Genomic DNA, 72,089 nt, shown 5'->3' with positions numbered 1-72,089 from the left:
TCAAGATCTTACAAGGTCCAAATTTCTTCATCTTTAGCTTACTATATGTTCAAACTAGGAATCTTCCTTTTTTCAAATGAACCATCACCTCATCACCAACTTGAAAATCATGGTGTCTTCTAGACTGATCAATATTCTCTTTATACTTCTAATTACTCTGTTCCAACCTCAACTTCACTTCCTTTTGCAAAGACTCCATAAAATCAGAAAATTCTTCTCTTGCAATGCTTTTCTTTTCTTCACTAGCAACATCTCTCAAATCTGATATACCTCTAGGATGCATTCCAATGACAATCTCAAATAGTGTCTTCGTTGTATTCCTATTCACAGAATTATTATATGTAAATTCAGCTTGTACCAATACCATCTCCCAATTACTTTGCTTATTCCCAACTAAACATCTCAACAAATTTCCCAAACTTCTATTCACAACCTCTGTCTATCCATCTGTCTATGGATGGAATGTAGAACTGAACTTTAGCTTAGTACCCATCTTCTTCCACATAGTCTTCCAAAAATAACCAACAAACTTACTATCTCTATCTAAAATAATACTTCTTGGTAATCCATGCAGTCTCACAATCTCTTTACAAAAAAGTTCAACAACATGCTCAACATCTGATGTCCTCTTACATGGTATGAAATGAGCCATCTTAGAAAATCTATCCAGTACAACAAATATGGAATCATACCCTTTCACTATCTTAGGCAATCCAAGAACAAAATCCATACTAATGTCAGTCCAAGGTTTCTCAGGAATAGTAATAGGTGTATACAAACTAGTATTTTGACTCACTCCCTTTGCAACTTGACAAACTCCACAACTCTTTACAAATTTCTAAATATCCTTATACATTTGTGGCCAATAATACTTCTCTTTTAGCAAACTCAGTGTCTTATCAATTCCAAAATGTCTAGCTAATCCACCACTATGTTTTTCCTTAATTAGATTCAACCTGATAGAACTTCTAGGAATACACAATTGAATACCTTTGAAAATCATACCTTCTTGAATGAAATATTCATCATACTTACTTATGTGATCTATTAGATTTGGTGCTCTACACTCTCTCCACACCTCAGAAAAATCATGATCAACATCATACAACTCTTTCATTTCATCAAAACCAAGAACTTCAACCTTCATTTCAGTCAACAAAGAACATCTTCTACTCAATGCATCGACAACTTTGTTAGTAACTCCACTCTTATGCTTGATCACAAATGTAAAACTCTGTAAATACTCAACCCACTTCATATGTCTCTGATTCAATTTATGTTGACTTCCCAAGTACTGTAAAGCTTTATGATCAATATATAGTACAAACTCCTTAGGAATCAAATAATGTCTCCACTTATTTAATGCTTGAACAATAGCATAAAACTCTTGATCATACATGGAATCTTTCATTTTAGCATCATTCAAATTTTCACTAAAGAAAGCAACAGGCTTACCTTCTTGACTTAATATGGCTCCTATTGCATTACCACTTGCATCACATTCAACTTGAAATACTTTGTTGAAATCAGGGAAAGCCAATACAGGTAATTCAGAAACCTTTTATTTCAGAGTCTCAAAACTCTCATAAGCTTCATGTGCCCACTTGAATTCCTTTTTATCTCCCCTCATTATATCATTCATAGTGTTACAAACAACACTAAAATTCTTTATAAACTTTCTGTAAAAACTAGCCAAACCATGAAATGGTCTTACCTCACTCACATTCTCAAGCGTAGGCCATTCCAAAATTTCTTTAACCTTTTTAGGATCCATCTTCAAACCATCAGCTGAAATCACAAATCCCAGATACATAATCTCCTCTTGCATAAAAGAACACTTTTTTAGATTAATTAACAACTTTTCGTCTTTCAACCTCTATAATACTTGTCTAATATGCTCAAGATGTTATTCCTTAGTTTTGTTGAATATCATAATATCATCCAAATAAACAATCAAAAACTTACCCAAAAATCTTTTTAGAACTTCATTCATCAACCTCATGAAAGTACTAGGTGCATTAGTCAAACCAAAAGGCATAACCAACCATTCATACAAACCATCTTTTTTCTTGAAAGTAGTCTTCCATTGATCACCTTCTTTGATTTTGATCTGATGATAGCCACTCTTCAAATCAATCTTAGTAAAATACTTTGCTCCACTCAGACAATCCATTATGTCATCCATCCTCAACATAGGAAACCTATATTTCACTATGATTTTGTTAATAGCTCTAGAATTAGTACACATTCACCATTCTCCATTCTTTTTGGGTGCTAATATAGTAGGTACAACACATGGACTCAAGCTTTCTCTGATCAAACCTTTCTGCAAAAACTGATGCACTTATCTGTTAAGTTCTTCATTCTCTGCAAGTGTCAATCTATATGGTTCTTTGTTTGGAAAACTAGCTCTAGGAATCAAATCCATGCAATGACTTATGCTTCTTACTAGAGGTAAACTATTAGGAATATCATTAGCAATAATATCTTTATACTTCTTCAACACTTCTATAATTTCTACTAGTACTCGGTTGGCAATATCTGCTATCACTCGGTCATTACTAGCTTATGTTGCTTTGTCATTACTAACAACACCCAGTCCTCTAGGAACTATGGCAAAATAGACCTAATTCTTTTTCATTTTCTTTTCAAATTGTTTCCCATTAACCATGCAAATTTTTACAGCAGTACAATTAACCTCATCTAGACTTTCAATCAAAGGCAACAATGTTTGTTTCTTCCCATTTACCCAAAGAGTATATTGATTCACTCTTCCATCATGTGCATCATATCTACCATATTTCCAAGGTCTACCAAACAAAATATGACAACAATCCATGGGCATAATATCACACAAAACTTGATCAAAGTAATGTCCAATTTTGAACTTCATAAGGCATTGCTCACTTACCAATATCTTATGCTCATATTTGCTCCATGAAACATGATAAGGTTTGAGATGTTTTAGCCTTTGCAATTGCAACTTTGTAACCAGCTCCTCTAATGCCAGATTTGTAGAACTTCCACTGTCAGTTATCACTTTGCAACATTTTCTAGCCATCTTACACCTGGTCTTTGAAAGACTTCTCCTTAAAATAGGTTCTTCATCACTTCCTTTATTACATAAGACTCTTCTCACCATCATATTTTCTCTAGCCTCAGGTCCACTTGGTGAACTCTCAATGTCTTCTTGAATCACAACAGTTCTATTATTTTGCCCACTCTTAGAGGATCTACATTCAAAAGATCTATCCCCTTCTTTGCCACATCTAAAACAATTACCATGAAATCCACCTCTAGAACAAGAATTACCTCTTCCTTGGTAAGAATTAGTGCCTCCTTGGTAATAATTACCACCTTTCCATTTGGTCTTGCTTTTGTCATCATTCTTCCACTCAGATTTTCCTTTATCCTACACAAAAATTTCAGATCTGCCACCATCACCATAAGATCTACCTATACCTCTTTGAAATCTGCCACCTCTACCTCTTTGTCTCTATTCATGCTTCTTTGTCAAGATCTCCTTAGCCTTCAAGGCATATTGGTATGCTTCTTCCACACTCTCCAACTTCACAAAACATATTCCATCTTGTATTTCAGATCTCAATCCATTTCTGTACCTTGAAATTTTCTCGACATCATCATCCACATGTCTAGATCTGATGTCCAATCTATAGAATTCCTTGGTATTTTCTTTCACACTCATGTCTCTCCATTTAAAACTTTGCATCTTTCTCAAAAAGCTAACTTGGTAATCAAAAAGGAGGAATTTTTTCTTTACCTTGTTCAACATCTTTGGCCAAGTTCTAATCTTCTCCTTTCCTCTCCTTTGTCTATTAGTTTACAAATGTTCCCACCATAGTGATGCATGACATTTCAACCTAGTGACTGCAATCTTCACCTTTTTTCTATCATGAGTGTTTTCATACTCAAATAAATTCTCCATAATAGAGATCTAATCCAACATAGCATTGCTGTCCAATTTTCCATCATAAGGAACAACTTCTAGAATAGGATTTGAATTTTCCCTAGACAACACTCGCAACAATCTTTCCTCATCTTGATCTTTGTCAAGTTCTAGATTATGATTTGGTGTTTCTGGTTCATCATCACTTACATCATCAAGATGTGCTCCTCTCCTCTAGGTTGTCTCCATAGCATCTAATCCAAGTACAATTTGTCTCAACTAATCCAATATAGCATCATCAACATTTCTTCTACCACGAACCATCTTTACAAATCAGGTTCCTACAAGATCATAACCCTCTGCAAGTTATAGGTCAAATCCATAGATCCACCACCCTACAACTAAATCCCAAATCAAGGTTCTACACAATCCAATCTCCACAAGGACAAACCTCAAGCTATGATACCAACTGACGTAGGCAAAGGGAGAATAACTAGGCCCAAAGGCTCACCCAGCTATCTAAACCACCTTGTAAGAGTTAACACAATATAAGCAAGATAAGGAACAACAACCAAAAGAGGAAGAAGAGTGAAATACTTTTATTGATTCATCAAAATATCTTCATACATGCCCAACTATGAGGCCTTTTGGGTTACGGCCAAATAAAAATACAACTTCCAGATCCATGATCTAGCTTCAAATTCCCATTTCTAAACACATATCCTCTTCTTTCTATCTTCTCTAAAATCTGCCTAACTCTAAGCCTAAACATCCTATTTATACTTGCCAAAATGGCTTATAGAACATTCTAGAACATAGAGAAGCCACAAGTTGGCTCTTAGCAAACATAAATACCTATATCAAATTAAATGTGAGTAGAGTCAGCCCAAGCTGGAACCAGACACAGAAAACTCAAAAAACGTAGGGAAACTTGGTAGCCACTAGAACTTGGTAGCAACTAGCACTTGGCAGCAAATGGAATTCGGTAGCAACTGGCACTCAATAGCAACTGGAACTTGGTAGCAACTAGAACTCGATAGCAACTGGCACTTGGTAGCAACTAAAACTCAGTAAGAACTGGAACTCGGTAGCAAGTAAAACTTGATAGCAACTAGAACTCATTAGCAACTGGAGCTCGGTAGCAACTGGAACTCGGTAGAAAATGCCAGAAAGAACAAAAGTGCAAAATTCCAAGGAAACCCTATATGATCCTACATCATTACCACAACATGTTTTCTCTTCTTTATGGGTAAAAGTACAAAGTTGTGTTACTTTTCAGGTTGACTTATCAAAATGACTAAATTTGAGTATTTCTATCCAAAAACCAATTTTGTTCAAACATGTCATCCAGATAAATTCATTCTAGATAAGTTATATATGTTCTCACACTTTTCCAATTGAAAATGTCTATTAAATGCATGTTCTATACTAGTTTGTATCCAATTACTAAAGAAATAAAAGTATTTAAGAAAATAGATGTTTCAGTAACTCTTACTATTTTTAATGATATTTTTTAGTAACATCTAAACACCATTTTATAAAGCTCAAAGGCAAGAATATTCTCATATAGAGTTTATATTTTTTTAATTAGATATATTATATTGTAATTAAGAAATTATACAAGCATGTATTTTAACACTCGAAAAGATGTCCATTTTGAGAAAGAGAAAAGTATTAAATCATATTAAAAAATTAAAAGTTATATGACATTCTAGAGGAAACATTCCTCTTCTAGAATGTATAAGTTTTCTTTTGGTTAGAATAGATTTCTTTTGAAAAATATGGTGAGAGATGAAAACTATCAGTTTCCAATGAACTGAAATTTGAATCATTATAAAAGAGAAAATAAAGGTCTAAAGTCAATTTTTATTTTTGATTTTCCTAGCTATATATGTTATCTATAACATATTCTAAGTTCAAATGGAAATAGGTATATTTCCATATAGTTTTGTAGTGGAAACTGAACCCCTAATTTTCAATTTTTTTGGAAACTAAAAAATTATCTATAAAAATTAGGAAAATATATCAATTCTTATTCCAAATAATTATTAAAAATTGTAATCCTAAACTTTGTCCATTTCTACTCATTTCATTAGTTTACTTCGTTTTCAAATTCTAAATAATAACACCACTTTTATATCATTGAAGGTGAATAGTTATACTTTTTTTAGCCTTTTCCTTTACAAAAGGGTGACATAGGCTTGTGTTTTTACCCTTATACAATACATCAATATTAGATACTTCATTATTATCATTTCCATCACAAGAAGAGTTATCCATACCGTTGTTGTAAATTTCTACACTCTCATACATACTATCACATGATTCATTTTGAGATATTTATCCATCTTTATCTTGCTAACTGAAATCATCTAATTCACTAGATCTACAATCCATCTCTTCATAATCACAAGACACATCATCATTATCATGGATTGGTCACATTCACTCTTATCTTCAGCACTTTCACTCTTATTATCAAAGGATTCTATACAGAATTCATTGTTACTCAAATCACTCTCAAATTTCTTGAAAAGATCATCAACATGCAAAATATTTTGTAATCTCAAATGTGTTTCCCACTCAACTAAATCAGACATAAAAGCATCTAGGAAAACAATATGCTATGAAGACTCCTTAGGTCTTAAAGAAAAATGGAGCTCCAAGAGTGCTAATTTGAAATTCATATAAACTTGAATATTAGATTGACATTGTATACTTCCTAGTACATTTCTTATGAAAGTAATAAGTTCAGTAAAGAATTCCCTTTCCAACATAGCAACCTCTTCAATCACACTTTTATAACTTGGTAAACTAACTTCAGATCTAAGATCTCATTCCATCTTGAAATGAAAACTTCGAACTACCTCTTTCTACTAGTGTTGAATGTCATAAATAGAGGTAACCATTTTATTCACTTGACTTTCATAAAAAATAGAACATGTGAAAATTAAAATACCTTAAGTGTTGATACTGGAAATTGATCTATTGGTTTTGGCACAGGTGTAAACCTCAACTTCTTCACATCACCAATGAAAACCATGTAGGTTCTCCACCTCCTTGAAGAGGAAAAATAAATCACTATTGTGATTCATTTTTTAACATTAAAATTCTTAGAACAACATATGCATTCAACACTTAAACTTATAAATCAAGAACTTATAACTTTTTTTCCAAGAACTACTTATCAAAAGCTTCAGATCTGCCCATACAAGTTGAAAGTCCTTCAAAATTTTGAATTTGAAATCAATTAGGAAATTGGTGCAGAGATTTAGAGTCACAACTCACACTTGTGAGAAAGATTTGAAATGTAATTTGTCACTTGACAAATCTGAAACTAGACATTTAGTTTGTAGGAAAAATGCGCAAATTGTCAAACCACTCTTGAAGATTTAAAAAATTAGAAATAAGAAGTACATATCTTATCATTCTTGACTTTGAACTTTTACAACATCACATCAAAACATTACCTTGATGAATTGATTGATGATGAATTCACTAGTGACAATGCAATTTACTTTCAACTTTCTAATTATTGTTGTCCTAAATAAGGTAACCACTAGGATACATGATTTTTTGAGTAATAAACTAGAAAGCACATCAAAAAAACTTATTGTTGCAAAAATTTTCATGCACTTCTTTTCATTTTATTAAATCTCTTTTTAGATTCTTAAGGTTTATCTATCATATAGATTCAATACATTCCCTTTCAAAGTCTTCATTTTGTTGGCTCCTAAATTAACATCTTTTCAATGACCCAATGATAGGAACAAATACATCTAGGGGTATCTAATTTCCATGTTCAACATATCTATTCAGACACTAGGGCCAACTATAAGGCTATACTCCTTTTTCAGGCTCTACAAATGCTAGGTGGGTGAACCTCAAATTCATTCATATGGTACCAATACCTAAAACATATATCTAAATCTAGATAAAGAATATTGAAACCCCAATTCTTCTATCCTTACGTAAACAACACAGACATGAAACCACTAATAACATGACCTATGAACTTGATAAGCTAAGTGAGGGCAAATCCTTTCAGCTCTACAAAATAAAATGTAAAAGACTTTGATTAATGTGTTGATTATAAGCAAAACCAAGATATGAACAAAAAAACATTTAGACCCTATAGTTGATTAGTGTCTTAGCCATGGGGAAATTCTACAAATTACTAACACATATCCTTGGAAATCATATCAAGACTCCAGATCTATCCATTCACCTTGTGAATCAGATATTTGCATCAAAATTGGATCTCATACCTGACCTATCCCTTCATGAAATTTGCAATCCCATAATGGTAAATCAAGTATTTACATGACTCCTTGAATCATAAGTGAAATATACCAAAACATATAAACTAAAATAGATTCCAACTAGATTTGTGCTCTTTATTCATAAACTATAGAAGATTATAGACATCATAAACATGAGAGAAGAATTAGATTGAAGATAAACTTGTTGCTGCATTTTATTAATTTACTTGAAATAAATACATAAAGAATATATGAAAATGACTCATAAAATAACTCAATAGATTAGAACTATATGTAAAACTCCATTAACTATTGTTCATACAAGAGAAAAATGTTGTGCATGGTAGTATCATAGCTAGAGCTCAACTCAATAGCCTACAAACAGAAAACCACCAACCACCCTAAAGAAAGAGAAGAGAAGAAACTAAATAGAAAGGATGAAATCTTAGATTAGTTATGATTTTACCATTTGTCCACTTGAAGAACTTCCACTTGTTCATGTAAAACCTCTCTCTACTCTCTTCCTTCAACTGAAAATCATATCTCCATAATTATGTTTGAAAAATGCTTGAAATTGCCCAAATGATGAAAAAAGAACCATCTACAAAACATGTTGAATCTGATGCTGAAAAGAAGAGCCAAAACATCCACCAAATGTTTGCAAAGGAAAAATAACACCTCTAGGAACAATTTTCCCAAATCTTGAACCACCAAAATTTTCTATTTTCTCTCCTACATGATTCTAAAGCTTCATCATGACAAACAACTATTATAATGAGAATACCCCAAATTTTACAAATCTAACTATAACTTTTATCATGGAAGACTTGACATATTCTAACTCCAAAAATGAAAAATTCATCTTCTCCCCTTTCCAATGGTATACTACACTCTATATTTCAACAAAAAATGAGGCCTCTAGCATGCATTTGAAGTTTCAGGCCCTTGGCCATGATTCAAAGCATTTAAATGTTGAAACTATTTAACCATTTCATATAGTTTTAGTTTACATTATATCCCAATTTTACTTTCAAATTTAGATCTTAGATTTCATGTGCAGTGGAGATATTTCAATTTTTTTAATATTTCAAACTTTACATCCATTGCTTCATACTTATCTCAGTCAAGCCTCTAGTTGACAACCATGTGTCACATCTAGATTGGTCCCCACTATGCCAAAGGGCACAGCTATGTAACTTCTAGGCCTCAATCTGTAACTGCACCTTGACCCAAGAAACCACACACAAATTGTTTCATAGCTTCATTGTGGTTAGGCTTAACCGGCATCTAACCACTCCAAAGTTGTGATTACCTTAATCACACCCTCGCACCTTATTTCCTTAACCGAGGATTCTATCTTGTGATGGTTCAACTAGAAATTAAATTGACTATTTTATGTCGTCAGCATAGTTAGGCCTAATCATAGCTTGACTATTGCGATCACACAATTTGGGCCCACCTCAAATTGCATGAAACATGACACTCATCAATTTTCCTTCCGGTCACCATGTCACATCCTATTGTCACTGTACTTTGGTTTAAAATTTTTTGCATCATCATCGATAGTTGTCCATGTGTTGGCCCCTCACATATGAGCCTTACCTCTAATAGGCATGTATCTTAAAGACAATAGCTTATTGAGTCTTGGTGTATAAAAGGAGTTAAAAGGTTCACCTCCTCCCCAATGTGGGACAAAAGTTGTGAGCTATTTTTTGTTTATTTACTCGGTACCAGGCTTGTTTGCCTCCTCTCATGTTTATAAATCCACATGAGAACCCAAATCTCCACAAGGCACAGAATAAGTCAATTCTTATCAGGTCAAACGTTTAATGATTTTATCTTTTAATCGATGCCTTCCATGTCCATCGCTGCCATATAGTTTTTCCCTAATTGTAATAGAAAATTGTGTGCTTCACATATCAGATTTGATAACAAATGTTTTGGGAGCACTTTTTTCATCCCTCAAATTACTATGGAGGATGACACAAAAATACTTATGAGGAACTTAATTTTATTTGAAAAGTGTCAAAGCTACAGATTATCTCTAGAACACACAATCATCTCAACTTATGTGCATCTAGGGGACAACTTAATTGACACTACCAATGATGTTGACCTTATTAAGAAACATAAGGTGATCAAAAGGCTTGTAGGTAGTGATGAAGAAGTATTTGCAATGATGAATGATCTATGGAAAGGAGTCATTGTCTTTCCATTTTTCTCAAATTGTGCTTGCTATTAGACTAAGGATGGACTCTTCAAAACTAATAACAAGATCCATTAAAACCATATTTAACATCTTAACTTTTTCTTTGTCCAAGAACTGCCATTAATTAGATGCTCACATAGCTATTTTGATATGGATTTCTCACCTTTGGTAACCATGAAATGGGAGATATTACATTGTCCATCTCTCGCTATTGATCTCCTTTTCTTTTCTGAATGTAATCAATGCACCACCATCAATTTCAAAGACGTCTTTCTAAGAATTTTCCTTATGAAAAAATAACACCAAGATCAAGAAGCTCAAGCACTAGCACAATATGGAAAAATAATGTATGATCATAATAATAATAAAGAGAGTGAATATCATATTGAATACACACTAGAAGTGCTCATTTATAAAGGCATCTAGAATGACTAGGAGTCGGCAAAGTGATAAGCATCACAACTAAGCACATGTCCACTAAGAGTGGATTATCCACCATTGAGCACAAGAGTTTGTGTGATGATGAGAGGATAAGTTTACATAGGTGTATCTCATAAAGCGATGTTGTAGACACCATGTGCTCAATTGGAGTACAAACAACTATGTTGTTTGCATGACAACTTAGATGAATATGCAAAATCTTGTGTTGTCAACAAGACAACTCATATGACTATGCATACACCTAGGTGTCTATATGATAACTAATAAATTAATGCATTTAACCTAAGTAAACTTAGGTAAAGTGTAATAATAATTAATTATTTACACTAACAACCCCCCTTAAGCGAAACTTACGGGAATGCACTTAAGCTCAAAAAAGATATGATGAAAATGCATGATGGGTCCTGGCTTCTAGGCCATGTTAGGTACCCATGTACAAATGCAATGCTCTACATATAATGTGATTCATTTTAATCTCTATAAAAGTAGCGAAAGAGGGAAAACGTCATGGGAAACCCCAACCCTCCCCCACCCCCCCCCCCCCAACCCCCCCCCCCCAAAGAGAGAGAGAGAGAGAGAGAGAGAGAGAGAGAGAGAGAGAGAGAGAGAGAGAGAGAGAGAGAGAGAGAGAGAAGTACAATAAATAAGTACAAGAAGGACAAAACCTCATAAGAGGAAAAAGTTCCCCCATAAGAAAGAAGAAGTAGAAGAAGAAAGGAGACAAGGTAGTCCCCTTTAGAATATAGAATGCCCATTAGTGATAGCTGCTCCTAGATGAATGTAGAAGCTGATCCATGACTATTGAATAATATTTCCCCCCTTAGGAAGAAATAATGTCATAGGTATATATGAGATGCTTCTCCAGTGTGTAGAAATAATCTTGAAGATGAATCGTGTCTCTGAAAACTGCTCAACCATCCCTGTGTCAATACTGATGGTCACCCCTTTCAACACTATTGAAAAGAACAATTTCAGATCTAGCAAGGATGGATGTAGAACACATTCCAAAGAACCAACTGTCTCCTCAAATGATATAGAGACCTCCTAAAAAAATTATACATAAGGATCCACAATCATATTAACCTTGAAAGATTGATCGTGTAGAGAATGGATAAGAGGGTCAGAGTGTTCCCTCACAACAACTAAAGAAGGATCATCTTCATCAAAGACAAGATGTATATCATCAATATTTTCTGCCAGATCTTCTATTTAGGACTCCACAAATAAACCTAAAATATTTGTTAAGTAGTCATCTCCTGATGCTGGAATTGGAAGACAAGGTGTACCCAACTATATTGAATTACATGGACCTATCACTATAGAAATGTATGCATGTGGAGTTTTCTGATGTTGTGACCTTTTCCTCCTAGTATCTAAAGGATTCCCCACCAATAAACTTGATGAAACAAGTGTTTCTTGTGCCCAACAAGGTCTTGTGGAAGAAGAAGAAGGAATATCCTCAACTATATGTGGACCCTACAAAGGTGGTGTCTTGCAAGTCAAATTTGGAGGAATATCATCTTCCAAATCACTATCATCACAATCATCACTTTCCATGAAGGAGGAAATAAGAGTTGAAGGAGCCAAACTTGGACAAGTTTCTTCAAAGAGAACACTCCTCTCAAAGAAGAGTTCATGTTTCTTTGGATCCATGAGTTTGTATGCCTTAATGTGGTTAGGATATCTAACAAATATACAAGGTTTTCTTTGAGGTTCTAATGCCTTTCATTTTTGTGGAGGTATCCTTGCCCATGATAGACAACCAAAAACTTTAAGGTGTTTTACACTTGGTTTTCTTCCACACCAAGCCTCAAAAGGTGTAATTCCATCTAAGGCCTTATGGGGACTTCTATTTTGGATGTAATTGGAACAACATATGGCTTCTACCCAAAAACCTTGATCTAGAGACTTATGTTGTAGCATACAAGTGATCATCTTCTTAAGGGTTCTATTCTTCCTTTTAGCAACACCATTTTTCTGTGGAGTGTATGCAATTGAATGTTGAAGATCAATACCCTCATGAGTACAAAATTCTATAAGCCTTGAGTTCACATATTCCCTTCCATAATCTCTTCTAAGAATCTTGATGGTTTTCCCTAATTACCTCTCAACTTGAGCTTTGAAGGTGATAAACTGATCAAAAGCTTCACTCTTATGAGCAAGAAAGAAGACCCAAGTGTAGCATGAAAAGTCATCAATGAAGATGAGAAGATAGTGAGCCTTTCCAAATTATTGTACTGGAAATGGGTGAGATACATCACTACGAACCAATTCAAGAACAACAGTAGCTCTCCAAGACTTCCCCTTGTGAATCTTTTTTTCAGGATGCTTGCTTGCTTCACAACCTATACATACACCTTCAGAATACTTGACTTCAGGTCCACCTATGACCATATCCTTGTTGCTAAGTTGTTGAACATAGCAGTGATTGACATGTCCAAACCTCTCATGCCATAGTTTACTTTGTGAATTTGAGTAGGTCAATAAGGCAAGGGAAGTGGACTTAGGCACAAAATGAGAAAAAGAATAAAGTCTTGTATCATGATTAGCCTTTCCAATTGCCACCATAGACTCATCCTTTCAATTTTTCACCACTACTAAATCAGGAAGGAACTCCAATTTTTTGCCACATCCATTGAGAGTTATTTGGTAGATTGAAAGAAGGTTGGTACTAAGGTTGGGAACATGAAGAACATCCTTCAAAACTCCATTGTCCAACTCAACATTCCCTTTTCCTTCAACTTCCACTTGTGTATCATTTGCCACATAGATGTAAGGTACATGTGATAGTTTCAAAGAGGAAAAATACTCCCTTGAAGCACCCATATGATGTGTAGCTCCTGAATCAAGAACCTATTCCTTAGAATTGTTTGCAATTGCTACCAAAGCTTGTCCCTTACCTTTTGAAGTGGTTGAATATCCCTTATCTTTATAACCATTTGGTATATCAATTTTATGTTTCCTCATTAAGTTTATTAGCTCATAAATTTTCTTATCCTTACACTCATGTTCATCATGACCATTCTTCTTACAATAGGCACAAGTTCTCTTCTCCCTTTTGTTGGAGTTGTTCCCCTTCTTATTGTTTTTGGAAAAAGACTTGCCTTGTTGTGAAGAAGATTGTTGTGTGGTGGAAGATTTTTGTGTGTCATCTCGTGGCTTAGCCTTCCACTTATTTTTCTTCTTGTTGGAATTTTTACCACCTTGATTCCCTTGATTAGCTACCATGGCTTTGGTCTTGGAAGAATGGAGAATCCCCATACTCACTAACTTTTCATGTTCTAAGACCAACATTCTTGAAAATGACTCAATTGAAGGCTTAGTGAAGGTACTACCCATTGCCAATTTGTGAGCATTATAACTGGAAACAAAAGTGATATATTTAGGAGGAAGATGAGTCATCACATGTTTGATCAACTTTCCATCCTTGATGGGTTCACCACAATCCTTAAGTTGTGCCCTATACATGTATACTTGGATAAGATAATCTTTGATGGTGTCAAAATTCCTAGGATTCAATTTGAGAAGATTTTCCTCAATGGTGTAGAACATATCTTTATCTACTATCCCATACAATGCTTCAAGTTTATATTAGACTTCTATTGGATTGTTAATGTTCTTGATGTGATATTTGACAGGATCTGAGATATTCTTTAACAACGTTCCTAGGGCCATTTCTTATTGTGATGCCTAGTCTTTTTTACAAGACTCATCAACATCATCATCAAGTTTCTTTGCTGCACTAGTTATATAATGTAGTAAACCTTTCTCAACTAATGGTTCCTTTATCTTTTCTTTCAAAGGAGCATACTTATGTAGTAAAAGGAACCCATAATGCAAAAGAAAGAGCACAATATCGAAGAGACATGAGAACACAAGACACCCCCCCTTTCACTCAATCAAAGAACCCCCCCCTAAATAAATGCTTTAGGGACTTTATATTTAGTGCAATAATAATAGGCCACTTTTCAAAATGGACAAAAGTGGCCTTATAATTCTACTATTGACAACCTCCTCTTGGAATTCAAATCTAGTACATAGCAATGCCACTTAGATCTATACAACAATTTTGGAGTTTGATCAAAGCAATACAATGCAAAAAGGGAACTATTTCTGAAAGTGGTATTTCTATCTACACAAGCCTATAATCTAATTATAGATCTAGAAAGTAGAAAAAAAATAATTCACTTTAAAAAAAATAGAACCTGAATATGTGTCCAGATGAGCCCGTACGAAGCAACTAAAGTTGCAAAATGTAGGATTAAACAAGTACAGTCACCAAAAAATGATTTTTCTAACAAACCCATGCACCAAAACTAGAAAATAATAGAAACACTAAAAAGTGGAAATTCTTGCCCAAATAAAAAAAATTTGCACTTGATTCAGAGTCAGGATGACTAAGATATGGCCTCCCGAAGTTGGACTGTCAAATCAAAACTACATATGGTTAGGAGTCTTCTTAGGAAACTACTATGTTAAATTTTATGTCCAAATGGCCATCGTAATAGTGCAATTCTACCTACTTGTCAGGGTCAAATGGCTACCAAATTTAGGCTCATGGCTATGTTGATGTCAGTAATAAAAGTGTGGCTAGCTGATTTGGTAGTATGGTCTGATGATGTGTTATATCCATACTATATGGATAGTTGACTTGGATGATGATTGTACTATACAGAGGCATGGATGTAGTGGTTGACTATTTTGGGGTCATTGACATGTTTGCAGACAATGTTGCTGACGTGATATCCCATCGGATGCTAATGTGGCTGTCGGAGGAGGCCACATTAGCAATGATGTGGTTGCCATAGTTTGTCACCAGCAGGAGTGGTGAATGGATTGGCAGGAGCAATGGTCAATCGGCGAAGGATGAAGGTTGTTGTAGGTGGTCATAGAAGCTAGCGGTGGGTTAAAGCAGCCTAGGTTTTAGTCCCACATGCACATGTTATGTATGCACATGAGGGTTTAAAAATTGGGTGTCCATGGACTATGAATTGGCGTGGAAGCCATGGTTTATATTGAATGTCGTTGTCTTCACCGGTATGTTGTGTAAGATAGTTGTTGATTTGTGTTAGTGATTTGGCTTGTGGTTAAGTCGATTGCAATGTAATATGCTAGCATTTATGATGTGGATGTCCCTAATCCATAGACGAATATACTGATCATGGACTACTAGGATTTGACTACCCAGTTTGCCTGCAAAAGATATTCTCCTATAGGCCTGATGGCAAAAAAAAAATTCATAAAATTTCATAAATAAAATGCAACTCCAAAAAGAAAAAATCCATATCTGAATAAAAAAATTATAGAGAAGCCAATAAAATATAGATTTGAAAAATTAATTGCATAGATCTGAAGTGATCATACAAATTTTGCAAATCAGGCCTTTGGGTTCTAGTTTGCAAAAACATTTTGCCTCAAATTTGACTATGGCCTAGGGTATGCAAATTTATAGTCAAAATTCATTGAATCAATGCTCTAGATGCAATAGTGAGGTTGCTTTGGCTCTTGAAACTCCCAATAATTGTAGATACTCCAGATCTAAATCATGGTCCTTCGAGAGGTGAAGCAAAATAGTCTCCAATGGCTATGTAAAGAGAAGCTCCTTCAGCTATGATACCATGTAATAATTTCCCTTAGGGAAAAAATAACACCAAGATCAAGAAGCTCAAGCACTAGCATAATATGGACCAATAATGGATGATCATAATAACAATAATGAGAGTTAATATCATATTGAATACATGCTAGAAATTCCTATATATAAAGGCATCTAGAATGACTAGGAGTTAGCAAAGTGATAAGCCTCACAACTAAGCACATGTCCACCAAGAGCGGATTATCCTCCATTGAGCATAGGAGTTTGTGCGATGATGAGAGGATAAGCTTTCATAGGTATATCTCGTAAAGAGATACTATAGACAACATGTCCTCAATTGGAGTACAAACAACTATGTTGCCTACATGACAACTTAGATGAATATGCAAACTCCTGTGTTGTCAACAAGACAACTCATATGACTATACATACTTCTAGGTGTCTATATGATAATTAATAAAATAATGCATTTAACCTAAGTAAACTTAAGTAAAGTGTAATAATAATTAGTTATTTACACTAACAATCTTCAAGTAGCTTCTTCAATTACAATTCCTTGATCACATGTTCTGCCTTCCTCAATTGTGGGTCTCCTTTTGTAGGGACAAACTCTCTATTAGTTATTTAATGGAGGTCATTGCATTCATTACATCTTATAAGTCAATATGAGAAGATTTCCCTTATTTCATTACCAAAATCAGCTACATCACCTACGGATTCCAATACCCAAAAGACATCACTAACCCATGTTGATCATGTATCAATGACAAAATTTTCAGGTCGTGGCTTCTTACAATCATACAAAGGTTAGGCAAGTAGCATGATGCATAGAAAACAAGAATAAAGACTTTAATCTTTTCCATTATTGATGGAACATTTGGAGAGCTATCAATGTTTCATTGCATAGGGAAAACTTGGGATAATATGCCCACAATAAAAAAGCATTTGTAATGTTGTTAACAAAAATGTGTACACAAGCCACACAATGTCTCTAGAGTTGATATACAACCATGTCTTATATAAATTAGCTCTTTATTTATGTAATAAAAAGTATATTATTCCTTTAGAGAAGGCTTTTTTTAGTAGATTCTATGGGAAATACAAAAGTTGAAGTGATCCTCAACAAAATGAGCTTTGGATCATCATTAATATTCCCTATTTCTTTCTTCATTTGAGCACATCCAAATATTCCATTTGGTCTCCAATAATGAGATGTCCACATTAAAATTTTATAATTTTTTGAATGATTATAATAACCTACATTAAAACATTTTCAAACCCCACTATTTTACTAGTCTAATGAAGTCAGTCGGGCCCCAAAGTGGGGTCCGGCTAAAAAAAAAACAAACTGAAACATCTAACTTTTGGAATCCACTGATTTGACTCCCTGAACTAACTATATTCAATTTGGATCTCAACCATTAATTGATTATTAAAACTCACCTTACCCCTTTCATTCAAACTATGATTTTTTGATAGGAAGGCCTGTAAGTTGGCTTTAAAAACTAACTAAATCAGACAATCTAACCTTGCAAATAGGCATACTGATTCTCTATTCCACATTCTTGTATCCTATTAGATTTTGTCTCATGAAGACATTTGGGTCAAAAGATATTGACCATAAAAGTGGCTTAGTTGAAACTACTGGCAAACAAACATTTTAGAAAAGCAATAATGTGTTTGGCTTTGGCTTTGAAAACTAGGGATTGAATTTTATTGTCATGGGGAGAGTATAATTCTTTGATTTGGGACCATGAAAAATAACTAAGAAAATTTGGCAAACAGTCAAAGTTGGGTACTCAAAATTGTATAACTAGGAACACTATCAGAAGAGTGATTTTCACAAAAGGAATGGACCTAGAAAAATGTCTAGATGCACTCATCAAGACTTGGAAATTGGCACACTTAAATTATTTTTAGAGTAGAACACTGTGGTAGAAACCATTTGGTCACATATATCACAAATTCAAATATATGATATCCCAAGTAGGGCTACTGATCAACTGCACTTTTTGACACCCGTAAAACTTTATAAAATGCATTTGGAATCGCATTTGAAAAATAGTCAAACAAATTTGTGGGTGAACACACAATACTGGGTACCACTTTTGGGGGATGAACGAAATCGTGAAATGATGAAAATTTCCCATATTGAATTTCATGTATGTTTGTGTGAATATACTAACTATGTTCGTGCAAACATATAGAGTTTAAATAAGGTATGTTGGTGTAAACATACCTTATTAATATGTTCATGCAAATATATTTTAATGGCAATTTTGAGATAAAAATCTTGTTTTTCTATTTTTAATATTCATTTTTATGATGAGGTAAATTTGATCTAGATGTTGGAGTAAACATATCAGATTCCTAAGTGGGCTACATCACTTTGCATGATTTTCCTCTAGATTTTGGTTGTTGCGCTATTTCAAGTATGTTTATATGTTATTATTTGAATGTTCTTTTATGTTTTTATTGTTTCCAAAGCATATTTTCATGTTTATTTAATATTTTTATTGTTTATTTATGTTAGTTAATTCTATTGATTTATCATTTATAATTTTTTGGAATTTTTCAGTTATATATGAGCATTACTAGAAAATACATTAGAAATTATTAAAAAACATTAGTGTAGAATATTAGAAAAATATAAATTTAGTATAAAAAAATAAAGGTAGAAAAAAAATAAGTGTTAAATTAGATTAATATTTAAAAATATTCGAAAAATAATAGTCTAGAATATAAAAAATATTAGAAAATATTAAAAAAAATGCTAATCTAGAATATAAGAAAAAGATTAGTATAACATTAGGAAACAATTTTTTTAAAATATTAGGTTTATTAGAAAAACAATAGAAAAAACATTACATTTATATTAGAAAAATATTAGAAAATATTTTTTAAAATATTAATCTAGAAAATATTAGAAAAATATTAGAATATATTAGAAAATATTACAAAATATTAAAAAAATAATAGTGTAGAATATTAGAAAAACATTAGTTAAATTACAAAAAAAATTAGAAAAATATTAGTGTAATTAGAAATAAATTTAGAAAAATATTATTTTTATTAGAAAAACATTAGAGAAAATAAATTTAGAAAAAAAATAGTTTTATTAAAAAACATTAGAACAAACATTACATTTAAATATTAGAAAAATATTAGAAAAAACATTATATTTAAATATTGGAAAAACATTAGAAAAAACATTACATTTAAATATTGGAAAAACTTTAGAAAAAATATTACATTCAAATATTTAAAAAAATTAGAAAATCTATTTAAAAATATTAGTCCAAAAAATATTAGAAAAATATTAGAAAATATTAGAGAAAACACTAGAAATTATTAGAAAAATATTATTAAAAACATTAGAAAATATTTTAATAATTAGTATAACATTAGGAAACAAATTTTGAAAAATATTAGTTTTATTAGAAAAACATTACAAAGAACATTAGTGTTAAATTAGATAAATATTAGTAAAACAATACTCTAGAACATTAGAAAAACATTAGAAAATATTAAAACATTAGACTATTAGAAAAGTAAATTAGTATAACATTAGGAAATATTAGTATTTAACATTAAAGAAAATAAATTAGTATACAACATTACAATTTATATTAGAAAAAATATTAGAAAACCATTATAAAATATGTTTGAAAAAAAATCACAAAATATTAGAAAGAGCATTAAACAAAATATGAGAAAAACATTAGAAAATACAAAAAAAAACCATTAGTGTAGAAAATTAGAAAATAATAGAACTCTATCTCCAACCCTTTGACCCTAACCCTAACCCTAACCCTAACTTTAACTCTAACCCTAACTAAAAAACTCTTTAACTCTAATCTAACCCTAGAATCATAACCCTAATCTATCTAGATAACCCCAACCTAACCTTAACCATAACTAAAACCCTAACCTAACCCTAGAACTCTAACCCTAATCTAACCCGAACACAAACTCAAACCCTAATTTAACACTAACCGTAGCTAAACTTATCCTAATCTAACCCTAGAACCATAACCATAATCTAACCCTAACTTGAAAACTCTAGTTCTAGGTAGAATCTAATCCTAATGCTAATCTAACCCTAACTAAAACCCTAATATAACCATAACCCTAAAATAAAAACCCTAACCAAACCCTAATCTAACTCAAACCCTAACCTAAATCAAACCCTAATCATATACTCTAATCTAACTCAAACCCTAATCTAAATCAAATTGTAATGAAACCATAATCTAACTCAAACCATAACTCAAACCCTAATTTAATCATAACCCTAGAAATCAAGCCCTAACCATATCCTAATCTAACTCAAGCCTTAATCTAAATAAAACCCTAATCAAACCCTAGAATCTAACTCAAACCCTAATCTAATCATAACCCTATAAATCAAACCCAAACCAAACCCTAATCTAAATCAAACCGTAATCATACCCTAATCTTGAACTCAAACCCTAATCTAAATCAAACCATAATCTAATCCTAACTAAAAATTCAAGCCCTAATCTAACTATAACCCTATAAATCAAACCCTAACCAAACCCTAATCTAAATCAAACTCTAACCAAACCTTAATCCAAATAAAAACCTAATCAAACCCTATAATCTAACTCAAGCCCTAATCTAACCATAACCTAAGAAATCAACCCTAACCAAACCCTAACTCAAACCCTAATCTAATTGTAAATGAAAATTGAAACCCTAATCTAATCCTAACTTAAAACTCAAACCCTAATCTAATGGTAACCCTAGAAATCAAACCCTAATATAATCCTAATTGAAAACTCAAACTAAACACTAATTTCATCAACCCTAATCTAATTTTAACCCTAAAAATCAAACCCTAACTAAATCCTAATCTAATTGTAACCCTAGAAATCAAACCCTAACCAAACCATAACCAAACCCTAACTCAAACCCTAATCTAATCATAACTAAAAACATAAATCCTAATCTAATCCTAACTTAAAACTCAAACCTTAATGTAATTGTAACCCTAACCAAACCCTTTAATCCAACTCAAACCCTAATCTAACACAAACCCGAATCTAAATCAAATGCTAATCATAAACCCTAATCTAATTGTAACCTTGGAAATCAAACCCTAACCAAACCCTAATCTAAATGAAACCCTATATCCTAACTCAGACCCTAATCTAACTATAACCCTAGAAATCAAACCCTAACCAAACCTTAAACAAACCCTAACTCAACCCTAACCCTAGAAATCTAACCCTAACCAAACCTTAACCAAACCCTAACTCAAACAATAATCTAATCATAATTGAAAACTGAAACCCTAATCTAATCCTAACTAAAAACTCAAACCTTAATGTAATCTTAACCCTAACCAAACCCTTTAATCTAACTCAAACCCTAATCTAGTTCTCAAACCCTAAGTCAAAGCCTAATCTAATCCTAACTGAAAACTCAAACCTTAACTCTAATTCTAACTCTCATGTATGATATATTGATGTGTTACAGATTATATGATGTACAAAATTACATAGATCTTTTAAATTAAAAATTGTGTACTAGACTACGTGTATATGTATATCTATATTTACAATTTATATTAGCTCCATCATTGTAGATATGACTTCACACAATCAACCTGCTCATCATCCTGAGGGTGATGAGGCTCCTATTGTGACTCCTCCTGTTGTGGCTCTTGTTGCAGCTCCTATTGTGGCTCCTATTGCAGCTCTTGTTGCAGTTCTTGATGTAGCTCCTAGTGTAATTCATGGTACTCCTCGTGGTGGAACTCTTGGTGGGGCTACTCATGTTGTTACTCCTATTGTAGCTCTTGCTATAGCTCTTGGTGTGGCTCCTGGTGCAAGTCTTGATGTGGCTCCCAGTGTGGCTCTTGCTAGAGGTCCTGGTGCTATTCTTGCTACACCACCTCTACACATTGATATCGATGCATTATTGGCATTTGCAGAGTAGGAGGTTATTAGATTAGAGTAGTCTATATTATCCTCTGATGATGGTTTATATAGAGACATGTACAACAATATGTAGGAGTTTACATGATCTCACTGCTATATTTAGAGCTCATCATTTATTTACCCCTAATGTATTAGCTGCCATATCTAGGGAACTCAGAGCTAAGATTTCAGGACATGCATCTTTTGATGATGTGAAGAGGGTGGCCCCAAAAGATGTCATCAAACTAGATTTGTTTCCATCATATGAGGGTACACAAGGTAGGGTGAGAGGCTACTGAGTGACACAGTGTAGAGATCCTACTATGGCCAGTATGATCTATCCTTGGTTTTTAACCACACATGGTTGTTATCCTAATAATGATAAGATAAATCTTTATTTTCCACATCTTTTATACACTAAGTATCGCATAGGGCTCAATGTCAACTACTTAGGCATTCTAGATTATTGTGGGCAGGGGCATGGTTAGATTGTAGATCATGACCAATATCATAGTGCATAGCACCTACCACCTCTAGATGTGAGACAGTTCATTGGATAGAGACTTCCTCCAGTGACTCCAACACTAGCACCTATTACAAATAGAGTTGTCATTGCTTTCTAGAGGGGAGCAATTGATAGTATTGGACACATTGCATTTGCAGCTACTAGTATCACAACTTATTCTCTTAGTCACTATATTCACACTTGACAGAGTCATCTAGGTTGACCATATTCAGAGGCATCTAGTAGCACTTTAGGCACCTCCAATGATGAGGCATATAGAGCTATTCGACTACTAGTACTAGGAAATGCACATGCTCTTTTAGGAAGGCACACACATGAATTTAGCATTGTATTTTTGGAGGATCTATTTTAGAGTATTAGTTATATTTTTGATAAATAAGGGATACCAATTCACGCAGTGATGGACACCATTAGACACCATCAAAGCCCCATAGTTCCACAGGCATAGACCACACTAGTGACAGTCACCACATAGCATAGCTCACAACATTCTACACTAGGCTCATGACACTCTGTAGATGACTTTGGCATAAAAGTTGGAGATGTCAAGATCACAGTTGAGGGCCTTGATGATTTTGGTGAGCAGTGATGAGGGCTATCTGAGATTGATAATAGTCTGATCATGGGATTTTCATCATACATGGACATGTTATTCTGACCTAGCATTGATTCTACACCATTACCCAACCAGTTATACACTCCACTTCACTCATCATTACTAGCAGTTGGACATTGTGGTGCTAAGGGTGGTTTAGTAGGTGGTGGAGTTTCAGGAGATGATACAGGTGTATTGGGACTGGATGTTAATAGTAGAAGTAAATCGATAGATGATACAATGGAGTTTGATGATTATCCTCCACCTCTAGAGACCCAAGTACATATATATAATATTTTTAAAATTAAATACATGAAATTAAAAAAATTAGTTCAAATAGATATTTAAAAGTTATAATAAATTATGCAGACATAGGTGCACATGATTACATCTAGTGTTAGGTCAGGGCATGTATGTCAGAGAGATGATTCTATTGATACACCCAATAGTGCTCAAGTATAGGTTGTAAATAGTTTGTAAAGTTATTTATGTTTCAAACTATATGCACTCGTAAATTCATGTACACACACACAGATGTTTAGATATTTCTAATGTATATATATTTGTAGTGCTCGGTTGTTGCACCTCAGCCACATGATGTATAGGAGACTTGATCAAAGGGTCATTCTGTTTGTATGCATCTTGAGGGGTCCCTCAAGTAGTATTAGATTTATATATATTTTTTGATGCATTTATATATTGGAGACTTTGTATATTCTGGAGACTTACATACACATGTATATTTCAGTACCTTGAAGACAAGTACATTTTACTATTTATTTGACTATTTAGTACTTTAGTAGTTGGATGAAATGTATATTTCTTTTTATATTTTACTACATACATGTTTATTCAAGACTTATAGTTTGCATATGTATGCATTTTAGTAGAGATATTAGATGTAGACGTTTATTCTTGGGACTTACATGTATGTGTATTATTTTATATTTTAGTAGAACATTCTTCATGAGTTAGATTATAGATTTTAAACTTTAGATTTGTTTGTGATCATTATAAAATAGTCAAATTAACTTCTCTTTACCTACTTCAATAGTTAAATATGAAGAAGTTCTAAATTGATCTATGAACCTAATTTATAATTTTGAAAAATAATAATAATACAAGGTGATTGAATTGAATTAATATAGGTGCTTATAACTACTAAATTAACCCAAATGATTTAGATTAAAAAATTAAAACATTATATTTATTTGTAATCATTATAAAATAATCAATTAGTAGGACTAAAGATACATATTTGGTAAATCAATTAGTAGGACTAAAGATACAAATTTGTTAAATCAATTAGTAGGACTAAAGATACATATTTGTTAAATCAATTAGAAGCGATAAAGATAAATACTTGTATTGCCTATTTAGATCAAGTTGTTATTATTATTCATCCATGGTAATTAATATTATTAAAATGTATACATTTAAAAACACATTAATAAACTGATAAACTAAGAGCATGATCCTACAATAAACTAAAATTAATATATAATTTTTTAATAAATGAATGATAACTAAGAGTATGATCCTACTTGATTAAAAACACGTAATGAGATAAAATTCAATAGTTTAAAAAGAAGTTGATTAAAGAATTCTAACATATTAAATTATATTTGATACATATCTATCTAATGATTGTGTAAGTTGCAACTAACTTGTATTGCCTATTTAGATCAAGTTATTATTATTCATCCATGGTAATAAATATTATTAAAATGTATACATTTAAAAACACATTAATAAACTGATAAACTAAGAGTATGAGCCTACAGTAAACTAACATTAATACATAATTTTTTAATAAAATAATGATAACATAATCTTTAGTTTAGGATGGTAATTGATATTATTAAAGTGATACATTTATAAATTCTAATTATTCATTAGTAGGACTAAAGATACATATCTGTTTTATGTAGATAAAAATATGCTAGTAGGTAAGCCAATACACTATTTTAAAAGACATTTACAAAATATAATATTCTTAATAACCTTCATTCATGGTAATTTATATTATTAAAATGTATACATTAAAAGGTCCTAAAATTTGATATATCAAGGAAGAAAACTTTAAATTAATTCAAATTATTATAAAATAAATCTTAAGAAGAAGTAATATATCTAGAACCTTTAAGATAATATTATTAAATTAATATAGCATTCATCCCTTCTAATTGTCTACATTTAAAGGTCTTAAAATTTGATTTAAATTAAATTATCTACCATCTCAAAGGTTAGTTCAACCATGATGTACACTTATAACATGTAACATCTTCTTGTGATCTTCATTGTCTAGTCTCCACCTGCGACATACACACTTAAATTTGACTGGATGTAGACAAAGCCCTATAACAATAGCTAGGTGGTTGTATTGTAAAACCTTGTTGTCAGGTTGATAATCAACAAAGTGTATTCCATGTTAGACTATTTTTTCTTGCTTCAAATATGTCCTCTGTACCACAATAGAACTTGCACCACAAATTTAAATATTTTAAAATTTGATAGATATAAAGTTACCTAGATATATATAAATTCATATATGTACATGCACATATATGTATAATACCTATGGGGAACAAAATTTCATCACTTTCTTTAGGATCATATAACTTTGTCCTCTCTGCAGTACATCACAATAAATAATAACTGACACCTTCATGATTTCTAGGCTCAGTAATCACTACAAAGACATCTCCTGCAGAAAAAGTATACATACATGTGTCTAGTATATAAAATACAATTCATTGATAATTAAATAACAAGTTGAGATTAATTTTTATGATACTTACCCACTTTTACCAATCCAAAGATATGATTATAATAATAAAAAAATCAATGGAATATCATCAAAATTTTCATCATCTTTATCAATTGTATCAGTAACATCAAGCAGTACAGAAATCCATGCACCTGTATATCCATGTATTTGATTGATGCATTCTTGATTGTCTTCATCAATGCAACTGTCACTAAAACATGAGTACTCTCTTGTATTCAATGTCCAATTGTGATTATCTATATTCATGACTAAATGTAAGGAACGTGTGTTTTCTATCATCTTATAACCATGCATGTTTTTCCTATTAACACTTGAAAGTTCATTACATTGAAAATATGGATTGTAAATTAAATTTAAACTTCAATGAATTGAAAGATAAAACTTTAAAATGAAAATTTAAAACTTAATTGCGTAAAATTTAAGCAAATGAACACATCCATACCTGTTATCTCTCAAAAGACTCTATATGGTACCTGTCAACTCATTGTTGATGATGTCTCGACCTCATTTGATGCAAAATGTGTCTTACACCATTCAAAAACATCATGCGCATCATTTATATGAACTCCTTAATAATTCATTTGATACTTTGATAGAGCACGTTTGATGCAAGTTCCAGTACCATTATGTTCACCTTTTCCATGCCCACTCTCGAAGAAATTCCATATGTGTTTTATATTCTCGTTGTGATGATATCTACATAATGCATAAAATGGTCTAGATGATTTGAACTATGTGGCACATCCATTAGACCAAACATAATGTTTATCAACATTTTAGTCTCTTTCTTTCAAATAAGAAAAGAACATACTGAAGCAATGTTCTACATAGTGAATGTCATTTTCTTTATCATCACTTATATAAAAGTGATATTCCTTTTTAATGACCCATGCTTCAACTATACTCTGAACACCATCTAAATCTATTTGTGCATGTCTATGACAAACATGTACCATAATAGTAATCTACTTAGAAAATAAATAATCTAATTAAATTTCTTTCTGATGAACAAAGGAATAGTTCTCTACAAAATCAATGATGGATACTATCATTCCAAGCAAGAAAATATCTCTCAATGTTTGAAATTTTTGAACTTGCCACTTTGCAAAAAATGCATTACGAATATAAGGTTAAATCAAATTCTTAAATCTATCCATAAATGTTACAATAGGTAACTCCTCTTCAACATATTCCAACCTTTTTGTCTCTTTCCCCAAGTTTGATTCATTCTTAAGATACTTGTAACTTTTGCAATTCAATTTTTTTGTTACATTAATATTTTCAATTTTCAAAGGAAATAGATCCAATTCACCATATGTTTCACATAATCCTTTGATGCAATTTATTTCACTAGCCGGATCATCTATTTTTTCACATAGAATGGATGATATAAACTCACTTCTCCTACTAGGAGGAGTAGCATGAAAACCATAAGTGTCTTCTAAAAAATTTCAAAATAACTGATAGTGTAGATCAAACTCAATATGATGATGCCAACAACATGTTTTAAACACTTTGTTTGACCTCACAAAGTATGGCTTCAATTTTTTAAACAACATTTGCCCAATTTTTAAATTAGGATGTTCACTACAAAATGAGACATATAACTCATGTTATGTTGTGTTGAACATTTTTTTTGTATAATGTTCACATTGACTAGATGCAATCCTATGCCTGATAACATCTTTACTATTTGATGAAGGATGAGTGTTATCAATCCAAAATGATATAACTAAACTTTTAATTCCTCATCAATCTTATCAAAGTGAGGTGCTCTACACATCATTGCCCAATTGTCTTCTATAGTATTATCATCTAGAATTGATCTTCTCTTAACATATTCTCTCATTGTTTTCCTACTAAAACCCATTTCAGATGAAATTGAAGATATTTGTATATTCTGGGTCATGTTCTTATTCACAGAAGACATCAACATCACTTTTCTTTCCATAGAATTATGTTTAGTTTGAGACTATTTTCCTATGTTTCTCAAACCTTGTTTAACATTTTCAATCACATCAGTTTGCATGTTAGAAAATCTTCTCTTTTTTTATGTTGTGTCTACACCTAACAATTTCAATGCCTCTTGCAACTTTTTTTGTGTAAGAAAAAGTGAAAGATACTGAGCTTGTTCAAGTGTTTCAATGTTCTCAAATTTAGTCATTATTTCTCTAATCTTCTTATTCATTGACCTTTTATTAGACAAACTTAAGGGTTGAATAGTAGCTGCAAATGCTCTCAATTTATCCACATCCATTTTAAGTAAATGATCTAATTTTTATGAGAAATTCTATTCTTTACAGTTTGAGCAATACTTATGAGTTCATCCATACCAATTCCTACACCTGATCTTGACCCTTCTCTGACTTCTATTATTGGAATTTTCATAGTGAGTGATCTTGAGCCTTCCCCAACATTCATTGTTTGAGATTCTACAAGAAAAGATTCTGACCCTTCTCTGACTTCTATTATTTGAACCTCTATAGAGATTGATCCTAAACCTTCTTCAACATTCATTGTTTGAGATTTTGTAGGTAGTGTTCCTAACCCTTCTCCCATATGCACTTCTTCTACTTCTATTGAGCCTCCTTCAACATTTCCTTCACCTTGTTGATTGTTTGCAACAAATTTGTAAATAAATCAAATTAGATAATAAAAAATATTGATACATGATTAAATTCAAGACCATAAAAATAAATAAATTTAATATATATATAGTTACAAACCTTTTTTAATTCAATGATAATGTGTTGCAGTCTTCTAAAGATTTCTTTGTTCTACTTCATTGGATCACTTCCTTGCATATTTGTTTTGCCTTCCTTTCTTGTTTTCCATCAAAAAATCATAAAAATAAAAAAAATTCTCTTTCCTTAATAAATTCGCAGTAACTTCATAAAAAAATTGGAGTAACTTTAAAACATTCACCTTCACTATTAATTTTTGTCCTCATTGGAGGTGGCATCATGTTTTTTTTCTTTTTTTGTATGTTTTCGCAAACACAAATTAATTTACATGTTCACGCAAAGACATTAAATTATATTTCCAACTGCTGGATTATTTTTGCACATACATTCATGCAAACATGTGTTTGTGTGAACATGTATAGTATGTTCACATGAATATAATGTTCGTACGAACATAGTGTTCATGTGAACATGTCAATTTACAAATTTTTGGTGTTACTTTTTGAAAAAAATGAAATTGGCTCTTTTGACCCCCAAAATTGACATTGAATGATCTCCTACTATAAAAAAAAAAAAATTCCAAATTAAGCTACTTGGAACAAGGTTTCCAACAACTATAATTGTAATACATATGATATTGATTAAGACTTTCAAATATGAGTTTACCTCATTATAAGTTCATTAATGGTTGAACATCAACTGATTGCGACACTTTGGAAAAATTTATAAATTAGGTCAATTTTTTTTTTGAAAAATATCTAGGAAATAGCTTGTTGAGATGGCTTTCTATGAAAAAAAATAGATTTATGATAAATTGAGTTCAAGTTATCTCTTTCAAAATGAACGTATGTCTAAATTACAATTGATGTCACTTCAAAACTTTATAAAATATAAAATATTCAACCAAATCAAATCAAACCAAATGCATCCTCTAGATACTGGTGTTACAAATCCAACACTAAAAGAATTACCTCATTATTATTTCTAGAAAAAAAAGTTATGCGTGTCAAAAAGACTATCACATTTTAAAAATATTGATTTTTCATATGTACCACATTTCAGAGGAGAAGAAAAATTTGACTTGAATATTGTTTTAAAAAAATTTAAAAATATGGTTACAAAGTAGGAATAGAGTACTAGATCACTAGTTTACATCATCTTGAAATTATTCATATTTTTAGAGATATAGTCACTCGAATGTGAGGTTTGTTTGAAAAATGTTGATTTTAGTGTCAAAATTGGTCAAAAAGTGGAACCCATTATTGTGGGATCACCCTTGTCATAGGCTCAAATTTGAAACATATCATGTGTCTAGCCCCTAGAATGCAATGCAAAAGGAAGTTTCTCATTTTGATCAACTAGGTTAAATTTATAACTGGTCAAATAGGGCTTCCTAGAAATTTAAGCAATATGCATCAGCATGACAACAGTAAACTATCAACTTTGAAGGATTCAAAACCTAGTCAAAACATATGGAAATGACTTGAAAACTAAAACACAAGTTATATAATATTCATACTAAATGCACTCAAAGTGGAGAGTCATGAAACTTAACCAAGTGCAAGATATTCAAATACAAACTAGGCTTTTGGTTGTTGTTTGACACTTGGGCAAAAATGTTGATTTGAACAATGCTCAAATTGATGCTTCACAGAATGATTTGGAATTACAATTTATCATCATGGGATGTATGCATATACTAAATTTAGAGTGTTAGAAGTATGAAACACTTCATAGGCCTCAAAGAGATAGCTAGATACACATGTGAAAGGAAGCTCTTACAGGGGTTCAATTTGAATCAAAATTTAGAATGTTACTCAAAACTAGGGATGTAATTTTGAGTCCCATCAACATTGATGATTTTTCTCCCAAGTTTTTTAACATTTGAAAGATAATCCTTTCTTGAACCAGTTCATCCCTCTTAGGGCACCTATGACTTATATTCCATGGTTCATGGCACACATGAAATTTCTTTTCTTGGTCATTATTCTTTAACTCTTTATGTTCAAAAGATGTTTTAGAATTTTTGGGCCTTGCATTAATTCTTTTAGATTTTACCTTCATTTCTTTTCAAATAACTTCCTCAAGGTGTTGAGTTTGAAAGGGCTTTACTTGGGCTTTAATGGATTCTTTAAGTCCTTCCATGAATATGTATATGAGTTACCCTTAGGATAAATTTGGGACCATTACAACTAGTTCTTGAAATTGATTTAAAAATTCTTCAACTAAACCTACTTGTTTGAGATGAGTTAGCTCTTGATAATACCTTTCAGGATCTTTTAGATCAAATTTTGAGTGAATTTAGTATATGTCATTTCTTTAGCCCCAAGGAATTTTGGTCATAGTACCACAATTTATGGGTTGATCCTCTTAATTGAAGTATGGAAAACTTAATAGCACCTTTCTCTATCATAGGACTATAGGATAGATATGTATCTAACTTTTGAAAAGTGGGAAACATTATTGTGGCTTGACCCAATGACGTCAATAGTCAAGAGGTTGTCAATAATGAATGAAATGTTATTTTTGCTCATAGTAATTCTTCTAAAAAAATCAACGAGTCTTCCCACATCACCCTTATTCATCCAACGACAGGCACTTAACTTCTTTTGTTTTCACAAGGAAATCTTGGATGTTGAGTGATGTATGTATTCCTTACCAGTCCCTCAAAATATAGTCTATTCTCATGGATGCCACATCATACATTCATGTACTCACAGTTGCATGCAAACTTTGATGTTGTTATTTCTTGAGTTTCGTAAGTGGATAGGGAGATATGTTTTTGGAATCCTTCCTAAATAACCTCCCTCATTCAATCTAACCTCTTACTTATATGTCATCCATTGTATTGTCATGGGTCATGACCCCTCGACCCATGACTAGTTATTAATTATTTAATTACTAAGAATGTTAGTTTATGGGTAAAAAGTATAATTATTATATCAGCCAATACTATTATAAATATGGATTTTCATCAAAGCTAATATTGTACTATTATTATAATTGGTTATTATTATTTTTCTATTATTTTGTATTGGTAATAATTCAATGTAACATATCAAGTAATATTATGAAATTATATGATGTCCATGTAAATGGTCCATATTAAAATGGTTAATGAGCTACAATAGTTTATTAAAAATGAATTGAACATCAATTTTTATTAAAGTAAAACTAATATTTACAATAGTCATATGATGTTATGGGGTTATGACACTATTGCATGAAATTTGAGAATGTAACCCATGAAAATTATAGACTAGCCAAAACATCATACATGTTTTAAAGTATTTTTCAAAATGATCTTTAACTATATTTTATATTTTAGAATTTGTATGAGAGTGCATAATATTTTAGATCTTGTGATAATAAGAATGTTTATTTTTAAATAAAATATAAATTAAGAGAATTAAAAGAAAAAATAAAACAAGAGTATTAATGTCTATTTATGATTACTTTCTTTTATCTTATTATATAAATAAATTGAACTATTTTTTGTTAAACAAATCTTATGAAAGTATAATATTTTGGATTTTAATTTCTCTCATTTAATAGTTGAAAACTTAAGTTGGGGTTATGGATCTTATAAGAATTATTCTTTATTTCAATTTTTATTAGGGTTATAGGTTTCGATGAAAATTTTGTAAGACTTCTTTGGTTTTTTTATTTTCTAGTGGCTTTCGGATGACCCATTGAAAAAATCATAATTTTAGAATTTATAAAAATTGAATTTTATTCTTCTCAATCTCAACTTTAATGGTTTGACAAGTTTCTATTTTTATTTCTTGTAGATCATATGGTTCATAGATTCACATCCATTTTCCATTTTATATATATGTTCATTGATATTTTGAACATGTAAGCAACATTGTCAATTACTATTTATTAAGATGATAGACTTATATGTGGAATCTTTTCTCCTGGAAATGCATTTTTTCTCCAAAAAATTGTCAATCTTTACAGGATTTTAGCTTTTCAATTCAAAAAACACTTAAGCATTTTTCAATTAGTTTAGAAAGTTTCCTTGTTTCATTCCATTCTTATGCATGTTTTCCTTGGAAATTCTAAATTATGTAGTTGAGAATTTGCAGATCTTTTAGAACAGAAATAGAATGAATACTATTCAAGAATCGAGTTAAAAATTGAGGTACATTTCCATTTTATTTGATACTTGATACATTAAGTTTCTATAATCATACTTTACATTTTGCAATACTTCAACGATCTTCCAAGTAATAGCTTATGTTCTAAATTTTAGCTGAAAATGAAAATTTATATCTTTTACTCATGTTTGGCTGAAAATTAGATAGTTGCAAGAGAAATTTTTATGTATAGAAACATCTAATGGTTTCCATTTTTAGATCAAACTATGTCATATTGAAGGTTTCATGTAAGAAAATTGTTTTTCATTCAATCCATCAATATTTATGAGATTTAACTATATTTTAGAGATTTGCTTCCTCAAAAATCATAGAGGGAAAAACTAGAGAAATATAGAAAATTGGAAATTACTATCTATCTTCCTCCTATCCTCTCACTCTATAGTTATCTCTATTTCTATCTTTCTTTTCCTCCTTGATATTCCTTTTCTTCTCAATCTCCATCTCTACACCTTTCTTTATCTCATTACTCGCATTCTCTCTTACTCTTCCCTCTACACCCCTCCTTACTTTTATCATTATTTCTCCCTCTCCCCCATCTTCTAGTCCCCCTCTCACATGACTTAAAAATCATACACTGAGTATTGATTCCTAAGGTTAAAGTTTGAAATAGTTGAAGTTGATGTATCATTTTTACAAGATTATTTTCTCCTTAGTGTGTGATATTTAAGGGTAGCACTATCTCTCCATCTTCATCTATTAACATGAATTTTAGAAACCAAACCTTAATAAAAATAAGATAATTATTTTCTACTGTATCTATATTAAATTTCTAACTATATCTTAATGTCCCCCCATTTTTCCTTGCTATGATTAATTCATACTGACATTTAAAATTAATAAAAAATTTGCAAAGACCATTGTTCTCATATTTATTTGTGGGATCAAGCCATAGTATGTGCATGAATAATTATCTCCAAAATATGGCATGTCTTGGCAAGATACTACCCATTGATGGTTAGCATCTAGCCAAGATCATTGTGAAAATGTAGTGCCACAAAAATCTTAAGATTTTTAAAATCCCATGGAATACAAATATGGATTTTGTGTATAACTTGGAGTACTTCAGCATTTAGTGCTTGGTATATTTTCTAATGTATATCCAAATCTATGCATTGTTATTTCAAGTTTTCCCCTCTCTCTTTTCTTCTCATTTTGAGGAATTATTGATAGTTCCTAGAGGCTTAGTCTCTTTTTGGATCTCTCTCTAAACTATTGACACTTTTGGTGGCTTGGTCCTTGTTTTGGACCCTTCTTTTTACTGCTAATAGTATGGGAAAGTTGGTCTTATTTTGATCCCATAAGGACACACACATCCTTATGCCTTCATCACTTTCAATTCTTCTTTTTGAGACATGGAGTTTCCTTAAAGTTAAATCCTTTGATGGACTGACTAGCATACCACCCACACTTGCTAGACCATTTGGTTCATATTTGATGGGGGTTTAATTAGTTTTATTTTTCTCTCGCATCATCTTGTATGATTTTCCCGCCTGAAAAACTCATATATAAGCAAACTTGGGGGCTTCATTTTCATATATTCAATTCCAAGATGACAAAATCTTTCTCTCAAGTCAAGATTTATGCCTTTTGCATTCAAGGAGTTCAAGTATTCAATATTTTCAAACATTTAAGAAAGGATATTTCCATCTAGCATTGAAGGATCCTTTGTGAGCATTTCATTTTCAAGATCTAGCTTATTGTTGGCCATCAAGGGAGGAGATCTACACTAAATTATGCATCATCTTCTTCATTGATACACATTTACATCCATGGCACCATGATAGGATAATGGTAGATCCATTGCAAAGTGTGGATATAGCCTACATTCCTAGTTCAAGATCTACAATACATTACATGCAAAATCCTTATTGACAATGGTTTCAAGAAAGAAAAATCCTAACATTTATCTTGTCTTTCAATCATTTACCTTTACATTTCTCATTTATGGTTAATTCATTAATGTAGGGCTTGACCTAGGCAAGCCCTCACAAACTTTAAACGCAAAACCCTTCTTCTCTATGTTTATTTATAGGATGTTAGTCAGACCTTATAGATCTAGAACCTACTCCTCGGGAGCTTTCTAGAGAAGTTCATTATAGAGTCACTAGGTTACATCAATCTAGTTGTAGGATGCCCTTCCAAGTCAACCTAGACCTTTAGTGCCCTTTTGCAAGAAGATTTTTGAAGTTTGTTCCTTTCATCATTTTATTCTAAGATCTGTGATCAGATATTCATAAAAGGGTTCAAATACATGACTTTTAGAGTTAAAATACATCTTCCTTTATGCATTTCAAGGTGAGTCTTTCATATTTTGTTTTCCTTCATATCGTCACTTTACATATATATCTTAATTGGGCTAATTTTCTATACATAACATCAAGATTTACTTTATTTAATAAATTGGCTCAATTTCACATTATCCTTTCAAGGGCCAAAGAGTACATTTCCTTGTATTGCATTCCTCTCTATAATTTGAATTTAGTATTGGCACCCTTCTTCCTTAGGGTTCTAGCTAATCTTATTTGGACCATAAGTGGAATCATATTTGTAGATTCCACTCTTTCCCTTCAATACATATTTGAATGGCTTAGTGACCCTGAATTAGGGAGACTTACAATCCTATTAAAATGCCTCCCTATTTCCCCTAAATAGGGATCACAACTAATGACAAGGGTACAAAAATAATACATGATTTATATTCATATTACAAGACATATTTCTACAATAGTAATATAATAATGTCATTTAATATATATAACATTATCAACATAACTCTGGCACCTTTCAAAGGCCCAAATGCTAATATTTATATTAAACATAATTTTTATTCAAAAGTATAATAAACAGTTAACACAATTAACACAATTATCAGACAAGAAAACCCTTAAATACATGTAGATTAATGTGTAATGCATCACCCTCCTCCCACCTTTAAGACAAGGTTGCCCTCAAAGGCTCTTTCGAAGTAGTGTAGATTCACCCTCACTTGTGTAGCTGATGATTGTACAAATTTTAATTAGTTATGCCTTTGTATTCACTAACGTAAAATAGTATTCTTTATCTCGACGGAGTTTTTTTACTTTTGTGTTTCACATGCAGGATATCCTGGCACAATATAACAGCTCCAACTAAAGAGTATAAAATAGTATTCTTTATCTCAAAGAAGGTTTTAAAATTTTGTATTTCAATACGGCAACATATGCAAGAAATCCTAGCACAGTATTACTGCACCAACTAAAGATTGATGACTGCTTGAAATAGTTGTGATATTACTTTTGATGATTATTGAATAATCTGACTTGTCCATCACGTTGGACATGGGTATAACATGCCTTTAATTTGAGTTTAGAACCATCAATGAAAGAGTCAATTGACTATGAGATGATTTATTTTCTAACCATGTTGTACAGATCCTAGACTGCAAATAAAGTTCTTTTTATTTTTCTAACCATGTTGTACAGATCCTAGACTGCAAATAAAGTTCTTTTTATTGATCTCGCCTATTCCAAGGAGTAGATCGATGCAGAGATTTGCTTACACAGATGCCATGTCCTAAAATATTAATGTTGAAGACTTGTAATGCTTTTTGATATAAATTCTATTGATATGAGCTCTCTGGAAACATTGCTAGTTATTAGATCAGAAAACCTGTCATAGTCCACAAATATGAGCAATGAACCATGAACCGTGAACACTTGTTAAAATGCAAAAGTATTGAGAGTTTACACATTGGATTGTGTTTTTGTTCTAACCATTTCATTTGGCAGTGAACAAGGTAGTATAAGGAGATGGACTGTGGTGAAGGGGCATGTGGGATGGTAAATGTCCCTACAACTGCCACCCACTTCTCCAAGCGTCATGACCATAAAGAAGAGTTAAATGGAAACAAGTCAATCCACACTGAAAGAGTCCAGCTGAACCAATATTTACATGCAGAAATGTGACCACCTGAACTTTCTAAAACCTGGCATTGCCTTAACTTTTACCATTGTCACATATGGATTCAATCTTGAGCTGTACAAGTACGTCTTTCTATATTTGTTCTTAAACCTATCAATAGAAATGTCACCATCAACGCATTCAAGTTTTAAAATCATTGAATATCTACCATACATCACTATAGCTAAACCATTGGACCTCATCTGATACAAGTGCTATTTATACACACTACATTTGTGTTTTTATAATTTAATGTTGACTTCTAAAGTCCATTAAAATATTGTATAACATGTCGCCGGATAAGCTGTTCAACAGAATTTTCTTGTAATCTAGATATGCACCTCTATAGAAAAAAGGTTCGCAACCTGCCATCTCAATATGATCGTAAGAGAATGGAATAATTAGGCTGCTCGAGGCGAACATAGCTGAAATCCTATTCTCCCATGTACCTGAAACATCATCGTTTTCGTCAACTATAAGAACTATAATATCGCTGCTCGAAATTGCCTCTCCGGTTACGTCATCTTCCCAGCCTCTGCATATGCTAAGTGACCTCGTGGGCAACGATTCATAAAGCCGATCAGCCGGATATGTTTCCTCATCCGGAGGAAACCCCAGGTAGACATTGATATCCTTATGCTTTAAGCTACTTAATCCGGTGTCCGATCTGTAAATAATACTTATGATCATTTAAAGAAAATAATATCAAGCAGTATACAAAATTAAAGTTATTTCAAAATTTTCAAAAAGACAAATGCGATTACGGAATTGTATTTTTAACCTGTTTAACTTCCTCAAAGTAGCTAACTTGACAAGTACATCTTCAAAGCTTCCAAGACCTGAGCAGCCCTGAAAGTTTAAAAACCTCAGCTGAGTCATCTTGCTCAACGTGTAAGGAAGGCTTTTTAAGCGTGAACAACCAGCTAAGACCAAGAAACGGAGTTGTGCCATGTCGCCCATTGTGTTGGGAAGAACACTTAATCCTCTACATTGCGCCACGTGCAAAGCTTGCAATTCACCTAAATTACTTATCGTTTCAGGAAGGCTTTTTAGACATGTGCACCGGCACACACACAAAAATATTAGCCGCTTCAAGTCGCCCACAGTATCAGGAATCCTTTTTAAGCTTGTACACCCGCACAAATGGAGCACCTCGAGTCTTGACAAATTTCCGAGAGTATCTGGAAGAGTTGTGAGAGCTGGACAATCCCTCAGATTGAAACGTTGGAGGTTTACTAAGCAATTACCAAATCCGTTCGGAAGAGTTGTGAGAGATGCACAATCCCATATACACAACCGATGGAGGTTCACTAAGCTGTTGACCGTGTTTGGGATTGTCTTGATACTCGCACACTGCTTTAGACTAAAGATCCTTAGCTCAGACCAACTTTTGACCTGGATTCTCTGTCTTACTATTCTCCATATATTACTATCACTTAAAAATTCACAATTGCTGATTATTATCCATATCAAATTCGGAGCCTGATCTCTAATGTTGTCCGCTATTACAGCATCATACAGAGAAAGGTACTGCAGCTCAGGCATGCTTTGCAGTCTGAAAGGTTCTCTTCCGTTCTCCCCATTATAGACAAGCATATTCACTCCCTGTAGTCTGTCTGCGTTCAAATCTCTACGTGGACTACTCATACGCAACCACACTCGGCCATTATTATCAAGCTCTTTTTGAATTCGTATTCCCATCTGCTGCACAAGGGCATGCATGTCGAGGTAATCAGCTGAGCCGCTGGTGTTTATAAGCATTTTTAGGGAAAGATTCTTAATGCTAGTGTGAACTTCATGTGGGTGTAACACTTTCCAAAAAACAACGGCTTCTTTTTCCTTCTCACCAACAAGGCAACAAGCTATGTCCAGAAAGATTTTCTTCTCAATTTCATTAAGTCCGTCGTAACTGATTCGGAGGACTGTGAATATGTCTGGATTGCCTAGAATGTTCATGACAGCTTCTTTCCAGCATTCCATGTCGCCGGGATCCTTCTTATCAGAGAGATGTGCTCCCATGACTATTAATGCGAGTGGAATCCCCCAACAGGCATTTGCAATTCTTCTAGAAAGCTCTTCATAGGGTTTCTCCGGGAATGTCCTAGAGAAAGCATGACAACTAAACAATTGGAGAGCTTCCTCCTCTAAAAGCCCATTCATGTTATGGGCTGATTTGACATCGGCAAGATGGAGAATGTGGCGGTCTCGGGAGATAATGACGAGTCTGCTGCCAGGGCCAAACCAATCCCCATTCAAAGCATCTAGTTGCTGCATATCATTCACATCGTCCAAAATAACAAGGGCCCGAACTCCTCGCAATCTATCTCTCATCAGCACTTTTCCTGCATCAATACTTGAAACTTCTCCGTTGTACTTCACCAAATCCCTTAGAATTCTTCGCTGCAAGGCCTCAAGTGTAGTGCCCTTCTTTTTTCTACCTCCAATGTCGAAGAGAAAGCAACATTCGTCAAAGCTGCCTTGAATCTCATTGTAAACAGCCTTGGCCAAGGTGGTTTTTCCAACACCGCCTAAGCCGATGATTCCCACCTTCAATGTTGTGTTCTTCGAACTCAGATCTAAAAGGTTGACTAGCTCCCGTTTACTCCTTTCCAGTCCAGTGGGATGCATGGCAACGTCCAGTTGGACATTCTTCTGCAAGGTGTCCAACACGTCTTTCACAACTCTTTTTACTAACCTTGCTTCATATCTGCAAAATCATGACCTTGCACAAGTTACACTTTACCATGCAAATTTAGGGTTGTTCCTTATTTGGGAATTGAGTAAATTTTTATCGTAAAAGATAGAAATTTATATAAATTTAAGAGTCCACGAACAGAGCTAGCTTATGTTAGTCAAAAGAGCTACAACACTCGCAAACAAAATTAGTGAAGAAAATTGAAAACCATAGGACGCAAACGAATTTGCAAACGTGAAAAACGTAAAACTTCATATTTTTATATGATAAGCCCATTATAATGACGACTGACACTTTTACATAAAACTGAAAATGTTTAAAAAACAATCAGGGAATAGTTATAATTAGCAGAACAGATTAGATTGATTTTGAAGCTTTAAAATTTAGTTATAGATAATTAAATTAAAAATAAAAAATCTAGCCAATTTCATCACAAATATGTATGCTTTATTTACTCATTAGTTTATACTTTTGATGTATTTATTGTTGGAAGGCATAATTTCTTACACACCGCTCAAAATGGTATTTTATTTTTGCTGTTCACTGAAGTCCTTGTTGGCCAAATAAACATGCAACTTCATGGTTTGAATGCCTCATCTCCAAGTTCATCGCTTTTATAGAAGTCATTGTTGTTTACCATGTCTTTACAAGAGAAGTGCACTGAATAAAGATTTATATGTAAATTGATCTACTTCATAAAGTAGTGTATTTCGATGTCTTCTTTGACTTTGGGATTAGATTACATAGTTTGCGTGAGTTTAAAACCAAAAAGACTATTGTTTGAATTTCCAAGATTTCCCATCATCGATGGAAAGAGGCTTTTATAAACAAAGACTTTATTTTGTGTAAACTGATCAATAAAATTCAGAGGTTTGTCTTGTGTATCATGTTGTAGTACTTATATTGTGTATTGCTCTATTTATTTATTTATTAATTAATTGAAAATATAGAATATATTATATATTTTTTCTAAAATTGAATAAAAGTATTTGAATTGGCAAACTCACCTTCTCTCATTGGCAAGGAGAGTGCAAGTGGTTCAAAAAGTCTTATCTGCTCATTGTGTCTATTTCTCCTCCACATGATTATTTGCCAACTACCAAAGTGATAGTTTTGAAATGATTATGAGAGATTTCTTATGGTTTGATGGGTTATGAAACAAAAAGAGGCATTGTGTCAAATGGGAATGGTGTAGTTTACCTAATAACAAGGGAGGATTGGGCATTAAAGACTTAAAATCTCAGGATATGGTGTTGGCATCAAAATGGATTATTCAAGATCTCTAAGTAGAAGAACCATGGAAGGTCTTTAGTTAGAAATAACATCTATAGACCAAGCTTAAAAAAAGGTAAAATGTGGATCAATGTCCCTTTATATGATAAGGTGTTTGGGAATTTTCAGTGGTCAATTTTTAGCTCCAAAGTCTTTCAATCCATCCAAAAGGCATGATCGTAGGCTAGAAACCTTATCCCATCCAGGGGAGATGGTGGTAATTCTCCTACTTATTATATTTTGCATAGATTAATTTGGTAAGGAGTAGAGACTAATGGAAAACATCTCACATTAACCTAAAGCTCCTCTACAAAAAATTGGTACAAGTATGGTATTTCTCCACTTAAAAATATAGTGGTTGATAATCGGCTAGGGTATTGGGATGAAATCTCAGACAAACATCATATCCCTAATGCTCAAAAAGAGACATATTCTAATATTGCTAAAGTTGTGGGCAACTTCATTCCTAGACATACTATCAATACTAATCAATTATTACCGTGGCCTAAATGGAAAGATGGTATTGAATTTAATACATTTTATACAAAGAAGATTTATAATATGTTAAAGGATGATTCTTCTACTTTTCACAGAGTCAACCATGGCTAAGGGATGGGGTGGTTGGTCTATAGGTGGCACTTTATCTTTCACTTTTTCTGGTATTCTCTTTGTGAACCAATTTTTATTTTATTTTAGATGGCTCTTGCTGCCAAGGAAACTTGTTATACAAAATACACTACCTCATGGTTTAGGTATTCCCCTTATTTGTGGGGTTTTTTCTATTCCTAAAACTTTTGAGTATTTTTTTTTTTAATGTAGTTATGCCTATGGTGTTTGGTCCATTTTCTTTGGGTCACCCATTGTTTGGAATAGTACACCTAGTCTTTCGTGGAGTGAAATGTTTGTTGGTTTTGTAGAATCCTTGAATTTAAAAAATAACACTTTTTGGTTTGTTCTAACATGTGAGATTCTATGGCTCTCTTGGAAGGATCAAAATAGAGAGGTTTTTCAAAAGATAAGGAGACACCTTACTAAGTTTGGATGCAAATTCATACATTTTTAAATCATGTCACAGGTTACTATTTCTCTTGAAATTTTCAAGTAAATATTTATGACATTGATGCAAGAATGCCAAATCATGACTCACAAGGAGCACATAGTTTCATACCAATACTTACTCTATCCACAAAGACATGCTCAACCAAAGGGGGCTTGATAATTTGAACTAGTTAATCAAAATTTAATGCATTAAGGACAAACTTTCTGATGCCAACAAGTTGTCGGGTATGTGCAGGATCATGGTGTACCAAACTATGGCCTTAAGTGGCAGTGAAAAACCAGAAAATCAGGGTTATGTCAACTTGACACATAATTTTAAAGTGGTTCTGGACTTTATATCAAAAAGTTGTAAGAAAATAATTTGTAGGAAATTGAATCTAGTTTCTAAACTACAAGGCCTTATTTGGAGAAAAAATTATTTGATTGGTCAAAAGTTTGGATTTTAATATAGTACTACAAAAATTTCAGGGCAAAAATAAAAAGTAGGTGTATGTCTGACCACCTTAATCATAATCAAATGATAATATTTTTAAATATAATTTTAGATATAAAAAGTAGACTCATGCCTGGATGTGACACATATTTTTGGCAATTTTTATTCCAAATAAATAATTAATTATGAATTTTCTACTATACTATTTTCTGAATTAAAAAACTCCCGTGTCTGACCACCTTAACTAGTTCAAAAAAAATCAAAATTAAGTTTTTTTTTTTTTTTTTTTTTTTTCTGATACTAATCAAAGCATAGAATGTGACGCATCTTTTGGATTTCACAAATCTTATACGGTTTGAAAGTTATAGCTATTTTTCAACCAGTATGTCAATCGGCACTTTGTAGCTAACTCCATTAGAAAATAAGTAATAATTACTTACTGAACTCATAATTTGACAAAACTTACATTTATAAAAAGCTAAGAACATTCTTAAGAAACCCTTTTCATTACATCAAATTTTGGTTAAAAAAAAGTCGTCAGCTACATGCTTGAAGTAAAAAACACATAAGAACATGCCAAAAACACATTTTCGGGATGTTTTAAAGATGACCATATAAGGTTGGTATTGAAAGATATAGTATGAATTATAAAGGTATTAATTGTTTTCATTTAGTATCAGGATGGGTGGGAAAAAAGTGGGAATAGATTTTGAAATTCTTTGAGGCATTTCAGAACTACATATTTTTCAGATTGCCACTTTTTGGCACACCATGATCCTACACATACCCTGTCTTAGGTTATAATAGTGTCTAGACCTAATAACAATGGTGGAAGACAATCTTCTATCAATTGATTAGAAAGATACCTTTCACAAAAAAAAATGCCTATGGTGACCATATTTACATGTGACCCAAAGAAAATGTTTGGGTCACCTATGGTGTTTTTTTGTCCTATTTACATTGAAAATGCCAATATTTACATGTGAATAAACTGAAAAAAAAACATAGCAATAACACAATGCAACTCATAACACCATTATTTGTTAACTATGGAAACCTTGGCCAACGAAAAACTCTAGTGGAGATGGTACCCACAAAATGATCCACTAATCAAAAGTATCTTGTGAAAGATATTGATTACATCAAGTTTGCATCACAAAATAATAGCATTACAATATCTAAAGTTATGTCATTTATACAATGTATTATGTTTTTTTGGGCTTCGTGTCTTCACGCATGTCCCAAAATACAAAACAATAATTTCCTTACTTAGGGTTAATATCTACGATGTCATCACTCATGGGTTAAGTAATTGTTTTGGTAAAAACAACAATTCCTTAACTTAAAATATTCCTTTCCTTATCTCTATTTTGTCCTGCATATGCCTACCTACCATCACTAAATCCTTGTTATATGTGTTTGTACTACTCATAATGACTCACATACATTGGTATTGTATCCTAACACTTGTTCCATTTCCAAGTAATTGCACATGTGCCAAAATGTAGTCTAGTAACTTTTCAAGCTAAAAAAGTATTTGTGCCAATAGATAAACTCTACAATACTTAGACAAATTTCTATGTCTTTCAACCAAAACTATATCTTCATAATATGTTGACTTTAGACAAATAATATGTTTCCATAAATGAAAACCTTAATGCATTTTCATATTCTCCTCTTATCTAAAATTCTAGCAATCATCCCCTTTGGCATTGATGGCAACATATGAAAAAATAGGCTAAGTCTTGAAACTCAAAAAATTCAAAGTTTGTGAAGCTCTTCACATGGCCATACGAAATTTCAAAATTTGGATCATTTTCTATTTATATACCATCTTTACATACTTATATCTCCTTATTACAATATTACTCCCTCCCCCCACCAGCACTTTGATTATGCTCTACCTTATAATTCCTCATACATATAACATATACAATTTTCCATACAATCACTCCTCCTTTGACATCAATAACAAAGGTGAGAAAAAAACTATATACAAGTCAAAAATTTGGATCTAGCTTTCTTCATTCATGCAGACTAGTTTGATATGCATTTAATACAATTAGTAAAGTTTGTCTTCAGGTTCTTGAATTCTTTGTCCCATGTGTCTTGGAAATTTTTATATATACTAATAAGAGTGAACAATCCATAAGAGACTACTTCAACTACATTCAAGTTTGAATTTAAAAAAAAATTCTTATAAGATGCCTTATCTTTAAGGCATTCATCTAGCATCTTCTATGCAAGGAAGAATTTAGAGAGGCTATGAGCATAGCTAGAGAGATGAAAGCAAGTTGGTGGTCTAAAAGCTTAATTTCAAAACCATTAGCAATTAAAAGTGTATTTGTCGAGGGAGTTACACTTACAATTCCATCTGTGCAGTCACCTATTGCATCAAACTTGTTAGAGTGGGGTTTTCATTGCATCAAAAGATTGATTTGTCAATGGTTGATACAACTACTTAACTTACAGTACACAAGAGGTGGTTAAGCCCTTGTCATGAATCCTGAGGGGATCACTAAACATTTTTCCAACAATCTCCCCCTCAATGTTACCTGAGGGTATGAGGATTTCAACCTGTGACCAAGCTTTGATAGCACTTGTTCATACCTATTTCCTTCAATATTTCACTTATTTTCTTTTCAACTTTCTTCTTACTGTCCTTGTTATGCAACTAACTATCCACTTCCCTCACTTTTTCTTTATAGGTGCCCCATCTAGGACACTCTTCATCCTTCTTAGATTCCAGAATTATCTTCACATAACCTTCAATCAATTCCTTTGTCATTTCATATCCCATAGGGCCAATGAATTTGACTCTTATCTCTACTCCCTCCATATCTTTCAAATTTTCCTCAACCATGAAACATATCTCATCTTTGTATTTTTCTACTATGGGAAATGGAATCCTGAATCTTTGTTTCATCTTTCCTTGGATTTTTTTTAGCATTCTAGGTATGTCTTATTTGTTTCTTTCTTCAGGTTATTTTCTATTGTAGTATGTAATTAATTCCATAGTACATTTGTTAGAGTTCCATTCATAATCAAGTATTCCATCAAATTTCCTTATCACTTCAAAGAACAAATGTGTCAACAAAGACTCAAATCTGAATGTTGTATTTTTGGTTTTCTTCATTTTGTCTATGTTGTCAACTAACTGTTGCCTAAGAATTTCACACATGTTAACTCATTCTTTTCCCATGGTCATCATGAATGTTGTATGGATGAATCCAGTAGGTATAGAGTTCATTCTTATATTGTAGTTCATCTTGTAGCCAATTATTTTACAAATCAACCTTGCATCAACTTGTTTGACCTTGTCTACTTTCATGTTTCTTTCATCATATGTTGATCTAGTATTGGTTTTTGCTAATTTCTTAACATACTTTTTTTTTACTGGGTTACTACCTTCATTGCTTAATCCGGTCAACTTGTGAAACATGTTATTGTTAATCATTATTGAAATTTCTCCCATCCAAAATATGTCCTCATTAATTCAGCTTAGAATTATCCTTGTCTAGTCATGTTGGTCAAACTCCTCAAAGAACATATTCCTAGTAATGTTTAGGTTTTCCAAATGCTCAAACCCTTGTTTGAATGTTAGGTTATCATTATATAATACGGTCATGTCATGATGAATATCATTATCTCCAATTATCTTGAACTTCTAGTGTATGTATGCCTAGATATCCTCTATGTGTAACACTCTTCTGGGTACTTGGGAAAATGCACCTGAAGGATCATCATCAACAGAAATGTATGAGTGTTTCTTAAACATATATCTAGGCCTTTCACTCACATCACATATAGTTGGGGTTTCCATATTTTCAAATTAAAACCTTCAAATTACAACAGTGCAAGCAATTAATTCCTTTAAAATTCATGGAATCGAGGCTCATAAAACTTTCTTTCAATTTTCTTTGATACACTTCAATTTTATCTCATATTTTCTTCTTTATGCTCCTTAATTTATTGCATGACCAAACAGTACACAAAAATCCAATTTCAATGTTTATATCCTTTACAATTAATTATGCAAATACACATGCTTCAAAAGTCCATTCTTATTTACTAAAGAAGTTGTTTGTCTTTGCACACTCACATATCAACTCAAAATCTTATACACAGTTAGTTGTATCCTCCTTACACCTATATCTACCTCATATTAATCGAGCCATCTCACAAACCTTAATTCTTTCTCTAAGGGTTCAAATAATTTTTTGATGTTATTATCCTTATAATTCTCTAATGGAATGATTGCTTGGATCGATAAATGTTTGTTTCAAACTATTATTGACTTCAACTTATTCTTAGGTGTTTCACTTGACTTCTTCTCTACCCAAATTTGGGAACTTTCTTGACTCTTAGCTTTAACAAATGTTTCATTGAAGTTCTCTACAAGCTCTTGAACATTTTCCTTTCAACTAACAGTATTATTCTCATTCTTTCTAGCATTGTTCATATTCCTTCTCAAGTTTGGTGTTTGTATGTTGTTCCTTGTAACTACCCCAACTACTTATAACTTCAACAAACACCTAGTTCTTTTACAATTTAGATGTTTGAGATTTTGTCAAACACTTTGTAAGCAAGCTCTGATACCACTACAATAATCCCAATGGGTTATAACTTTGAGAAATACCAAATTCTTTAATGATTCACTCATTTGAAATTTTGTCAAACACTTTGGAAACAAGCTCTAATACTACTGTAATATCCCTTGAAATTCTGATTTTTTGTTTTTGATTTCTTAACCTAAGAATTTTGTGAAACAATTTATACATAAGGAATATATTTCAAATCTAAATTCTAATATATTTCTAAATGCCAAAATTTAATTAATATTCTTGCAAATAACTCCAAAACATCTAACAATGAAGATGAAAATGTTTTTGTATTTTTTGAAACATATAACATTGGTTACAAATGAGACAATATGGATCTACAACAACAAGAAATTAAGGTATCAATGTCATGTCCCCTTTTCAAATAATTAAAAATAATAATCTTTGCTAAGGCAGGCAGGCTCAAAAAGGTGAAGTTTTGGCAAAAGGGACTAATCTTTGGAAACCAATGAACAAATAAATGAAAATTATTATTAAAATATATTTTATTAACCCCTCTTGGTCATGAGTTAGGGTTATGTCCTCTTTTAAGGGATTTGGAGGCATTTTGGGCTCATTCCAGAACTTGATTTTTGCTCATTGCTTTGTTGTTCTTCAAAGGCTGCCAAACCTGTGGAGAAGGACACCCAAGGACAGCAGTTTGCAGGTTTCAAGGAAGGCTAAGGACTAGATTTTAAAGCCATTCCATGTGCAAGCTCATGTAGAGTTTTCCCTTGTGCTGAATAGTGCAAATTTGTGAGTTTTCGAGTGTGTTTTTGTAAGAGTTTGGTGTTTCTGGTTGAGTATATTTCATATCAGTTTGGGTGTCTACTATATTTCAGACATTTAGATGTTCAAATAGAGCTTAATATATTTATTGGATCATGGTTATACTTTTTTGATAGATTATTAGTATTTTTGGGGTGTTTCCGGGCTATTTTGTATTATTTTTGGGAGCCCAATGAGCATTATTTTTGTCCTCCATTTGGGAACTGTTGTGTAAACTCTATATAGATCTAGAAATTTCATTTTGTAGGCTGTTGTGCTGGTGAAATTTCTGTAAAAATTTTCACTTTCAGATTTATTAATAATATGTGAAGCTGTGAAGTTTTTGGCACTATTTCGAGCATACCCGATTTGGATTTTATTGAGAAATTGATGGATCTTTGAAATATTGGTTGTTTGATTTTAAAAATCTGATTAGAGGCGTTAAATATAATATAAAATCAGAAAGGGAACATTTTAGTTGTATTAGAGCTATGATCTTGCTAGCCTAAGGGTTTGTAGAAGTTTGCATGCAACTAAGTGAAAGAGAAAAGAGATATTCACAGGGAGAAAAGAATAAAGAAATTTTGATCAAACCTCTAGTTAAAAGTAAAAGTACAAAATCAAAGGAAGGAAAAAGTATGGCTGACCCAGATGAGATGGCGAAGAAATTCTTCCAAGACATCCAGAATACTCGAAAGCAAATAGTGGATAGTTTGGCAAAAACTAGAGAGGCTTTGCGAATATTGACAGAAAAACTATAAGGAGTTGCATCTACTAATGATAAAAGGAGCACTTCAGAGGATCCAAGAAATCTAAAACCCACGCCCTCTAAATCAACAAAAACTATTTTCTTGCCTTCAGATGAACCACCTGTAACCTCTTCCACAGGATTAAGGGCTACTTACAATGGCTTAGATGATGACTTTCAAAGTTTGATTCCTTTTAGAGAATATGTGGATATGATGAATACTTTTATGCCCAAGAAAGAGTACAGGAGGGAGCATGACATAAGTGGAAGAGAGCTCAAAAATAAAATAAGCAAGTTTACAGCACCTACTTTTGATAGAACAAATAAAATTTCAGCTAGAGCATGGCTACAAAAATTATAGACCTTCTTCACACTTAACCCCATGAAGGACAATGATGCTATTCAATTTGCAAGTCTACACTTGGAAGATGCAACCTATGATTGGTGGTATCATGGAATGACTACTCAAGGTCATGATTAGGTAACTACTTTTGATGATTTCAATCAAAGAGTGATAGATAGATTTGACCTCAAGGATGATGAAGAGTATTTTAAAGAATTATCAAAGTCGAAGCAAACCAAATCAGTTAATGAGTATATACAAGAGTTTCAAAAGGTGCCTATTATGGTACTTGATATGACTGAAAAGAGGACTTTTTATCTTTGTCTTGATGGTTTGGAAGATTCTATTAAGGGTTTGGTTAAGGCTTTCTCACCCTCAACCTTACAGGAAGCTATCAAAAGAAGCTTGCAACTAGAAACTTGTGTGCCTATGAAACTAGTCACTAATCAAAAACCCCCAAATCTTTGGCAACATAAGGGGAATTTTCAAAAAAAGACTTCCAACACTACCACCAAAAGATGTGGTAAATGTGGCAAAAAATAAGGTAGATGAAGAGACTAGGAGTGAATTATGAAGGAAAAAGCATTGTTTCACTTGTAGAGAACCATGGATTCCAGGACACAGATGTTTGGGGAAAGGTCAAGTGCACTATATTGAAGTTGCTTCAAAATCTGATTCAGATGACCATGAGGAATTTCATGACACTAAGGAGGAGGAAGAAGAATAGAAAGAAAAAGAAATCAACAAGGATGGCACTTTAGCAGCATTATCAGGAGTCCTAAGATACCATCCCTCTCAAATTCGAGGGGTACTAGTAGGGCAAAGGTTGACAGTTCTTCTTGATAGTGGGCCAACTCACAATTTTATTAATGAGGGATTTATCATGAAAAGAGGGCTTAAAGTAGAAGATTTTGAGGGATTCAATGTTACTGTAGCTGATGGATTCACTATGCCTTGCACATGGGTGGTGAAACAACTCAAGATGACCTTAGGAGATTATGAGTTATGTGATGACTTCTATGTTGTTGGAAATGGGGAGATAGATCTTGTATTGGGTGTTCAATGGTTGCACTCTATTGGAGGCTATTACATGAACCATCAAACTATGGAGTTTAAATTTCATTCCAATGGGAAAGAAGTTTCATTGAGGGGTTTATCGAATGGAGCACCTAAGGTAGTCTCTACAAAGAGGATGGAGAGGACTTTTTGAAAAGGACAAGTAGCATGGGCAGCAGGAGTCATAATCCATCCAAAAAGCTCTCCAAAGAATCAAGGTAATTTCCATTTTGAGATTCAAAATATTCTTGATAAGCATAGTGTAGTTTTCAATGACTTGCCTCCAAGATTACCACTAGATAGAGGTTTTGAGCATGTTATAGAGTTAGAACAGGTTGCCAAACCAATTACAACAACCCCATACCACCATCCAAGAGGTTACAAGGAAGAAATTGAAAAAACTATTAAGGAACTCTTGAACATGGGATTCATAAGGCCTAGCTCTAGTCCATTTGCATTATTTATGGTACTTATCAAGAAAAAGGATGGTACAATGAGAATGTGTATAGACTATAGGGCTCTAAACAAGAAGACCATAAAAAATAGGTATCCCATACCATGCATAGATGAACTCATTGATGAGTTACATGGTGTTGTATACTTCTCAAAAATTTACTTAAGATTAGGGTACCATCAAATCCGAATCACGAGTGAAGATGTGGAAAAGACTGCTTTTAGACGTCACTATGGGCACTTTGAATTTCTTGTTATGCCATTTGGCCTCACTAATGCACCTCCAACATTCCAATCTTGTATGAATAAGGTATTCAGCTAGCATCTTTGAAAATTTGTTTTGGTATTTTTTGATGATATCTTGATTTATAGTAAAACATGGGAAGAGCATCGAAAGCACATAGACACTGTTTTGGGAATCTTGGAGCAGCAATCCTTCTAAGCTAAACTATCTAAATGTGATTTTGGTTTGAAAAAGATCCTATATTTGGGACATATTATAAGTTCTAAAGGAGTATAGGTTGATCAACAAAAAATCCAAGCAATTTTGGATTGGCCTCCACCCACTAATCTTACACAGTTGAGAGGTTTCTTCAGATTGTGTAGCTACTATAGGAGATTTGCTAAGGGATTTTCTCAACTTGCTGCCCCCTTGACTAATTTGAAAAAGAAATGAGATTTTTTTTGGACAGGAGAGGCACAAAAAACATTTGATAAGCTTAAGGAGGTAATGAGTTCATGCCCTGTGCTTGCAATTCTAGATTTCTCTTTACCTTTTCTTGTTGAATGTGATGCTTTTGGAGAAGGTATAGGGGCTGTTCTAACTCAAAGGGGACATCCAATAGCATTTGAGAGTAGAAAACTAAATCAATCAAAGAAAGGCTACTCCATCTATGATAAGGAAATGTTGGCAATCATGCATGCACTTCATAAGTTTAGACAATATTTGGTATATGGGAGATTCATTGTAAAGATAGGCCATAATAGCCTCAGGTTCTTCTTGAACCAAAGGAATTTGAATGATCACCAACAAAAATGGGTAACAAAGTTGCGAGCTTATGATTTTGATATTGAATACATGAAAGGAAAGAATAATGTGGTTGCTAATGCTCTCTCAAGAAAGCCCACTATGTGTTCCTTAACATCTATCTCTGCTGATTGGAAAGTCTCCATAATTTTAGAGTATGCTAAAGATTCTTTGCCATCAAGATTTTGGATAAGTTAGTGGATGATAATAGGTACAAGGATGTTGATGAATTGATTTATTACAAGAATAGGATCTTCTTAGTGCCAGGATAGAAAACTAAGGAGAGGATATTGAGGGCCTTTCATGACACACCTTTGGCTAGTCATCAAGGATACTTTAAGACATAAAAGCAAATTCGAGAGTGGTTTTCATGGAAGGTTATGAAGGAGGATGTACTTAAACACATTAAGGAATGTATGGTATGCCAACAAAGCAAGAGTGAGAAAAATTTTCCTGCAGGGTTTTTGCAGCCACTTCCTATTCCTGAACAAAAATGCGAAAGTATTTTCATGGACTTCATCACTGGGTTGCCCAAGGTTCAGATTGCATATATGTGGTGGTAGATAGAATAACTAAGAATGCACGTTTCTTTCCTATCACATCTAATTTCAAGGCATCACAAGTGGCTGAATTGTTCTTCAAGGAAATTTTTAGAATACTTGGCTTGCCTAGAAACATTGTCAATGACCGGGACAATAGATTCCTCAACTCTTTTTGGAAGGAGCTCTTTCATTTGGCAGGAACTGAACTCACTTCAAGTACTAGCTATCACCCTCAAATAGATGGACAAACAGAGATAGTTAATAAATGGATAGATGGATATTTGAGGCAGTATGTTTCAAATCAACAATACGCTTAGGTGAAATGGTTGCACCTAGGGGAGTATTGTTACAATACATCTCATCACATGTCTATTGGTATGCCTCCTTTTCATGCTCCTTATGGTTATGATGCCCTTTTCTTTGTTGATCTAGTACTTTCAGATAGTAGAGTACCTGCAACAAGTGATTTCATGAAGCAAAGCCAAGACATAATAAGGTCCCTCAAGGATAATCTACAACATGCACAGAACCAACAGAAGTTGTATGCTGATAGGAAAAGGACTATAAGATCTTTTGAGGTGGGAGATTTGGTATTTTTTAGGTTTTAGCCATATAAGAAAATCACCTTGAAGAGGAGTGGGGCAAAGAAGCTCAAACCAAGGTTCTATGGGCCTTATAGGATCATCAAGAAGGTAGGAGAGGTAGCTTATGAATTGGAGCTCCCACGAAATAGAAAAATACATAATTTTTTCCATGTATCTTGCCTAAAGAAGGTTCTAGGCTAGAAAAACATAGTATCTATAGAATTACCACCTCTTGATGATGAAGGGAAATTAGTTTTGATACTAGAAAAGATTTTGGATACAAGAGAGAAAAGATTGAGAAATAGGAGCATCATAGAGCATTTGATCAAATGAAAAGGATTACCACTGGAGGATGCAACTTGGGAAGGAGCACATATTCTTGAGCATTCCAACCTTCATTGCTTGAGGAAAAGAAATATTTGGGAGGGGAGAACTTTTCATGTTCCCTTTTCAAATAATTAAAAATAATAATCTTTGCTAAGGCAGGCAGGCTCAAAAAGGTGAAGTTTCAGCAAAACGGGCTAATCTTTGGAAACCAATGGACTAATAAATGAAAATTATTATTAAAATATTTTTTATTAACCCCTCTTGATCGTGAGTTAGGGTTATGCCCCTTTTTAAGAGATTTGGAGGCATTTCGGGCTCATTCTAGAACTTGATTTTTGCTCATTGCTTTGTTGTTCTTCAGAGGCTGCCAAACCTGTGGAGAAGGAGTCCCAATGATAGGATTTTTTAGGTTTCTAGGAAGGCTAAGGATGGAATTTTAAAGCCATTCCATGTGCAAGCTCATGCAGATTTTTCCCTTGTGCTGAACAGTGCAAATTTGTGAGTTTTCGGGTGTGTTTTTGTAAGAGTTTGGTGTTTATGGTTGAGTATTTCATATCAGTTTGGGTTGCTACTATATTTTAGACATTTAGATGTTAAAATAGAGCTGAATATATGTATTGTGTCATGGTTATACTTCTGTGATAGATTATTAGTGTTTTTGGAGTGTTTTCGGGCTATTTTGTGTTATTTTCGAGAGCCCGATAAGCATTGTTTTTGTCCTCCATTTGGGAGCTGTTGTGTAAACTCTATATATATATATCTAGAAACTTCATTTTGTAGGCCATTTTTCTGGTGAAATTTTTGTAAAAATTTTCACTTTCAGATTTATTAATAATATGTGAAGCTGTGAAGTTTTTGGCACTATTTCGGGCATACCCTATTTGGGTTTTATTGAGAAATTGGTGGATCTTTGAAATATTGGTTGTTTGATTTTAAAAATCTTATTAGAGGCTTTAAATATCATATAAAATTAGAAAGGGGACATTTCAGTCAAATTCTGATGTAAAACTTTGATATAAGTCTGATTACAGATAATTTCTAAATTCTTAAACATGTCCTAAGATATTCAAATCTATCCTCCATGAAATGCAAAATGAAATAGATTGGAACCTAGAAACTGCTCAAAAAATATGAATTTTATTGGAGTGATTCACTATAGCAACAATGATACTATAACAATACCTAACTTATTCCTTCAATCGTACTCCACAATCTGGCCCTAGGCCACAAATTTGACACAATGAAAAGATTAATTTGTCTTCTCCAATAGTTGTAATCCTTCAGAATATCTTTCACCAATATGTTCAAATAGAGCACCTATATGATGTCCTGCCAATAGCAAATTCACTGGCTATTTCACCAGCAAAATTGGAGGCATGCAAAAGAACTATGTTCTCTAGTGGAAAATGTTGAAACCCTTACTCAGAGCTCAAACAAATAAAATAAACAAATAATGGATGCCTAACAATGAAGCTCTCACCTCTATTTAGTCTTTTCCTTCACCCTTCTAGAAGGAAATAAAATATTATTTAATTACATTCTCTAGAAGCTTCCCCCTTTCCAATACAATAATTAGTCATGCTTATAAAAAATGCACTCTATAGAAGCATCCCCTTTCCAATAAAATAATTAGTTGTGCTTTTAGAAAATTCAATTTATTAAATATAAAGTCACCTTTAGACTTATTTATTTATTAACTTTAATTTGATTTATTTCTCTACCGACCCTTCAGAGAATGAAAAGCTAAAACCTCCATTAAGGGCCTAAAATATAGGTGACAATATAGTCCACCCTCGAGATTTTTTGCCCTTAAGCAATCCAAAAACATAGTGAACTCCAACCTCCACCTAGATCTTAAAAGAAGTAGTATGTGAAACCCCTATCAACATTGAACCAACTGCATACCACTCACATCATTAGAACCAACAATATAACCTATAATATAACACTCAAAACCTATGCTAATAATGTAGGAGTTAGAATATCACCAAAAGAAAACCCAACAAGAAATATCTTCATCTTGGTCCCCACCCATTTAATATATAGTAGACTAGAATATTGATCAACAATCCCTTGAAGAGACATAGCTATAGGAGAACCATATGCAGTTGTGCAAACTGCATCAACAATAGGTGTATCTACATCAAAATTTGTGGACACATAAACATTACGAACTGGCACAACACAAAACTAAATCTTTATAGATGGTGAAAACTAAGCCCAACTCCACTTGGGTGAGTGATCAAAATCAACCTCAAGTAATGGATTTTCATAAGACAATGTTACATCCATGTTGAACATAGGACTGTCCATGAAGTGAACATCAACACTTTGTTGATCAATAGTATAACATGACTCTATCACTATATCAATCACCTCATCAATAATAACAAGTGTACTATCATCAAAGCACACATCTACAACTGCATGCATACTACTAAAATCCTCATTGAATAGCTCAACTAAGAAAAAATTTGTTGCTGATATGACAATATCTTCACATGATCCTACTCCCACTATTGTTGTGTGCTATCAAATATATGATTTGGGGAATTCATGCCAACAACTACATCATCTGAGTTAACCTACCATAAATTCTCATCACATTCCACCTCAATTATGTCCAACTCATGTAGTGTCTCATAAGAAATGTCCCACAAATATGAAGTTGCAACTGTATCATCACATTTTTCTCTTCAAAAAAGTGACATCATGTTGTGCTCAAATCTCAGATTCAGAATGAGTTAGGTCATCTATTTATGATTTTGATTCATCTCATTCACTAGCATATCCAACTGGTTCACAATACCCTATATCTCATAATCTTCATCCCTTGATAGAGAAGTATGCCCTTTGTAGGTATAATGAATACAAAACCTTTTGTCACCATCCATAATGTTGAAAACCAAGTCCTCTACTTGTGAGTCAAAATAAAATTGATGAGAACTCCTCATAGTGCAATGCTGATAAAAACCCCCAATCTTTGTCAAGGGCTCATCATCATCAAATTAGGAAATAGAAGATAGCTCCAATCTCTAACTTTAAGCTATTGGTTGGGAAGGATTCTGGGAAACCCTCTCAGCAAACCCAACCATAAAACCCCTATTAGGAAGCATTTTAGCCAAGGTTTCTACAATCTACCTCACCAATTATCGTATAACACGAGATCCTCGAATGAGAGTACCCTTATATATGTATATTGTATGAAATCTCCCACAAATCTAAGTTCTCAAGAAAATACTCCATGAATTACTTAGTAGAGTAAAAATTATATGTGGAAGCATATATGTGCTCGCTCACAATCCAAAATTGATCTCTCTAAAATTGTGACAATGTTAATTACCCAATGCTACTAGTTGTATGAAAAGAAGAAGTAGATTTAGTTGGAGTAGAAGAAAGAAAATTACCATGAGAGCTCACCTCTACTGATGCTCTCACCTCCTCTATACATACTACACTCATATCTTGGATGAATGTGCTCACCACATCATGGCCCTCATCCTTAACCATAAAAGAAAACTCACCACTAACCACAATATGTAACTAAACAGGATCTAGGTCTGATGTTGACTATACCTATTCTAACTCCATGCTAACCTCATCCAACTGTAACTATGACTCCTGAATTGCCAAGTGAATATAGTGAAGAGATTCCACAATCACCTCAAACTCCCAAGTGAGCTCAACTACCTCCTCCTCTTTCTCTAACAATGTCAGATAATAGGTGTTGCCCCACTATAGAAGGTAATCCCTGTTAGCAACTAGTTGTGAATAGTTATGCTTCGAGATCCTAATAGCCTCTCATAGCACATGAACCTCTATTAGGGAAAGACTACTATTACCATGCTTATTTGACATAGGAGCACACCAACTAGATGTAGCTAGCATCTAAAAAATAGCATCATAATGATCAAGAGATGAAGAAATGTCACTATCACTCACCTTGAACTAATAAGTCACATGATGCCTTTGTAACCCCTAACTCCTATACAAGCATTGTGTCTCACTGAATCAAAACTATTCACCACAAGATCACTCATACATGTGTTATCATCCTTGCACAACTCTACATTTGACATAGAACTACTATGTAGATCAAAAAACTCATCATCTAAAGAATTGGAAGTGCTTGTAGTATTAATCTCCTCACATGTCTTAGCTTACACCCTAATGGTAAGATCCTATCAACATCGATCGTGGGACTCATCCAAAACGTCGTTAGAGTCATGGCCCAATATATGACAAGGGGTGTCATACCTAGTGCAACTCATAGCATCATAAAAAAGTCACCAAAGGTGTCCATACTATCTACATTCCCATCACCTAATAAAGCCTCAACTATCATCACCTAACTCTACACACATGACTCAATGTCAAGCTGTGAATCAATAATATTAGAGCATAAACCCACATCTATTGACTCCACTAAAATATCCACATCATGAACATCACAACCAGGAGACTCTATAGGTGCCTTGCCCCACCTAAGGAATCAATTGTTTTCTATACTAGAGAAACTCTACAATAGCTAACATATAAGTCTCCAATAAAAACTCCCTCCTCAAGAGAGTTTAAATAGTTAGTGACAACTACATCATCAAATGCCTCTAAACTAACTATAGTGACTACTCTGGGAGCCTCAACTAGCTAAAGCTTAGTGTTGCTATCCACAAAGGGCACTAACACATCAACATGTCCCTGTGAAATAAGTCCATCATCAACACTTTAGGGTTGTACTGAATACATGTATATCTATACAATGGACACATGTTAGGTAAAACTCAAGTTTCCTTCCCTGCAACCTCAATCTCAACCTTCTAAAGGAAAAATTCATATACCTTACTACCCTCTCAATTGTCTCTAGATCTGACAATCTCTTTGCCAACCTTTATTGATGAAGCTTAAGTTTCTCCATACTTTCTTGCAAAGCATTCATTTTTGTGCTAACTTCATCATTACTCAATGGACTTTTATAGCTATGAGCCCCATATGTCTATCCATCGCTAGAAAATGCTAGAGTGCTACTCACTCCACATGCAATAAAACATCTAAAAAATAAAACAACTTTCCCACCCCACAAGATGGTAGGAAACCACTCTTATACCACTATAATAACCTCAACTAGTTATAACTTTCAGACAAACAATTGGTTCTTTTACAAAATTAGATGTTTGACATTTTGTCAAACACTTTGCAAGCAAGCTATGATACCAATGTAATAACCCCAACTGGTTATAACTTTTACAAATACCAAATTCATAAATAATTCAGTCATTTGACATTTTGTTAAACACTTTGTAAGAAAGATTTGATACCACTATAACATCCCTTGCAATTTTTATTTTTATTTTTCTAGTTTCGTAACCTAAGAATTTCCTCAAACACTTTGCGCACGAAGGATATATTGTAGATCTAAATTCTGATGGATTTCTAAATGCCAAAATTTAATACATATGTTTGCAAAGGACTTCAAAACATCTAACAATGAAGATGCAAATATTTTTTTAATTTTTTGAAACATATAACAATAGTTACAAATGAGACAATATGCATCTACAACCCTAAGACATTAGGGCAACACATTTTGATGTAAAACTATGATATAAATCATATTATAAATGATTTTTAAATTCTTAAACATGCCCTATGATATTCAAAACTATCCTCCATGTGATGTAAAATGAAATGGATAGGAACCTAGAAATGGCTCAAGAAATCTAGATTTTACTATAGTGAGTCATTATAGTAGTGGTGACACTGTAACAATATTTGACTTATTCCTCCAATTGTACTCCACAATTTAGTCCTATGCCACAAATTTGGCACAATGAAAAGACTAATTTGTCTTTTTTGATAGTTGTAATCCTTCAAAAGATCTTTCACTAATATGCTTGAATAGAACACCTATATGATGTCCTCCCAACACCAAATTCACTAGTTATTTCAACAATTGAAATGGAGGCACACAAAAGAACTCCATTCTCCAGTAGCAAATGTTGAAACCCTTTCTTAGAACTCAAATAAATCAAATAAAAAAATAATGGATGCCTAAAAATGAAGCTTTCACCTCTATTTATTCTTTTCCTTCACCCTTCTAGAAGGAAATAAAATATTATTTAATTGCATTCTCTAGAAGCTTCCCCCCTTTGCAATACAATAATTAGTTCTGCTTCTACAAAATGCACCCTCTCGAAGCTTCCCCCTTTCCAATAAAATAATTAGTTGTGCTTCTAGAAAATTAAATTAATTAAATATAAAGTCACCTTTAGATTTATTTACTGACTTTAGTTTAATTTATTTCTCCTCATTTATCCAGTTAGCCTTCAGAGAATGAAAAGCTATGAACTCCATTGAGGGCCTAAAAGATGAGGGACATTACATTCCTCATGTTGTTTGGCATTCTTATGTATCTTTTTCTACAAAATCTTATCGTATGAACCCAATGATTATAAATCTGACATGTTATTGCATGATTTCCATATCTTGGTCATGATTGATTGAACTATAATATGAAATCTGTAACAATATATCCAAGGGTATTACACTTATAACACAACTATGTTCCTTATGACATTATTTCCTCCAATAGGTTTACTAGCTGCCAGGTTAGTACCTTGATACATATTAATTATAGGTTTCCTACATTCACTAGCTCTATGCTCATAACCATAATGATTATGGAAATAACGAGAGATAGGGTAAGTATACTTACCTGTATAGTCCTTCTTCATATGACCAAATTCATTTCATGCATAACATTTTCTAGTAAATTGCCTCCTTGTTACTTTTGGTCATTTGGATTGTTTAGGTACATCTTCAAGTTGATTAGGTTCTACCTTTTTTAGATCTTCGTGTTGTTTCTTAGGATTTTAGATCGAAAGATCTTGTTCATCAGTCACTTCATATGTCTTTTATGATTCTCCTTCATAGTATCCAAGACCAGTCTTATCATAAGGTTTTTGTGCCATGATCTACTTGTTGGCTATTTTTACCCCATTCATCACAACACAAATAACCAATCTAAGAAATCTTCATTGGGAAGGATTTTTCACACGTGGTTTAACATGCAAGTTTGGAGTTAACATTTCACGCTAGCTCGGTCTAATTGTTTGTCGAGTAGCTTAGTTTCTATCTCGATCTAGTTCTTTGGCTGAGTAGCTCATTCTATTCTTTTGTAAAGTTTTGTGTTATCCCTTTGCATTGTTTCACACACACCATTTTGGGTGTCCTACAAAATAGTGAAGGTGTTTGCTATTTCTTCCACTGAATTTTGGGAAATGTGTCACTCATAAAAATTTAAATTTTCTTCATTAATAATTATATTTTAATCATTCATTGGGAGATTTTTGTAGCATCTCATTTTTCTATTTTAGATGGAAAGATCTTCATCAATGGGTACCATTTTTTAGGTAAATAAGATATTTTCCATGCATGTCAACTCTACAGGTGTATGTAGGTCAGTTAACACAACAAGTTTTCCCTTCCCATGTTTTTGACAGTAGCATGATTTGATTTGTTGCCACCATGACACATTACCAAAGTAATTTCCTTAACGCTAGGTGACATTTTTGGCCTTTTTTGTGTAACACAAATTCATTTCCATATCTATTCATTTAAATCTATCAAATACTTTCTTCTACTAGGTGAAGGAAGTTTTCAACATTCAGCATGATCTATGGATTTAAGATTTCATGTACAAATCACCAAATTTTAGTAAATGAAAGTTACTTTTTCCATTCCTGGATTTGATGAAAGTCATGAATATGTTTCCAATTTGGGGGATAATATAGATTAGAAGATTTGAACCTAATTGTATCCCTTTCCTTTCCATTTTAAGCTAGCTCTTACATTCTAACTCCTTGTGATTTCTTGCATTCTACCTTCTTGGAGTTGGCATTTTTTCACCTTGTGAATTGTTGGCACTTTACTTGCTTGGATTTGGAATTTTTCCTTCCTTGATCATACATCTTGGAAAAGGACTTAGATTTAGCATTGTCACCCCTCACACCCCTCTTAAACAGTGTCAGTCTAGTTTTGGGCCTTTGAAAGGTTATGCTTGACAATCTCTAATACACTTTCCCTAATGTGACATCTTAAATTAGGGGTAATCAATCTATACATCTTAATTCTTATCTCACATTTTCACTAACCTAAAGTTATCATGTTCCTTTAAATTATTTTTATTATTAAATACTACTATTCTACTTTTTATTCAAGAACAATTTTACATCCATATGTAAGCATAATTTATAAAAGGCATATTTAGGAATTTAAAAGTCAATGAATTATAATGAATTATATAATTATATATATATATATATATATAATTAAACTAAAATTAAATTATTTGAGGTTTCAATGTTTAGAAAAATTAATTCTAGTTTAAAATTCTACATAGAAAGAAGGAAAGTAGAAAATAAATTTTATTTTAAAAACTATAGAATTGAATTCTAATAGCAATATAAAAAAAGTGTCACGTAGTGGCTAGTACTTGCCTTAAAAGAAATAAAGTAATAAGTAAATAATTTATTTGATTTTTTAGCATATTAATTAATTATAATATATTAATTTTCATTTCATCAAATTTGTTGAATTATTTTGAAAAGAAAAAGCAAGTGCTAAAGAAAGATATCAATTCTTTTTATTTTATTTATAGTTTTTGGTTTGGAACTTAATATGTTTTCCTTATAATTTATAACTTTTAACCTAAGACTTAAATTCTACTTAATCAATTAATTATAAAAGTAAGAAATTTTTATATCCTCTCTATCAAATCTAACCTTCTATATTTTATTTCTAAGAGTTATATTTGCTTGAATTTTTATTCTAATATAATCTTTGGCAAGGATAGGTCTTTTTCAATATTTTATTCAAATAAATTTAATTCTTTTTTTTTATGAAGTGCAAAGCTTCCATTAGCTTACTATAAAGAGAAAATAAAACATGATAATGTACACATCGATGAATTTCACTTAATTTTAAATTTTAATATATTACACTTTCAAATATGAAATTATTCTTGAAATTATATTTTCTTTCACTTTGCACAATCTAATATATTAATGATGGTGATGACAATTATAATTTGAAACAAGTATAAGGTGTAAATAATTCATTTAGGGAAGGATATACTATCTTTTTATTTAAATTAGTATTATGAAAATTAGCACTATGCATAAATGTTAGCAAGTGATCTTAAAAGTTGGCTAAAAATTCGGAGGCTTTCAGAAAATCCATGTATAAGACCTTTTTAGCCAATAAGATAGTTCATAACTAATTTGATTAATTTATAAATGTAAGAAGCATGCATGTTACAATACAAAATATTTATATAGTGCAATGCCTATGACAAGTACTAAAAAGAACACACAAACCATTATGTTTCACCTTTATTAATTTAATATAAAAAAACATTAAAAATCACTTACCCTAGATTTTTTTGTCCTACCTAAAAGACTAGATATTTCATGAAGAGAATTTTCCCATTTCTAAATAGTACATTTATCTGACCAATCTAAATGGCTTTCATGCTTTTTGAATGCCTCTTTGAATTAACTCCTTGTTCTTCAAGGGTATCGAACATCAGAGGGCTCAACATTGTTGAAGAGGGGAATAATGAAGCCATTGTATTTGAAATCTTATTTGTCTCTTTTAGACACCAAATTGATTCTGCATACCTTTGAGAAAAAAATGGGTTATCCAAATACCACTTTTATCAATGGCCCTTCACAAACTAGATTCAATGTTTTTACCCTTATGGAGTTCTTTGTTGTTCAAGACAACCTAAAGCCCTGCAACATATGGTCCATATATGTTTTTCTTACATCTAGCCCACAAAAGATAAGAAATACATGATATATGTTGTTAACATAAATAAATAAAAAGTTTTCCCTTGGGGGCTCCTACTATTTGGAACTCTTTATTGCTTATGGAGCATAACAATACGATCTCAAATTTGACATAATCTTTTGAGAGAAACCGTGGATGAAAAACTACAAAAGGAATGTGGAGGAGATAAACAAAGTTGAATATAGTATTGAATTCAGTGTGAACTCTTGAGATAATTCTTAAAAATTTCTTGTAGGTTGGCACATAAATTAGTTGAAAGTTGAAACTCTAGTAAGTCTTACACATTTGCTAAACGTGCATTGCAAGAAATTTATGTAGTGCCTATCCACGCATTTTGCTTACATTTTATCCCTGACGTATGATTGGGGAATAAAATCCAAATGTACATTTTTCTAATGGAGTCTTAATTGAAGTTTGTAATCCACTCAGACTTTCATTGAACGTACATTGCAAGAAATTTATGTAGTGCCTACCACTTATTTTCCTTACATTTCATCACTGACATATGGTTGGGGCTACATGATATCTATTATCATCTCTAGAATAAAAATGAAATCTACATTCTTCTAATGGAGTCTTAATCAAATTTTGTAATCCACTTCCTATAGATATATGATATTTAGATGGGGGAAAATGCAGTTAAGGTGTGGTAAAATGATGAATGAATAAATTAAGCTTTTTCAATGAGGTCTGCCAAAAAAAATAGTTTATGGGACAATGAATCAAAGACTTATACCATTTTATGTTCTTTTTCAATATCATCCCTCCTATTATGAATTTGTATTAGAGAACCATTTGTTTTTTGTAGTTTAGTTTCATCAAAAATTTGATGCAGGAAATCCTCTTTCAAATTTTCTTCATACTTGCACGAATATCATGATATAAAGTGAACTTGAAAATAAAATATCATTATGTTTCAATGCACATTTTACTTTAGAAAGTACATGTTCTTTCTTCTCAAACCTTCTATGGCAGATGATGGGATCTAGTTCTTAAATGCACTACTAATAGTATAGCTTTACCTTTGATTTTTACCAATAAGTTTTCTTTCTCTTCTGCACGGCCCCATGAAGGATTGAATTCTCATAGACAAAGTGTTTTTCCCTCTCCATTTTCTTTTTCCACATGGAAACATTAAGTTTCCAACACAAACCTCTTTATCTCTTCTTTGGTATTATGACAATTTTGCATGTTAATGTCCCACTTATTTAGCCTTTCCTTATTCGACCTCATCCATGCCTTCTCTTTAGATTCTAATCACTCCTTAAACACTAACTTGGGCCAACGTTGTTTATCTATAAGTTCATTTTTTTTAAAATAGCTTAACAAAGGGAAAACCATTTAAGCCTCCATTAAAAAGATACCTACTTCAACCAAAATAATCTCATATAGAATTGTCAATTTGAAATTTTCAAACTAGTAATAATAAGATGGATTTGTATTCTTTTGATATTTTTCCATTTATTATTAGAGGGGTTGCTTACCCAAACATCACAGATGTAGAACACAATTTAGATTGTTAGCAAGCCAAATAGAGTCTTCTTGATTTTTCAATCCTAGGATTTTATTTTTCTACATCTATTTTGTAGCAAAAAGGAATATCTCCAACCCCCTCATATCTATTTAGTTTTGCAAGTCTCTCAATTGAAATTGTTGTGAGAGTCAATTCTTCAATATTTAATTTCCTCCATGATCTTAAGAATATTTCCATCAAAGTGAAAATTAACTTATTATACATTCTATTTCAAAGAGAAAATCATTATTTTAGGCTTGATAGTGTTCATCTATGTCCTAGATTGTTGAGAAAAATTCCCTAGTGCCCTCAAGTGTTCTTTCAAATCTTAAATGTTTGTGCAATTGGAATGCTTGAGCATCAACATAAAGAAGTAACTTTACCACTTATCTAGCATGATGAACTCCCTCCCCTACAATTTGACTAAAGATGAATGCTACTTTCTACATAACAACTTAAATGCACTTGTGCATAGGTTACAATAATTTTTATTTAAGTGTATTATGTTCACACTCTATGTAGGTGCATTATTGAATATGAAGTCACCCAACTAGTACTAATACTCATACTAAAGTTTTGCCACACTCTTGATTGGGGCCACACTTGTCTTTCACAGTTGATTTCTAACGAAACTACTTCAAAGACTACACTACTAGAATCCTAATTCATGTTTGTAACTTGCTTCTTATGGGTATGTAATTTCAATGCCGAATATTTAAATGAATACACGTGTAGCAAAGGTATGGAATGATAGGTATGTCATCTCAATGAAGATGAACTTACCTCATTAGTACCAATAATAATTACATATACAATAGTTGATTGAGTGTAAATACATGGAAGGTGTGGTTGAATGATAGATACGTTTTCTCACTCAAGATGAACTTAACTCTATTAAAGGAGGAAATAAGTTTGCATGATTCTTCAAGAAGAGTTCACTGGGAGAATTATCTCCTTCTAACACTCTCCCTTAATTCCAACCTCAAATGTTATAGCATGGACAACCTCTTTTCAATGTAATCTAAAATAGTTTTTAGTTTACCATAAACTTCTACATTCATGATATGGTTTATAGCTGACCACAAACTTTTCATGCTAGATGTTTGTACTGACCACAAAAACTCATCAACATATAAAATCTTCAAATTCATCATTGTCTTCTTATTCAATTGTATCAAGTCTTCAGACTTACTCAAAACCATATCTTAAATCTTCAAACTTGGATAAAACCTAGGAAATCCCATTGTTCTCTTAGGATGCTTTGACCATGAGTTCTGGAAATCTTGATGTCTAGTCCATTATAGGTTCAGGTGTGAAATACTTGTATTTTATCAAAACCTCTTATTGAGCCACATTGTCTATACTTGAAGCATCCAAACATTACTGGACTCTCCTTTCATATTGCTTACCAAATTGAAAGATGATACTTGAGCATTTATCCCTTATCAAATGACAACTTCCATCCTCCTCTACCTTTCTTTAATCTCCCCTTATCGTATACTACACAATCTTCTACTTTTTCTCAACCTAGACACATATTCAAAAGCATTCTTCACAACGAATTAATAAAGATACCCAAAATTTAATTTCCTTTCTACAACTATATTTCACTCTTTTATTGGAAAATTTTACCTAAATAGATCTTAGATGCTCCTAGCATGTCTAAATATTTCTTCTTCTTTTATTTCCTTCTTGTTGACATTGTATGTATCTTTAGATTTCAACAACCCCTTGGATATAACCTAATCTAATACCACATGTAGAAAACAAAAACAAATAATCTCCACAAATAATCAGTAATTAAACAAGAGGCACACATATTGAATAAATATTTGACTTACACTCTGTTTTGAACATAGGCTACTCTAGTTTTTGAAGTAAAATGAACTATATTTTATTGCGGCATCTTTGTATCTATTGGATTTACATCTTACAAATATATCTTATATAAAAATACTCTTCTATCAAAGGATAAACCTAAATGAAAACCTATGGTGGAAAGGCTCGAGTTCATTGCTTCTAACATCAGTTTGAATAAATCTAAGTTGTTCTTTATTTCAATCAAACTACATAAAACCTATGGTGGAATTAATGGTTTATGTTAAAGATCATGCATTACAATAATCATTTCAACTCTAAACTAATGGTAAACATACACAAAATAAATAGAAATGGTGGAATTGGATTCAAGCAATAGTTCCCTACAATTTTTACCCTACAAATGAACTTAAAAATGTCTTTCACTCTCTAGATAGTGGATTGGATTTTGTCTTCTCTCAATAATTTGATAGAAAGAGGAGTGTGTAAACCACATGAAGATAATTGTGTGGGGTTTCTAAGATAACAAGGCCCACATCTTCCCTCTTATCTAATATGATTTCTTTTGTATGTTGGAGTTATTCTTATTCCTCATTTGCTAGGTGGGAGATAGAAAGGGTAGCATACGAATTATATTTCCTACTTCATCCAAAAGAATCAAAGCATCGAGTACCAAAAGACAATACAAAAATATTCTCTCAACCAAAAATGAAACTAGTGTACGTTACTATTTTTTCTTCCCAAGCAAAATGGCTACAACAATGAAGAAGGTGCAATAGGAACATTCCATTCAAAATAGTGGTTGGTTTCAAAGTTAAATTGGTGAATCATAAGGTAAGTGGAATCATACTTTTATCTTTAGGGGAGAAAAGCTAGGATGTTTCAAATCTAATGTTAAGGGTTTATGCATCATACCATGTTGACTCATGGCCTATTTTCTATTTTCCAACTAGATCATTGAGTCAAAAACCTTAAATCAAAAAAATTGACTTGATAATTTGCCACATGTTTCTATCACATTTGATCAAATTGTCTATTTGCTATCATTTTGATGGGTCAAAGACATGTAGAAGTGTTATCTCTAAATCTACCCACGATACTATCAAACTAGACAAGGTGGCCATGTGGCACTCCATTACCCTTATTGTCTTGAGTTCATGTTGACACCTTACACTATATTTTGCAGTGACATTAATTACATGTCATCTCTTCTTAATTGCACGTAGAGCCTCATATTTGTCAAGAAATACTCCATTCAATGTGCCTAGCTCCTTATGGATCAAACCATTTTTTATTCCTTTGAATCTTGTCTATTCTAGACTCTTCAAACTAATAAAACTTAAACATGTAACAATTACCTATTTTTTTATTTATTCAAGATAATGCTACATGTTTAGATTAAGATATCCTTAATTGTTTAAATTGTTTTATTAAAATAATGAAATGTAAAAAAAATGTTAATTATTTTGATTTTTAAATTATTGAATTATTTCAAAATAGTCAAAAAATAATTCTAATAATACAACTTCAAATAAAATAGCAAAAGAATAACTCTCCATATCTTTCCCACTCTTTCTTAATAAACTACCTATGTATCTTTCTTCTCACTATATTTATATCTTAACATTCCAACATTGCACAATCTCTCTTCCCGTGCCCCAACACCCCCAACTCTCTCTCCATAACTCCCCCTCCCACTTTTTCTCAATATCGCTTTATTTCTTTATCTACCTCTCTTCTTACTTCTTATCTCTATCAATTTCACTCAATTTTCTTCGCTTGTTCTATCATTATTTCTACCTTTATCTTCCTTTCAACCCCTCTTCCTCTATTGCCCTTTATCTCTCTACCAATCGATCTCATGTATAGTATAAATAAATAATATAAAGAATAGAACAAAGTTTCTCTAATTAACCTTCCGCCTACCCATGCACACCAAGGTGTGATTACTAATTAAATAACAATTCAAAAACATAACTTTAAAAAAAATGTTAAAAAGGCCAACGTGCACACATACGATAAACACGCGTGTCTATACATATTACATATATAAGAATATGTTTCACCAATAACACAAAAGTAATCTTCTACGTTTTTCCCCTGATCTAATTAAGAAAACATTAAAAAGTGAATTACCCGGACTCTGCTTCCGCTGTCCAACCCGAAAGACCAGAAATTTCACGCAGAGCAATCTCCCAATTCTGAATGGTACTTTCATCCTGCCGATCTAAACGGTTGTAATGTTTTTCGAACGCCCCTTTGAATTTGCCTCCCGTTCTTCTTGGGTAGCGAACATCAGAGGGCTCCACGTCATAAAAAAGAGGAATAACGAGTCCTTTGGACCTGCGCATCCGATCTGCCTCTTCCAGACACCATGTTGATTCTGCATACCTCTGAGAGAATATGGGTATCAGAATATCACTCTTTTCGATGGCTGCTTTCAGGCTGCCATCGATGCCTTCGCCTTTCTTTAGTTCTTCACTGTCCAAGAAAACCCTAAGCCCCGCTGCTGAGAGACATTCGTACAGATGATCAACAAACCTTTTTCTGACATCTGGCCCGCGAAAGCTGAGAAACACATGATAGATGTTGCTGGCATCAAAAGTGATTTTTGTGGTGGGAGGCTCAAACTGCCTGAAACTCTCCATCACTTGTGCAGCTTAACAATACCATATCAAGCGTCACGCAGAAAAAATATTAGAGAACATGCGGATGCGCAGTGAAAGGGCGCAAGATGTGTAATTAATCAAAAGCAGAAACTCCAGTCCGTATTACGCTTTCGGTGAATATGCGTGGCAAGCAATACTTTGTGGACCGTGTATTGAATCTATTTTTCCTTACATTTTCTGATCGATGTTTGACTGGGGCTGCACCCTATCTTATCGTCTCCACAATAAATAAATAGATATGGAGTCTTAATTGAAGTTTGTAACCCACTTTGGCTAGATATAAAATATTTAGATGAGGGAAAATGCTGCGAAGGTGTGGTGGACTGATGGGCACGGCGTTTGACTGAAGAGGAACTTACCTCGCTGCTCAAGATAATGTTCTCACTGAAGGCAGTAAGACAATAAAATCAGTTATTATTTCTGTGTATTTGTCTTTCTCTTCTTGAAGGAGATGGACAGAGTGGATCAAAGACAAACACGAATGAAATGATAAACATTCAAATTAATAAGCAAAACACAAATACATCAAGCTATGCTACAGCACTTCATATTCATTAACATAACTGAAATCTATTACAAATTCATAGAATGCTACAGCATTCATCCACTCATGATCCACCATGAGAAACCCAAAATGGGCTCTGCTGATTACAAGCCTAGCTTATGCTATTTATAAGAAAATGCATAGTAAATGCTATCTTGACTATAGCATAGAAATAGCTACAATATTAATGAGATTAGTTGAGGTGGATGGCTGAGTTGGTTGGTGTTTGGATGGCTGCATGTGAAAAATGTGTCCTTTGTTTCTCTGCAGTTGTGGACGGCTATTTGTCTGCTGTGCAATTACTTTGGACGGTGGATAGATGGCTAGAGTGTGGGCTGGACAGTAGACGGTTAACCAACCATAAGATTGCCGACAGTTGATAGAAATTAATTCTTCCAACACTCACTTACTTCTCTTGACTGAGTCTGCCTCCTATCGTCTCGTGATCTTTCACTTACTTCTCTTTGATATTGACAGAAAGAGGATAAAGGAGGTGGAAACCGCGTAAAGATAGTTCTGTGGGATTCCTTCTTCAGATAACAAGGAGCACAGCTCCCGGCCTCTTCACCGACGCTTTCTTTTCGCAAGCGAGGAATGGCATGGATTATGTTCCCTTCAAACGTTACCTGTGTTTATCATTTATTAGAGTCCTTCAAAATTATTAATTGGGGGTCAAGTGTGTAGTTTTGGGGGTCAAGTGTGCAGTTTTCGGAACACGTTCAATCAATGATGTTTTTCCCCTTGTCTCCAAAATTATCTCCTAGCGAGACTACAAATTTTAAGAGTAAATAGTTTGAAATAAAATAAAACCATGTCCCGATTTAACTCTTATATAGACTACTCATCACCCTCTATATCATTTATAAAAGATTAAACTCCTAGTTCAAAGTCATATAATGGAGTAAACTTATTGTACTTAGGTAAATTAACTTTTGTGTTTGAAGTGTTACATGAATTTGGGAGAAATGGTTCCTTTTCCAATTTAACATATTTGTTTATAAAAGCTTACATTTAGGTGTTCCTATTTTTCTATTCCACATTTCTTGAGATTTATTCTAAGCAAATTTAAATTAAACTAAACAACTCTTGAATTTTGTTGAAGTCTTGTCGATTAGGACTTATTGGTTTATTTTTCTAGTTGATGTCCCCTCATTACATATTGCTTACCAACCATTTCTTTTATTCTATTCATGCATCATTACATTTTGTCACATTAAATGAATGTAAAAGAGAAGATTTAGATAAATAAGTGTACACAATATTCCATAGGCTTCATGGTCATGATTATGTCATTTATTTTTTCTAGTTACTATTGTAAATTCATGTTCCAAACCCATAGTGACCTAATATAATTCTAGTTTCTTGAGTTGTATCCACTTTGATATCTTCCATTACAAGAAGTTAAATGGGCCTCTAAGATTAAGTCCATTTGGAAAATTTGACACAAGAGAGCACCCTTGTGTCAAGATCAGGTAACCCCCCAAATTTTGGCATTTGATAACTTAAATTTGTTATAGTACAAATAGGTTGATACACAACAAATGAGAAAATATTAACTTTTACAAAAACTAGTGCTGAATTTTTAGATACTTAACAAAATTTAGTACATAATCAAGTTCTCATAAAATTGTCCTATTTAAAACAGAACTAGAGTAATAGCAAAAAAAAATGTATGAAGATGAGTGGACCTAGCCTTCTACCTACTCATTTAAATTATAATAGATTGATATTCCTAACAACAATTCACATCTCAGATTTTGACTTCTAGTTTATGAATTTAAAACTAATAATAATATTTTCCTCTTTTTTACATGTTTTTAACATCATTGTCAAATTTAACTTTAGTGGTTTTAATGTTGCAAACACAAAATATTTGATAAAATAAAGGTAAAGGTAATAAAAAGCCAAGATTTAGTTAAATGGCTATTATAAAGACAAACAACTATGGGAGCATCATACAATGTATTTATAGGTGTAAGTGATTATATACACTATAAGATGTGTGGATTTTAATAGTCCCATGAACATTACAAGAAGGAGGTCATATGGGAGCATTGACTAATTGAAGGCACATTGAGGTTGTTGCAAAGAGATTAAGGATTAACAAGGTCTTAATTATTTTGAAGATGTTGATGATCCATATAGGTTTGACCTATTCTATGTAGATGTGGATGTCTAATTAAAATTTAACCCATAAATTTTTGGAGACTTAGGTTGTAGTATTCAATGTGAAGTGCCACATGCAAGTGAAGATGGGAAAAGAAGGTAGGCATTATTTCTCATGAAAAAAAAACTTACCACTTATCCCCATGTATCTTATTAAGTTCAACTTCTACTTAAATTATATTACCTAGATTATTTCCATAAAAAAAAAAATTATTCACACAAAAAAGATAAATTGAAATCCTTCCCTACTTTAGTGGAGCTCAACAACTAGTCAAAAACTGAAAATAAAGTTTAGAAAAAGGGAGGTTGAAATAAGAAGCAAATATTTATTAATAAATAAAACATGGCTTCACAAATTACTTTTCATTTTTTTGAGTGTATTGTTGGAAATATAAGTTAGACAAGGTTAACTAATAAAACTTTAAACTTAATTCACCAATTAAACCATCACCATGTAATCTTATCTAGTAACATGCACAAAAGAATGAAATCTAAACAAAACATTTATAACACTTGGACACAATATTTGGTGATCTAGAAATCTTCCAAAAAGAATGTAAAACT

At 32.7% G+C, this 72,089-nt stretch overlaps 1 protein-coding gene across 1 annotated transcript; it reads right to left on the bottom strand.

Annotated features, from left to right (window-relative positions):
- Window positions 1-36,758: 36,758 nt before the first annotated feature.
- LOC149531291 (disease resistance protein Roq1-like) lies at window positions 36,759-69,444 on the bottom strand. Its single transcript, XM_089810827.1, has 3 exons — window positions 68,283-69,444; window positions 37,840-39,765; window positions 36,759-37,725 (listed from the first exon to the last, which is right to left on the bottom strand). Exons 1-3 carry the CDS (start codon window positions 68,792-68,794, stop codon window positions 37,308-37,310), a joined length of 2,856 nt encoding a protein of 951 aa, XP_089666953.1. The 5' UTR covers window positions 68,795-69,444; the 3' UTR covers window positions 36,759-37,307.
- Between the last annotated feature and the right edge of the window lie 2,645 nt (window positions 69,445-72,089).

Source organism: Cupressus sempervirens, chromosome 11, assembly GCF_028749045.1.
Source record: "Cupressus sempervirens isolate cs-2001-9-10 chromosome 11, ASM2874904v1, whole genome shotgun sequence".
Classification (NCBI taxonomy): Eukaryota; Viridiplantae; Streptophyta; class Pinopsida; order Cupressales; family Cupressaceae; genus Cupressus; species Cupressus sempervirens.
Note: the sequence above shows the minus strand (reverse complement) of the source record. Positions and strands in the feature narration are given on the sequence as shown.

Excerpts from the sequence above, each read along its gene's own strand:
- LOC149531291 (XM_089810827.1), bottom strand. The coding sequence starts at position 68,794 with ATGGAGAGTTTCAGGCAGTTTGAGCCTCCCACCACAAAAATCACTTTT. Across the intron at positions 39,766-68,282 it reads ACAGCGGAAGCAGAGTCCGG|ATATGAAGCAAGGTTAGTAA; the intron begins GTAATTCACTTT and ends ATGATTTTGCAG. Across the intron at positions 37,726-37,839 it reads ACTTTGAGGAAGTTAAACAG|ATCGGACACCGGATTAAGTA; the intron begins GTTAAAAATACA and ends TATTATTTACAG.